This window comes from Haliotis cracherodii, unplaced genomic scaffold (genome assembly GCF_022045235.1).
Source record: "Haliotis cracherodii isolate W230 unplaced genomic scaffold, xgHalCrac1.p SCAF_9, whole genome shotgun sequence".
NCBI lineage: Eukaryota > Metazoa > Mollusca > Gastropoda > Lepetellida > Haliotidae > Haliotis > Haliotis cracherodii.
In genome coordinates, this window is record NW_027266343.1 from 32,863,067 (window position 1) to 32,935,155 (window position 72,089).

The 72,089-nt window shown below is 40.7% G+C and overlaps 1 protein-coding gene across 1 annotated transcript; it reads right to left on the minus strand.

The window, feature by feature from the left end:
• Positions 1 to 9,513: 9,513 nt before the first annotated feature.
• Positions 9,514 to 45,029, minus strand: LOC139452131 (beta-3 adrenergic receptor-like). Its single transcript, XM_071233466.1, has 3 exons — positions 44,355 to 45,029; positions 27,435 to 27,518; positions 9,514 to 10,302 (listed from the first exon to the last, which is right to left on the minus strand). The coding sequence occupies exons 1-3, from the start codon at positions 45,027 to 45,029 to the stop codon at positions 9,514 to 9,516; spliced, it is 1,548 nt and encodes a 515-aa protein (XP_071089567.1).
• Between the last annotated feature and the right edge of the window lie 27,060 nt (positions 45,030 to 72,089).

Genomic DNA, 72,089 nt, shown 5'->3' on the forward strand with positions numbered 1-72,089 from the left:
ACATCCCCCCCCCCCCCTCTCTCTCTCTCTCTCTTACACACATTCACACACACATACACACACTACCGACGACCTCGGTTTGATTACCGACGTGAGAACAATGAGAAGACAGCCTCTCTCTCTCTGTCGTCTCTCTCTCTCTCTCTCTCTCTCTCTCTCTCTCTCTCTCTCTCTCTCTCTCTCTCTTAAACGCACTCACACACCATGCGCACGCACACACACACGTACTCTCCCCGTCTCTGTCGCTCTCGCAAACACACATGACTCACACACACTAACACACATTAACACACACTCTCACACACACTCTCACACACCACGCACACACACACACACACTGCTATCTCTCTCTCTCTCTCACACACACACACACAGATACATATAGCTGATTGTCGATATAAAAACCTGGTTAATCAGCTGTTCATCTGCACAGCCAACAGCCAACAGCCAAACACTGAACATCTCTCCATCCATACAGGTACACCAACGTCCACCTCCGGACCTGTATCTCATCTAACTTCCTCAGTGCAGTAAGGTCAGCTCCACATCATTTCATCTTCACACAGGAGGAGAGCATCAGCTGTTGACGAGTACTAATCAGAGCGCGCACTGTGACATGGTCAATAATTCATTTCATATTTATAAGTAACACAAGTACTGTTAACCTATAGTTCGTGCCAAAGAAGGATTTAATAAATAACTTGACAATTTCCTAGAGCTCCGGTATTTGTCACGAACTATCACGTAACATACGACCAGTCTCAAAGGGATTAATATCGCTGTATTTCTACACTGTGAGGCTCGTTCTAAATATGCACTACACACTGCTATTGCTGATTATACGGTCATTGAATACTCACACCGAATTATTTACAGAACTGACATTGAATGGTGACAGGTGTGTTCGAAAATTCATCACCGACAACATCTGAAGCAGTTTGTGAACACCACTTGTGAACTGTTTTAAACAAGTGTTTGTTTGGTTGTTTGTTGTTTAAAGCCACACTCAGCAATATTCCAGCTATATGACAGCGGTCTGTAAATAATTGAGTCTGGACCAGACCATCCAGTGATTGATAGCGTGAGCATCGATCGACACAATTGGGAAACGATGACATGCATCAACCAAGTCAGTGAGCCTGACCACCCGATCCCGTTAGTCGCCTCATTCCAGTGATTGATATCATGAGCATCGATCTACACAATTGGGACATGATGACATGTATCAAACAAATCAGGGATCCCGTTAGTCGCCTCTTATGACAATCATAGTTGCCTTTTACGGCAAGCATGTGTTGCTGAAGACCTACATGTATTCTACTCCGGATCTTCACGGATCCAAACAGTCGTGACAAAGATAAACAATTGCATAACTCACAAGCTTACTTTATTTAAAAAAAGATCCGCATCATATTGTTTTTATTAATCTCGTAGCTGACTGACTGGTATTTCAAGCCGGAGGCTAATTCCTTTAATCGAACGCCTGTCACATTGACACTTTAACTAAATGTCGATTCCGCTTGTCAGGCAACAGTATGTGTAAATGATAACAGGTTGTTGCGATGAAATAGCATGTATAGCTTCCTTGTACAATCATTGATCACGTCAGTGTGTTTGATTTACTGCAACAATTACTACTTTCACATGTTTATTAAGCAGGAGTGGCTGTTTAGACACGCTAACTCCTAACATGCTGTGTTTGCAGGAGTGTTCTTTCTTTATACACTTTAATCAATGTCTGCCTGAGAGGACTCAATGCAACTCAGCGGTCATAAGGCAACCAACACCAGTGCACGATTTGAAATTGTTTTAACTAGTACGCCAACAATCGACCGTGAGCGACCGTGGTGCGAAATATCCCTAAGGCGTTCAAGGGACCTGTGATCTTGGGTTCGAACACCGCTTCACCCATTGCGCGCCTAAGATTGTCAGCTACATGAAAAGCGGTCTGTAAATATTGAGTCTGGGCCTGACAACATAGTGATTGATATCATGAGCATCGATCTACGAATTTGGGATGCGATGACATGCATCAACCTAGTCAGCGAGCTATTTCCCCTTTCCGCATAACGAGACTGGTGGGGAGGTGAAAAGGTTTAACGTCGCGTCCAAAATTTTTGCCCTTATAAAGCGACGTGCATGTGTCTGTTGGGGTGCTTGTACTACTCATGCCGACTAATGCCGAGTTTATAGTGCTAGCTCACTATGAGATACCAGCGCAATTTAACATAAATACCACACTCAGACACAGTATACTGACCCCGAGCCGACCAGTCCTTGTTTTAGCGCCAGGCAGGGTAACAAGAGGTACCATCTTTTGGATTGACACGGCCAGGGCTGGAACCCCTGACCTTTCGCTCTCCGGGCGGACGCTCTACCACTAGACCACGGAAGCGGTATATGAGACTGGACGGACATCATGAGGGATCTCGTTCGTTGGCAACATTAAATGGCGATTCTATTTCATAGTATAACATCAATTATCCAATAGGTAATAACTATGACTCAAGGCCTCAGTGCTTCAAGAGTGATGAAAGGACAGTGCCATTTCATCCACCCACAATGTATCAGTGAGTGTACCGTGCATGCTGTCGTAAAATGATGTCTCCTTTTGATCCAAGCCACTTCCTTTCAAAACAACTTTTGAAAAAACGAGTTAACATTTAGCCGATGTTGCAGAGTGTAGCGTTGAAAAGGTCGTGATATATATAAAAAAATCAATTAATTTTTTGAAGCAAAAATTAATATTTGGACATAAATATATGTCATCGCGTCTCATGTGTGAATAAAATGCGATTAATCCCGTTTGACATCCCTGCCAGAAGCAGAGTGGACTGTTCGATTCCGACTATATCATGAGCATGTGGGGGCGGTCGGGTAGCTTAGTGATTAAAGTGTTCGCTCGTCACGCCGAAGACCCGGGTTCGATTCCCGACATGGGTACAATGTCTGAAGCCCATTTTTGGTGTCCCCCGCCGTGATATTGCTGGAATATTGCTAAAAGCGGCGTAAAATCAAACTTACTCATGAGCATGTGTCTATGAATCACTTTCAAATAGCTGTGACACCAGGTGTTCTCGAAAAGGTGAGCGTGCCCTGTCACCCGGTGGCACCCGTCAGAGGAATGCTCAGTCAGTTTAATGTTTTAATCAATGTTGTAGATATAAATGATTTTACATGAAAAACCTAGTTATCAAGCAAATAACGCGGAAGTAAAAATGTATTGATGTGTTTCAGTATTGAATAATATCACAAAATTTACAAAATCGCTGGTCATACATCCAGTTCTCATCTTGGTATTAAACTTTCTTTTCCAGTAGCCCTTCATATTCAGAATTGACATTACAGGCATATTAGTACCCATTAGTGTTTAAAGGTCGAGCGTATAAAGTTTCCCATATTTGCACCTATCCAATGATATTATGACGTCATTCGCCCATTTCTCATGACGTCGAGAATTGATAAAGATTCGCCATCAGAGCGTAATTTAAGCTATCGATATATGGATAGATCTGAGAATTCTAACTACAAAATAATGGCGATCAACATTATTGTGATATTGTTATAAATATGTTGACATATATATTGTTTTACTATTCGGCGTGAAAAATCTTGATCCGGTCTTGTGAATGTGAGTGAGTGAGTAAGGCTGAGCATTCTTCTGGTTCAAGATGTTATATACGATACCAACAGGAAAAAATCGCACGCATTCCAATTAATCCTTGTCGTTCAGATCGGTTTATGGCTGATTCGTCTTTGTTGAAAGAGTGGTGACACTGAGCAAATGTCACTGGGTGATTGCCTCATCAACATCTGTCCCTTGTCTTGAAATCAGGAGACCCTTCTGGGAGTTGAGGCTTACTGAAGAGAAACATCGGCTGATGGATTTATTATATTCGTAAAAGAAATAAAACAGAATCTTGAACACGTCCCGTTTATTGTAGAATCATTTCAGAGGCTTGAACAATGGCATAAAATCTCCTTTCTGTAGTTGTCCTAGGTCAAACAAAACTCCACTATGATAAAGATGAGAAAATGTAGACCCCCTTCTAATTGAATATAAAGGATATAGGGAAAGAAAGAAAACATCGACAACGGTTGTTTATGAAGCCACATTGCTAAATGTCAAGGTATGTGGAATATTGACACAGACCTTAGGTTTTTTTGTGTTCAAAGCATTAATAGTAATTATTAGAATTATCTTTTTGGTGTCTGGCTAAAAACACCATTATTTATGTCTTGTTTGAGTCTTGTTCGAGTCTGGTTGTGTGATTTATCGGACATTGCTGACTAGCGGATGTATGTATATATCTATGAAACTAACAAATCTGTGACGTCGATTCCTGTTCTTGAATTGTGTTCATTATAAGACTGCTGAATTGTATTGGTGGCGTAACATTATAAAACTCTCACTATGCCATGAGGTACTGCTGTGCGGGGTCAGGCAACCAACACAATCGTTTACAAGCAAATTGTGTGCTTGGCGGGTGCTACCGGTAGAGTAGGCCATGTTTACACCCTTTTGGTGTTACGACTGATTTTGCAGTGATTCATTCATATAATTTTCACCGCTTTTTACGCCCAGTGGAATCTATCTCGTCGCAAATGGTTTATTCTCTGGCGTTGACGTGTTGTGTTAATATACCTATGTCTGTATTGTATGACAGCATAGAGGAGGGGAGGAGTTACAACCCCAGCTCAGCAATATCAGCCCGATATGTTTCTGTTTCTACTCCTCTGTCGGTCCTAAATTACCCAATAGGTCTGAACACCGATACGACAGCTGCTGTCATTGTATGTCGGGAATTACTGGGCGGCGTCAAGCAATAAATTCTTACATTTTATGCAAATTGTGTGCTACCAGTAGAACAGGACATTCTCACCCTTTTTAAGAACACTTGGTGTCATCACTCATTTTCAGAGGTCGATTCATACATTCTTACTGCTATTTTGCCCTTTACGCCAAATGGAATCTGTTTCGGTGGATAATCAAGACTGGTGATTCTCTTGCATTGACGTTTTACGTTTTCGAATATAGCCTGAATAATATCAAAAGGTGAAACCAATCTTGCACACATCTTAAATATCAGACGTCTGTTATCAATATTCCTTCAGTTTATCCGGATGCTCTAAATCAGAGCGTCGAGATGAGAAACATTCAAAGTATTGATGGACTGCTGGCGTGTTGCAAACCCAGATCAGACTGCAGGACAAATATGTGTCGCCTGGCGTGTGCATTGATTCCAACAGCCCGTCCCAGTAGTACAGTAGAGTACATCCTTTACTTCCCTGGTTTGCCTTGTGCGGTTCGTCTGTGACGGGTGCCCCCGGTGGGGCAGGATATGCGCACCTTTTCGCGAAAAACTGGTTCATGAACACAAGCTGATGATAGAATCAGAATCGTTCAATCGAATTTTTGGCAGAGATTTTTAACAAATATGGAAAGGGTTTGTCGCATCTATTTATGAAATTGCCGGTCTCTGTTTTAAGATATTTCTTAAGATAATCACAATTTTGTCGCTTTATTTAAAAAGAAACAAGGAACTGATGTATAAAGAAATGGGTGGACAAATCTTTTTCATGTATCGTCAGTATTAGTCTTATGTATCTCGTCCCTCCCCCTACCCACACGTCCACCAGCATGCGCTTACATCCGGATATTTACCCTTACACTATCTAACATTGATGGTTTTTGATGTTGTGTTTGTTTCATCATTGGAAATACCTGTTTACATGGATGTCACCCCGATGCAGTTATTATCCCTATCTTCTGGTATGTCCTATTTGCAAGAGGGACGGTCGGGCAGCCTAGTGGTTAAAGCCTTCGCTGGTCACGCCAAAGACCCGGGTTCGATTCTCGACATGGGTACAATGTGTGAAGCCCATACCTGGGGGTCTCCCGCCGTGATATTGCAGGAAAATTGCTAAAAGCGACGTAAAACCATACTCACTCACTCACTCACTATTTGCAAGAAAGATAAAGCAATTGTAGAACCTAGACCATCAAGTATAATATATATCTAGTCTATTCTGATGAATAATGAGTGAGTGAGTGAGTTGGGTTTAACGCCGCTTTTAACAGTATTCCAGTTATATCACGGCGTGTCAGCTTAATGTGGGAGGAAAGCCCGAAGTGATGCAGGTCTCAGACGTTTATCACTTCGTGAAACCCACGAGCACAGCTATGGTGCTGACAAACCTAGAAACATGGGCGAAATCGGGATTCGAACCCACAATCATAGGTTTCTGGCGTGTCTAAGGGACGCAACTCTGCACAGCGAATCGCGGCGCCTTAGTATTCTGATGAATACCCGGACCTTTTCGCTAACATAATTTAGCTTCTTCTATGAAGTCACGTCGCCATATCCATCCCGCTGATCACCAGCCTCGTAAAGGATGTCTCGCGCTCATGCCCATGGTTGTATTGGATGGTTCTTTGTAGCGTCGTGTCTGTCCATCTTCCCGAGGCAAGGGAGTTAACTGACTGTAAAAGTCCAGTTTCCACCCTTGCCGAACTAGGCTGGTATTATGGAGTTACATTTTGGCTGGACTAACGAGTCTATGCATAGTCCAATCAAAATCGCGCAACGAAATCGAAATCCGGTTCCTAAACTGTCGTGCAGATTTCTGTCGATTGCCGGATTTGCAAAGCATGTGCACCGCCAACTCGTTGTCAACAGATATTTTCCAAATGTTTTCATGTTTTTAATCAAGGTGCTCACGTGATTTGATGCATTTCGCGATGTAATACCTATTTTATCACAATATAGATCTTGATTACCGATCAGATAATCCTGTCTGGGCGCCGCCATTTTGTTTGAAGCAAATGCATGTGATACGAGAAGTGGAATCTGATTGGTCCATGGGAAAGACTTAGAAGGGACATAACTCGTAATAGCCACTGGTGGCTCTACGATCGAGTCAAGGAATTCCAGCCTAGTTCGGCAAGGTTTGAAACTGGGCTTTTAAAGTCAGTTAACTCTCTTGCCTCGGGAATATGTGTCTGTCTTATTGGACTCAAAATGAAGCTGTGATTGCGAATAAGTCCAGGACATTTACTGGAATAAAAAAGGGCTATGATACACCGACGTATCGAAGATATTACTTGAATTTTGACAGAGATAGAGGAGTACACTTGTATTATTAGCGAGGGAGGTTACTCTAAGGGATATTTCCTCACACTATAACTCGGAAGCAGTTTTTAAGAGGTAACAATGTTCGGTAGCTTGTTGCTAACATCGATGGATGTATGTTTGCACCACAACAACGCTCCTGCCAATCACTGAGCGGATAAACGGGGCCGCTTTCATTTCCAATGCCACGAACACTTTGACATTGCAATGCTTAAGTCATTAGAACTAACTGTACAGAAATAAATCACTGTCATATTACGGAATATTTTATTTATTTTGTATCACTTTTGAGATAACAAACAATCATATGGGAAACATCTCAATATATTTCACAAATACATGTACAAATATACACATTTAGATAGAAAATATGATTTTACTTCATAGCAATATACTTTATAACACGTATTTTGAATGTTTTCCGATCAATTTATTGTCCTGGATTGACAGGTCCAGTAACAGTTATAATCCTCTTGTCACGAGTTCGACTAAACAAATCTCCCAACATGATCCTTGGTTGGTCAGCACCATAATCGTACTCGCGGGTTTCACGAAACATCTACCCGTGAAGATCTGGGTTGGAATTGGTCTTCAGCAAGCCAAGAGGTGACTAACGCGATCGGGTGGTCAGACTCGCTGACTTGGTTGGTGCATGTCATCGTATGCATGTAGATTGATGCATTTGATGTCAGTCACTGGATTGTCTGGTCCAGACTCGATATATTTACAGACCACCGTCATAGAGCTGGAATATTGGTGAGTGTGGCGTTAGCAAAATACAAACATACAAACAAACACCAAACATCTCTTATTTGCGTCACGTTTCCCCCACGTGAAGCTAACATGCCGCAAAAAACCCAAATGCCTTTCAGCGCGGCTTTAAACCTTCACTCAGTCAGTGTGCGTGATGGCCCTGGTAGAATTATCATAAACTATATAGAACACAACTGTCACGTTGTTTGGTATACATGTGGAAAATAAATAAAAAGTGTAAACTGTTTTGGTATCATGGTGTTTGTCTCTGATACAACCATGTATGAATTTGCTTATTTAATCTTGATACCGCCCCCTGCTGTCATGATTATCACAGTAGGTCGATCAAGATTGTAACAAGCAGACCATTTCACAGGCCCTCGTCTCAGAATGTCTTTTATGTACAATGTCCAAAAGAGATAAAGTAAAAATTAAGATATCAAATATATTATATTGAATCACTAACAACAGCTTCAACGTATGACTTAAAACCATTAATCGATTGTCTGGAGCATTCATAATGCAAAACGGCTGTTATCTCCCCTTAAGGGTCATATTTCTCTATATACACAGGTGTATAAAATTGAGAATTGAGAAGAGTATTTGAAGAAATCTGCTGTCGGCGATTATAGATTTATACTCAATGTATGTAATGGATTGTATTAAATTGTAACCTTTACAGCTCCATAAAAAAACGAACATTACATTTATGGCAATCGTGTGCATTCTTTACCCAGGCTGAAAAGAAATACTTCACATGGACTTACGTAACATCCATTGTTCCTCTCTCAACACGGAACATGTACAGATTGACAACGTGTGGGCACGGTACAGTTGTTGCTGGCGGACAACCTAAAGGTTAAAAACGACGGTGCGTGCTGACAAACAATGATTAAATATAGGCTCTAATTTCACACACCTCCTTGTGTATCTCCGTCTGTATGCATTCAACCATAGATATGATGTCGACAGCTTAAGTACCCTCGTCAGTTAATGACATCTGAAACGACTCTTTACCCCCGCCTGTCTTCAGCAACACAGGATTTAACAGAAGGTAGCGGTTTACCTGTCCTTGCTCGAGTGATGCTATGGTCCAGCGGTTGATAGTCGATGGTGACATCTTGGTAATAAAATGATACGCTATTTTGTTAATAACAGAATATATAACTGACTGTTCACAGAAATGAATGTATTGAGCTATCGACTTGGCACCATTGTGATACATCTAATTGCGTCATTTCATCATCCTCTTTTGATCATCTATTACATTACCCTGTTTCATCCATATTTACAGAATTCCAAGTCAGACATGATTGTTCTCCAGTCTTTCATAGGCATTTAGAAGTTGAGGAAACACGAATAAATGATATATTTTTATGGATAGCAAGAAGAAGCTGAAATGTCGTACAAAGAAAAAACAATTTACTATGCACACAAAAGTGTCATGTATTCAGGTTCCTCCAGTTTATGACATCTCTCCATGCAAATTCAGGCACAGAGAAACAGTTTGATCTCACCAGTGATTGGTCATATCCTTACACAACAGTCCAAACGAAGGTGTATACCACTGTGACAGTGACACAATGTGTGGACGTTCCATATTCATTATGAAGAGTCTAGGATGGCACTAGTCGGACTGTACAATGGTGTCGGAACCGCTGCTGTCGCTGCTACACACATTGATTCCAGAGTGTCCCGTCTTGGTTATGGAGTCGAGGGGAAACACCTCGATTTCCGGAATGTTTGGCGCCGATTCAGTCCTGTTACAAAGGCAGTCTTGTAGCATTGAGGACTTCCTTCTATGTGTCCTCGACAGATGGAAACTGTCCTGTGACACAATGTCCTCCTCGAATGGAAATATCACATCATGGTCACAACCATGGCAGGAATGGTTAACACTGTGGGGGACGTCTGAGTGTAGTCTCTTACACTGATGCACAGCGGAACAGCTAGGTCTTTGAGTCCGCCGCCACGAATCTGAACCGTTGTTACAACTGTCGGGGTTGCAACGTCCGTAACCGTTCACGTGTACACCATTCTTACCCCTCCACTCCTCTTGGGTGTTTCCATTGCATGCAATATGCTCCAAAGAATCAAGCATTGTACTCCGAGTCGCCAGCAACTCCACCCTGGGCTGGTGTATGGCACAGCGCCGCGCTTCAGTCTGTTTGCGGGAAAAGAGTCTCCCAGCAGCCAGTCGGAAGGATGTACTGGTCACACAGTAGATGATGACGTTCCAGAAGCTGTTGCTTAGCGCTAACCATGTGACGGAGAAGTCCAGGAGAGGGTGGACCTTTACGTCTCCCAGCGCCATCAGTAACTGTGTCACAGTCCAGGGTGTAACAGCAACGAAGAACCCGATGGTGATGAGGCCAAGAGTCTTGGCTGCCTTCAGATTGAGAGACCGTCGGGAACCCTGAAGCAGAGAGAAATGTTAAACTCATGTCCATATATTTCGTATAACTCACAGTTCTGAGGGACATATTTAAACTTAGATATTTATATTATTTAACTTATATGGACTGCCTTGATTTATTGTATTGCTGTTGCTCATTGCTGTTCTATTGTAATACTTCTTGTGATTATTTTATTACTAAACCAGCGGGGATACAGGCCTGATACGTCATTGTGCTGACAAACCAATTACCACAATCAGACCGAATCAGGGATTGAACCTATACGTTCACCGGTTCCTGGCACGACTAGGGGATGCAACTCGAAGTGAATTGGTCATGTGTGTTCCCTGGACGAGAATTTAATTCTGATTATGTGAGACTGATTTCAGCCTTGTATCAGCCTTATTTGATTTATTGCATAGCACAACCCTTGATAAGGCGAATCCTTGAGAGGGAGAACTTAGAATTCAAAGCCAGAGAATAATGAGGCCAAAAGTATAATGACATTTTGTTGTAAAAAAATAATAAATAAAAGAATTAAAAAAATAGCCGTGCAAATGATATGAATTTATCACTGAAAAACTGATGGTGCATAAAGGGTAAGCATGTCCTGCTCTAACGGTGGCACCCACCAAGCACCCATTTTTCATTGAAAAGTGAAAAAAGTAAAAAGTAAGTACAGTATTAGTAAGATCAATTGAGGTTAACGGAGCTCACAGTCAACAAACCTTGTGAAATTATAGGTTCATTTACACAAACCGATTCAATTCCTTCCTGTCCAGAATGAGTCGCTCTGCCCCTCGGCCCTGATTACGAAGTTTGCAATCGGCCTATTTCTGTCAGCCAGTGTCAATATGAAGATGCTTCTCGATATTGACACGGTGAATCTGTCTGAAGCTTGTGACAAATACACTGGCCGTTTTCCTATGCATATTTATTTTTGTCAAGATAGATGATAAGCACAATATCTCACTTTTCAATACGTGATGTTAATTGCCTAAAGATCGGCATTACTTGACTTCTTGACAATGTTTGCAGACTGTAATACTCTAACACTTCAACTTAGATGAATTCTTCATCAATATCACCATTCTCATTTCGACTATATAACATCAGTCTGTTCTCTATGGAGGGCTGGGAAGTAAAATATCGATTTTTTCAGGCCAAACATTTGCTATTGGAGTATTCTTTTCAATAGATGAATGATGTCGATATGTGGAATGCATGGGCAACTCTCACAAAGAACTTCAAACTAAATAAACAAAGGATGCGAATTTAAAACTATAACTATCAAAGAATTTAATTATTCAATTACAATATTACAAATGAGGATTCAAAGAAAACCACTATCTGTTTGCACGACACGGAAATTGGTTTAAGGTGTATAAGCACATCGGTAAACTTGACAACGAACTCTATCATTAACATAACTGGACATAATGTCTGAAAGCAAGGACACTGGACGTCGTAATTAATTTATTAATAATTGAATCAGATTGTTTATGTGCTGCTTCCCTGTTCCATATCCCCACTACTACTGTACAATTAAGACAACTCATAGCACAGCTCGAGGCAAGGAAAGACCTTACTTATTTTGACATGCCTTTGGCTGTGAATCCAATTTGTAAGTTGTCCGTTGCAAAAGGTATGACCAAACATGTTTCCCAATTTGGAGGTGTTGACGTCCAAAGGTTCAAACTGATGATACCAAATTTCCAAAAAAAGTTCAAAAAGTACATGACCATGTGCTTATAAACTCATGGCATTGCTACATCGGTGTTGACAGCTTCAAAAATCGAAAAAGCGGAGACCTTTAAAGATGGACAGAGTATTTTGAATAAAACAGGAAATTGGTTACACAACTGTTTGACCTGGATGATGTATTTTCAAGTGGGCGAATGTATAAGATGACTTTATTTAAAACTAATTTAATTTAGGAATCGCGAAAGATGGGAAAACAAAATATATAAAATACAGAATCAGTAAAAATAGTCTGATTGTCTAACAGTGCACCCAGTACATGGCGTGTACAATTCAAGGTGAGATTCTGTGGATCAATTCTTGCTTGCTCTCTTCAGAAAAGAGAAAAAATCTAATTGTGCTCATGCTGATTGGTTGGTTGGTTTGTTAACGTCTCACTCAGCAATATTCCAGCTATATGACTATATATAGTCTGTAAATAATCGAGTCTGGACCACACAATCCAGTGATTGACAACATGAGCATCGATCCACGCAATTGGGGTCGATGACATGGATCAAACCAAGTCAGCGAGCCTGACCATCCGATCCCGTTAGCCGCCTCTTACGACAAGCATAGTCGCCTTTTACGACAAGCATGGGTTGCTGAAGACCTATTCTACCCTGGATCGTCACGGGTCTTGTGCTCATGCATCAACCTGAACTTGCTTTGATCATCCCACTGGTACATGTATATATATATCGTCTCCTACGGAAATGGGTTGAAGTACATCTAAAAAAGAATGCAATCTTACAATCTTACGTCACATGGGCAGTCTTATAATTTCAGAAAATGTTAATAATGAACAGAACTCAAGAACAAGAAACGACATAACCCTTTTTGTTAGTTTCATATACAATGCTCTGTGCAAGTTTACCATTCCATTAGGCTGTAACGTTCGGTAAATGATAAGACCAGACTTAAAGGATCATTTGCAATTATTTCATGAATTTGGAAAATACTCAATTTTGGTTGATCAATCAGAGGTTTCAAATCACAATAAACCCCCTCTAATTGAATAGTACTACTTTTACTGCCATTGTCTGTAGGCATATTCAAATAATTATAAGTACAATTATAGTGCTACACTATTCAAATGATGTATTTCAAGTTTTGATGGCGCTTTTCTATATACAAGTGTGACGTCATAACCTTGCGTCACAATGAACGATATGACGTCATAATAGTGATGCGCTGTGATGTTTGTTAATGAAACTGTTGTGCTACATGCACGTTATGGACTGCGCTTAATTTAACTTTTGAAACCTCACGCTGCGCTTTCGGTTCCAAATTCAATTTCGCGCCGATAAATCTACATGTAACCTAGTTCTGCAATGAAAACACAGTATGTTTAACTCCTATTTATACATATTCAGCTAGGACACACGGGGCAACAGATAACTAACCGGCCCACGTTGCTTTTCGATGTAGCCCATTAGTTTGTGTTTAAATTTCAGATTCACCTTTGTTTGGGTCAATGGTTTATCTGCATAACAACCGTATAAAACTACAATATAGGTCCTCCATCGCAAGGAATACGTAAAACCCGTATCACTGTCCACATCAACATAACCATCGTATTGGGGCTGAAATAGGCCTCAATGAGTGATTGAGTGAGTTTGATTTTACGCCGCTTTTAGCAATGTTCCGGCAATATCACGGCGGGGGACACCACAAATGGGCTTCACACATTGTACCCATGTCGGGAATCGAACCCGGGTCTTTGGCGTGACGAGCGAACGCTCTAACCAGTAGGCTACCCCACCGCCCTGGGCTAAATGACTAGAAAGGGTAAATCAGGATAGGTATCTCCTTCTAGTAATTCTGACTCTTACTCCAGATGTTATCCTCCACAAATAGTAATAAACTACAACAAAAAATTGACACGAACCTACCAGGATAGAAGTCGTTTCTCACTCAGAAGCTCCTCCGTAAACATGTTCTTTAACTGTCAGCATAATAACAACAAGCCGAATGTGCCCTGCACTGAAAATAACTGTCTGGACACAAATGTTGGGGATGTGTATTAACTCTTACAAAAATAATCATCTGTCTGGATCAAGTTCAAACTTGTTCAAAGTTTTAATTAGGGACTGGTAGATCTGTCTATATAGAATAATTATCAGGAAATTAGATTTCTATTTGCACTAGAAAATAATATTGGCTCAGCATAGAAACCAGCATCAGTCGTAAATACTTGTAAAACTAAGCCCAGCCATTGATACTTTTGAATTTAATGTTTGGTTCTGATGAAGTGATACCACAGTCGGCATCCGTCTTACCATTCCTCTATTATTCACTACCGCCTCCGTGGTCTAGTGGAGAGCGGAAGGTCCGGGGTTCGATCCCCGACCGCGTCATACCAAAAGACGTTAAAAGATGGTACTTGTTGTTACCCTGTCTGGCGCTCGGGATTAAGGGGCTAAAACAAGGACTGGTCGGCTCGGAGTCAGTATACTGTGTCTGAGTGGGGTATTGATGTTAAACTGCGGCATGGTATCTCAGTGAGCTAGCACTATAAATCGGCATCCGTCCGGACTAGTACAAGCAGCCACAAAAACACACACACACGTACATGCACGTCGCTATATAAGTGCAATAATCTTGGACGCGACGTTAAACCCCATTTCACCTCACCTCACCTCACCTATTATTCAGTCCGGTTCATCAATGCTCGTAAAGGAAGAGTTGGCATCATAAATGACCCTAGGTGACAGTGAGTTGAGGTCAGTATGTAGATGTTCTGAAGGCACCAGAGACTTGGACACTGCTGCTATTGATTGTAAGGCATTAACACATTAAGGAGGGGGCGTAAAGATGAACATAATCCTATCTCCTTGATGGCCGTCTGGTGCGGCTTTTACCAAACTTAGATAGTAATCGATCCATGATATTGAAGTTTCAAATTATCTCCTTTGTAGTCAGGTACAGACTAGTGAGTGTTACCATGTCACCTTGGAACAGAGAGGTACATTACCGTGTCAAACTTAGAATGTTGATCATTTTCTCGAACATGAGCTACCACTATCTGCGGTTCATTTCTGAAAGGGACGTTGGGGTAGTCAAGTGGTTTAAAGCGTTCGCTCGTCACGCCAAAAGGCACGGGTTCGTTCCCCCAAATGGGCACAATGTGTTGAGCCCATATTCCAGTAGACTGTTCTTATGGGAAGATTCAAGGCATTGTAGAAAGTTGAGGATTTCACATAAAATTTTGATAACAGCTTTGGAAATCTGGCTAAAACGTGTTATTACCATATAAGCCCTATGGTGATTCCAGTGAATAACAAGAGTCGGTTAACGCGGGCAAGGAGCTACAGTGGCCTGCCTGATTGCTGGGTCGTCGTAAACCGATGGCGTAAATCGTTGCTAGTGCTGATAACATCTGGTATGCAATGCTAACGCCGGACCATTCTCTTGTTCATAACATACTGCTTTCTAGTATCAGCCGTGGTGGGGAAAATATCTCACTAAACTGACAGCAGCAGACTACTTTCAGCTTTCATCGCAAGTCGTCCTCTGTATGCTTATCTCAGTGTTTAGGGTTGTTAATTCTATTCAGCCACAGCTAATGAAACATTTACAAAAATACAAAAAGTAAAAAACTAGACAAATCATTTTGCGTGTGTATAAAACTATACTACAATGGCACCACTGTTCAAACGAAACATATCGTTATACAAAGCAACCGTCGGGCCTACACGTTCTTCCTCAAAGATATCATTGTACTGGCTGACCCTTCAGAACAATACATTATAATTGTGCAGTCATCAGACTTTGCTTTGTATTGACCCAGCGCGCCTTGAATCACGAAGTTACAATAATGTCTACCACAACAGTTTGAATACATGTCTGTTGACCTTATCGGAAAACACTGGATTCCGAGACTGACCATCATTATGTTCCCGACACGGGATCTCTCCACTTCCTCTGCAGCAAGATCATGTCAGTAGGTACGTGGTCGTGGCATTTGCTGGAAGCACATCGTCTTGTGATGGTGTCTTCACTATGATGTGCTTTCACAATCGTATGTTATGGTGAGATAAAATATCTCCCCTTCAGCCAAAGAAGGTTGATCTATCTACTGACAGTGTATCAATAGCGTGATTATCAGTGCAATGAGTTCCAAAACACAGAGTATCGATACACCGCGTTTCAACACACAGAGTATCAATACACCGCGTTTCAAAACACAGAGTATCAATACACCGCGTTTCAACACACAGAGTATCCATACACCGCGTTTCCACACACAGAGTATCAATACACCGCGTTTCAACATACAGAGTATCCACACACGGCGTTTCAACACACAGAGTATCAATACACCGCGTTTCAACACACAGAGTATCAATACACCGCGTTTTAACATACAGAGTATCAGTACACCGCGTTTCAACATACAGAGTATCCATACACCGCGTTTCAACAGAGTATCCACACACCGCGTTTCAACACACATAATATCCATACACCGCGTTTCAACAGAGTATCAATACACAGTCTATCCTCACTCGGAGTATCAATACACTGTCTATCCCCACTCAGAGTATCAATACACAATATATCCCCACTCAGAGTATCAATGCACAGAGTATCCCCACACAGAGTATCAATACACCGCGTTTCAACACGCAGAGCATCAGTACAACGCGTTTCAACACACAGAGTATCAGTACACCGCGTTTCAACACACAGAGTATCAGTACACCGCGTTTCAACACACAGAGTATCCATACACGGCGATTCAACAGAGTATCAACACACAGTCTATCCCCACTCAGAGTATCAATACACAGTGTATCCCCACTCAGAGTATCAATACACCGCGTTTCAACACAAAGAGTATCAGTACACCGCGTTTCAACATACAGAGTATCCATACACCGCGTTTCAACAGAGTATCAGTACACCACGTTTCAACACACAGAGTATCAATACACCGCGTTTCAACAAAGTATCAATACACCGCGTTTCAACATACAGAGTATCCATACACCGCGTTTCAACATACAGAGTATCCATACACCGCGTTTCAACAGAGTATCAATACACCGCGTTTCAACACACAGAGTATCCATACACCGCGTTTCAACAGAGTATCAATACACAGTCTATCGTCACTCGGAGTATCAATACACAATATATCCCCACTCAGAGTATCAATGCACAGAGTATCCCCACTCAGAGTATCAATACACCGCGTTTCAACACGCAGAGTATCAGTACAACGCGTTTCAACACACAGAGTATCAGTACACCGCGTTTCAACACACAGAGTATCCATACACCGCGTTTCAACAGAGTATCAATACACAGTGTATCCCCACTCAGAGTATCAATACACAGTCTATCCCCACTAAGAGTATCAATGCACAGAGTATCCCCACTGAGAGTATCAATACACAGTGTGTCCCCACTCAGAGTATCAATACACAGTCTATCCTCACTCGGAGTATCAATACACTGTCTATCCCCACTCAGAGTATCAATGCACAGTCTATCCCCACTCAGAGTATCAATAAATAGTCTATCCCCACTCGGAAATACACAGTGTATCCCCACTCAGAGTATCAATACACAGTGTATCCCCACTCAGAGTATCAATACACAGTGTATCCCCACTCAGAGTATCAATACACAGTGTATCCCCACTCAGAGTATCAATACACATTGTATCCCCACTCAGAGTATCAATACACAGTGTGTCCCCACTCAGAGTACCAATACACAGTCTATCCTCACTCGGAGTATCAATACACTGTCTATCCCCACTCAGAGTATCAATACACACTATATCCCCACTCAGAGTATCAATGCACAGAGTATCCCCACTCAGAGTATCACTACACCGCGTTTCAACACGCAGAGTATCAGTACAACGCGTTTCAACACACAGAGTATCAGTACACTGCGTTTCAACACACAGAGTATCCATACACGGCGATTCAACAGAGTATCAATACACAGTGTATCCCCACTCAGAGTATCAATACACAATATATCCCCACTCAGAGTATCAACACACAGTCTATCCCAACTCAGAGTATCAATACACAGTGTATCCCCACTCAGAGTATCAATACACATTGTATCCCCACTCAGAGTATCAATACACAGTGTATCCCCACTCAGAGTATCAATACACATTGTATCCCCACTCAGAGTATCAATACACAGTGTATCCCCACTCAGAGTATCAATACACAGTGTATCCCCACTCAGAGTATCAATACACAATATATCCCCACTCAGAGTATCAACACACAGTCTATCCCAACTCAGAGTATCAATACACAGTGTATCCCCACTCAGAGTATCAATACACATTGTATCCCCACTCAGAGTATCAATACACACTATATCCCCACTCAGAGTATCAATGCACAGAGTATCCCCACTCAGAGTATCACTACACCGCGTTTCAACACGCAGAGTATCAGTACAACGCGTTTCAACACACAGAGTATCAGTACACCGCGTTTCAACACACAGAGTATCCATACACCGCGTTTCAACAGAGTATCAATACACAGTGTATCCCCACTCAGAGTATCAATACACAATATATCCCCACTCAGAGTATCAACACACAGTCTATCCCAACTCAGAGTATCAATACACAGTGTATCCCCACTCAGAGTATCAATACACATTGTATCCCCACTCAGAGTATCAATACACAGTGTATCCCCACTCAGAGTATCAATACACATTGTATCCCCACTCAGAGTATCAATACACAGTGTATCCCCACTCAGAGTATCAATACACAGTGTGTCCCCACTCAGAGTACCAATACACAGTGTATCCCCACTGAGAGTATGAATACACAGTGTATCCCCACTAGGAGTATCAATACACAGTCTATCCCCACTCAGAGTATCAATGCACAGTCTATCCCCACTCAGAGTATCAATACACAGTGTATCCCCACTCAGAGTATCAATACACAGTGTATCCCAACTCAGAGTATCAATGCACAGTCTATCCCCACTCAGAGTATCAATACACAGTGTCTCCCCACTCAGAGTATCAATACACAGTCTATCCCCACTAAGAGTATCAATGCACAGTCTATCCCCACTCAGAGTATCAATACACAGTGTCTCCCCACTCAGAGTATCAATACACAGTCTATCCCCACTCAGAGTATCAATGCACAGTCTATCCCCACTCAGAGTATCAATACACAGTGTATCCCCACTCAGAGTATCAATACACAGTGTATCCCCACTCAGAGTATCAATACACAGTGTATCCCCACTCAGAGTACCAATACACAGTGTATCCCCACTCAGAGTATCAATACACAGTGTATCCCCACTCAGAGTATCAATACACAGTGTATCCCCACTCAGAGTACCAATACACAGTGTATCCCCACTCAGAGTATCAATACACATTGTATCCCCACTCAGAGTATCAATACACAGTGTATCCCCACTCAGAGTATCAATACACAGTGTGTCCTCACTCAGAGTATCAATACACAGTCTATCCCCACTCAGAGTATCAATACACAGTGAATCCCCACTCAGAGTATCAATACACAGTCTATCCCCACTCAGAGTATCAATACACAGTGTCTCCCCACTCAGAGTATCAATACACAGTGTATCCCCACTCAGAGTATCAATACACAGTGTCTCCCCACTCAGAGTATCAATACACAGTCTATCCCCACTCAGAGTATCAATACACAGTGTGTCCTCACTCAGAGTATCAATACACAGTCTATCCCCACTCAGAGTATCAATACACAGTGTCTCCCCACTCAGAGTATCAATACACAGTCTATCCCCACTCAGAGTATCAATACACAGTGTGTCCTCACTCAGAGTATCAATACACAGTCTATCCCCACTCAGAGTATCAATACACAGTGAATCCCCACTCAGAGTATCAATACACAGTCTATCCCCACTCAGAGTATCAATACACAGTGTCTCCCCACTCAGAGTATCAATACACAGTCTATCCCCACTCAGAGTATCAATACACAGTGAATCCCCACTCAGAGTATCAATACACAGTGTCTCCCCACTCAGAGTATCAATACACAGTGTATCCCCTCTCAGATGCCTCGGAGTATAGGTTAACAAACAAGAACACAGTTCGTTATTTATATGTAATTAGAAAATTAATAATAGGGAGCCTGTTTATGTTGCAAGAAATAAATGGAGCTCCCGAAAGTTAACAGAAAATACTGATCTGAAACCAAAATACTGCAACTCGTCTCGTAAACTGAGTACGACACACACGCATGTGGCGCTATTTTAAGTACATTTCTGCCCAGCCGTTAATATAAGTTATTCTAACATTATCCGAACCCCGATCAACATATGTTTGAGCCTTACAGTGAAAGGCAGCAACACCCTTCTCCAGAAGGAGACCCATGAAGAAAAACACATCTTCCCAACACATCTGTCAGTTTGTAACAGATAGGTGTCAATTGGCTCTACTTTAATATTCGATTATTATTTCTGGCAGCTGTAAGCTCCGATATCATAGCTGTACAAGAGCTTTATCTTGCATATCACAGCCAAACATCACGTTTTGCACAAGACACACGTGCACCACACAGTCCAGTACTGTTAATGTCTGCAGTGCGTTTATCACACACGTGATACACACGTGTTGGACATGATCAAAGACGATATCCCAGCCTTTAGATAAGCTTGAAATGGATCTGTAGATCTGAGTTTCATCTTTCGGATACAGTCCTGGCGCAAAGGGATTTGTAGCAAATGTATGATTACATGTGAGGATCGTGTGTGTTTCCCCTTAGACGCATCCGCAACGTTTAAAGAGAGAATAAACATTCTCATCGAATCTCTCTTCGCTTCCTTTGGAGAAATAGCTATAGTCTGAGAAACCAAACCTAAATGAGGGACCACATTAAGATCTGCAAGCACACCTAGTTTACGCACAGAACACTGAGATAAAGGGCAGAGATGAAAGTCGTGACAGATGCTCACATCTCAAAGGATGAGTGAGTGAGATGGGTTCATGCCATTATTTCAGTTATATCACGGGTGGGTTTCAGCTCGATGTGAGTGAGTTAGTTCTACGCCGCTTTTAGCAATATTCCAGCAATATAACGGCGAGGGACACCAGAAATGGGCTTCACACATTGTACCCACGTCGGGAATCGAACCCGGGTCTTCCTCGTGACGAGCGAACGCTTTAACCACTAGGCTACCCGACCACCCCTCATCTCGATGTGAGTGAGTCGGGTTTGACGTCGCTTTGAACAGTATTCCAGTTATACCACGGCGTGTCAGCTTAATGTGGGAAGAAAGCTCGAAGTGATGCGGGTCTGGCACATTACCACTTTGGTGAACCAAACGAGTACAGGTATGGTGCTGGCAAACCCGAGAACATACTTGGATCGAACCGGAATTCGAACCCATGAATATAGGTTTCTGGCATGCCCAACGGACGCGACTTTGCACGAAACGAACATGAACACAACCTGGGTCATGATCAGGGCAACTAATGATTCAAATCCAACTCTGTGAAACAACTGGCGACCACTTCCAGACCGCCTGACCAACCGTGAGCTATTTGGAGGTCCTATAATGTGACTCAGTTTCACACAGGGCGCTGCTTAACTGTTCTCTTAGCGCTTTGACTGTCATAAATGTAAACCATCAAGGCCAGAGAATAACCAGTCTCAATTATCTGCCGGCATGGATTCCTTTGGCCGTAAAAGGTAGTGTTGAAAAATTATGAATGTATGACAGTGATGACACCAGGTGTTCGCGAAATTGGTAAGAATGTCTTGCTCTTCCGGCTCACCCACCATAATGAGAATAAAAAAGAAAGAGTGTTTGTTGCCTAACACCGTACAGCGGTACTCCATTCGTCACCACTCGCCCCTTTCCGTAACCTGCAGCTTGTCCCGGAGTAACATGAGTTGGTCACGAATGAGCAGTACTCCTGCCATATATATGATGGCGGCCTGTAAACAATCAAGTCTTGATCAGACAGTCAAGTAATGGACCAAACAATCCAGTGACGCGATATTGTGTTTGCAGTTTTTGTAAATCAGTGTAAAAGAACGGGAATTACGATCGACTTAGTGCTGAACCGGGACTGCAAATATGGCCATCGAGTATAGTTCTGTATATTTGGCCAAAACCGGGCAGGTAATAAATGGCTATACAGTATTGAACATTGTTGTGCCGAGTTGACAGACAAATCCTCTTTGACTACAATCATTATTTAATTTCAGATGTATAGTCCCTTGGAGTCACTAGATACATTCCAAATACTCTGAAAATATAATTTAGATGCGTGCAAAATCGAACGCACACGAGTGCTCGGGTCAATCGAACGCTCTATTTGAGCCAATCATAAAGCCGTTTTTCTTGTGTGACCTTGACCAACGGGAAATAAGTTACTTCCTTATTGGACATTTGGTGAAACACATGGTGGAAGAGCGATAATAGGAAAAGCTACGCCTCTGAGGATTTCAGAGACGCAGGCTGTTAAGTGTTTATTCTAATAATGCAAGCTAGACGCGTGCTGTATCGCGAACGTCTCTGTTAAATTATTACTGGATCCATGACGTCCGCCTACATTAGGTGTGTTGGATGCTCCTGTGTAAACACACGGGAAGAGATCGAGTAGTACAGCGTTTATTTCCAGGATGTTTACCGCTGCTTACTGACACTGAGTAGAAGAAATGAAAGAATTTCTCGTGATGCCCACGTGTTTAATGTCATACTATATTAAGACTGCATTATTCTTCAGTCTGTTTCCCGAGAAGCTTCATTTGAATTTTAGTACAGTAATAATATGTGCATGTTAATAATGCATCAAATATTCACCCGAAATCGTGCTCCAAGCGCTTAGCGATAGATTATTTACCCCACTCAATGCATCAGTGTGCACTCAGCTCATTCTCCGCTCCCTGGGGAGTATACTAACCCAGTTGCCTGTAAAAGGTAAACACTCACATAACCACCTCCTCCTACCGGGTACCCATTCACAGCACGGTGGACAGAGGCACACTTCGAACAATTGAATTGCCTAAGGAGTCATGTGCTTCCGTATTGGGCAGAAAACTAGAACTCTCAGTCAAGCTGTCGAGTGAGTGAGTATGGTTTTACGCCGCTTTTAGCAATTTTCAAGCAATATCACGGCGGGGGACACAAGAAATGGGCTTCACACATTGTACCCATGTCGGGAATCGAACCCGGGTCTTCGGCGTGACGAGCGAACGCTTTAACCACTAGGCTACCCGACCGCCCCAGTCAAGCTGTCGAACGCCGTCACCTAGGTCAAACCGGGCCAGGTCAGTACCCCGTCAACCAATGGTTTGTCTGGTCCAGACTCCATTATTTACAGGGGCGGTCGGGTAGCCTAGTGGTTAAAGCTTTCGCTCGTCACGAAGACCCGGGTTCGATTCCCGACATGGGTACAATGTGTGAAGCCCATTTCTGGTGTCCCCCGCCGTTATATTGCTGGAATATTGCTAAAAGCGGCGTAAAACCATACTCAGTCAGTCAGTTATTTACAGGCCGTAGTGAAGAACTATGATCTTTCCTACTAAAATAGATTTAATCAATCATTTGCGTAATGCTTTACGACATTTTAAGTGCGCTGGTATCTGTCTTCATTCTGGCAAACTCAGTATTGGCGGGTATTAGATGCTCTGAATGAGATCATACACGTTGTAGGAAATACCAAGTGAGGAAGCCTTGGGCCCATATCTCTCAACGCCAGCCGACAGGCGAGACAGCCTGGTAGGCATGTACATTGTATTTAACACTTGAAAGAGGAAGACGACCTTTGTGGAAGGATCGCTAACCATTGAGAGGTCGGCATGTTGCAAGAAGCACGCGTCTAAGCAGATCCAACCAGGTGGTTTCAGGGGTATTTCGAATGTGAACCTCAAGAAATGTCTGACTTTCGACTAAACACCGTATAGACCTTTACAACCTGTAGCCCTGGTCCCGCTTGCACAAAGCGATCTTAGCGCTAAGATGATCGTAACTACCATAGTTTAACAAGGGTAAGATAATATAAACGCTAAGATGGCTTTGTACAAGTGGGCCCTGTACTGGAAAGGAATGAGTGAGTGAATGTGGTTTTACGTCGCTTTTAGCAATAAGCCAGCATTATCACGGCGGGGACACCAGAAATGGGCTTCACACAATATAAAGAAACTGGAATTGAGTTATGATCTATGCTGAAATGAATGAGTATAGTTTTAAGCAGCTTTCAGCAATATTCCAGAAATTTCACGGGCTAAGGGGGGACACCAGAAATGGGCTTCACGCATGGTACCCATGTCGGGAATCGAACCTGTGTCTTCAGCTTGACGAGCGAACCACTAGGCTACCCGACGGCCCCGGACTGGAAGGGATCACCAGGACCATGAGGCTATTGTCCCTTGACAATAATGTCACAGACACACACGTTTCTGACAATCGTCAAACTCTCCTTGCATTTCATGCAATGAAAATGATTTGATGCAAATAGATTTGAAATATAATATAACCATTTCTTTCATGGCGGTCAAGTAGTGACCTTGACCTTCACACACGATGGCGGGTACGTTTTCAACAAATGCTTTCATGTTTCAACATTAGGCAAATATATCGATGCGACAAAATAAGGTTACATATAGGAATCTTACAAACGAATCCTTATTGATGCTTTTAGAATAGGTTCGTGACTGATGTGAATGTTGTTTAACGCCATGGCATAAAATCATCTAGCTATAACTTGGGTAAACTTTTGAGAAATTAGTACATTTTTGTACTTTGTGTGATATGTCATCGCTGCGATTCAAAGAATACACCGTTTTACTTTGGTGTATAAGATTTTCGAAACTGATTCATCATTTTATCTTCAGTTGCTTTCATCGTATTTCGATTATGTAGTGGTAAGGTTTTTTATCTCGTTTCTTTTGATGACAATTCCTTCTTGTTTGCTTGATATTAAGGTCGCCATGGCACTCTTCACCAACTTAACGTCTTATTGTCTTGTGATCTACCAACCATTTTGCCAGCAACCGCTGCCCTTCTGTGATGCTTTGTCCTTCATACAAATTGAACATCTGGTGTAGAGACGTTATAAAGAGAAGGCCGATCAAAGGGGACTTCAGAGGCGAAGGTAATACATTGCCTGAGTCTACAATAACTACATTAAATAGTCTATTACGCTGCCTGAATGTTTAATACAGGTCTCCTTTCACAGTCGTAAATGTTCTAAGCAACTACCGTAAAGGCTATAAACAACTGCCCTAAATGTTCCAAGCAAATGCCGTAAATTTTCTAAGCACCTGCCGTACATGTTCTACCGTTTCAGAATATTGTTTGGTATATGACGCCACAAGTCATGGGGGTGCTTACCTGTACACGAGGATGTGGGGCAGAATGTGGCTAAACAGGACAACATATATAGGCTATGTGAGTGAATGTGCCATTTGGCATATGGGTGAATACGGCTTAACTGGTGCCTACATAGGTCTTGTAGGTAAATATGACTTAATGGGGTGCCTACATTTGGCATATTGGTGAATACAGCTTAACTGGTGCATTCATTTGCCCTGTAGGTAAATACGGCTTAAAAGGTCCCTATGTTGGCCCCTGAAGGTAAATATGGCTTAACGGGTGCCTATATTGGTCTTGTAGGTAAATACGGCTTAAGGGGTGCCTATATAGGTCTTGTAGGTAAATACGGCTTAAGGGGTGCCTATATTGGTCTTGTAGGTAAATACGGCTTAAGGGGTGCCTATATTGGTCTTGTAGGTAAATACGGCTTATGAGGTCCCTATGTTGGCCCTGTAGGTAAATACGGCTTAACGGGTGCCTATATTGGTCTTGTAGGTAAATACGGCTTAACGAGTGCCTAGATTGGTCTTGTAGGTAAATACGGCTTAACGGGTGCCTATATTGGTCTTGTAGGTAAATACGGCTTAACGAGTGTCTAGATTGGTATTGTAGGTAAATACGGCTTAACGAGTGCCTAGATTGGTCTTGTAGGTAAATATGCCTTAATGGAGTGCTTATTATTGGCATGTGAGTGCTTAGACCTTAACGGTACCTATTCCCATCATGCCTGTGAATCAATGTGGTGCCAGGCAGAGGTACAATACTTTCAAACGTCATTGACGTCATGAAGTGTTTATCACTGTCGATACATAGTTTCCAATAAATATATGTGGTAATAGATTGTGACAAGGAAACATATTTGGTTTGCAAAGTGTTGATATACGATTGATACAAACCACTTTACTTCAGATTAGACCAGAACCCATTAGGAGAGATAGGAAGATTGAATGGGGTCTTTCACACATGACCTTACTTGTCTGCTAAATCACATTACTGTTAATGATCGGAGCCATCATGGCAGGGCAAGATTACCCTAATTACATTGAGTCAATGTCTCAGTTTCACACAAGGCACACATTATAGTGTCTGGCTCTGAAGATGAACAGCAGGACAGAAAAGGCTTTCCCCCTTGGCATTACTGTCTGTGACACCCCATAGTCTGACAATTGCCAAGAATTGAAAATGCCGTGGTATGCTATGTATTTGAAATATGATATAAGCATTGAACGAAATGTCTTGGTCAGTTTGGGGCGGTCGGGTAGCCTACTGGTTAAAGCGTTCGCTCGTCACGCCGAAGACCCGGGTTCGATTCCCGACATGGGTACAATGTGTGAAGCCCATTTCTGGTGTCCCCCGCCGTGATATTGCTGGAATATTGCTAAAAGCGGCGTTAAACCAAACTCACTCACTCACTCACTCTTGGTCAGTTTAATAGTGACCTTGACCTTCACACAGGACGGGTTGAATAGTGACCTTAACCTTCACACATGATGGGTTGAATTGTGACCTTAACCTTCACACATGATGGGTTGAATTGTGACCTTATCCTTCCCACATGATTGGTTGAATAGTGGCGTTAACCTTCACATATGATTGGTTGAATAATGACCTTAACCTTCACACACGATGGTTTAAATAGTGACCTTAACCTTCATAGGTTAAACCTTGACAACAAACAAATTAATGCTTTCATTTTGCCATCTTAGGCAACCATTTTGATGAGGAAAACTAAAGAAACATGTTGGGTTATTACCGACGAACGTGTATCGCCGGTTCAAGAATAAATATGTAAGTGGAGTGATTGTTGTTTAACACCGTAGCTCGAACTCTCCCAGCTGTAACTTTAGTTGACTCAATCAAAGGCTACTGGTAACATATTCTACACCCCACCCGCTTCAGAATCCGATCGATGTCAGCGCCTGTCGCGTCACCGATGTGGTAAACAATCTCATGTGATCTTCAGGATCTATGTTCGATGTGATTTCACACAAATGCTTCCCATTGTATTCCGTTCCCTAATACATTTCCATCGGTATATTTACGAATCGCGTATCCAACCTTACCATTGAAGCAGCATGGATGCTTGTCTTCAACGATTCCTGGGAACAGCGGCCATAATGTTTCCTCATCTCAAGAGCAGGACGAGACTGAAACAAAACAAACAGCAATATTAACTCAATGATGAAAATAGAGCGGTGGGATAGCCTAGTGGTTAAAGCGTTCGCTCGTCACGCTAAAGGCCCGGGTTCGATTCCCGACATGGGCACAATGTGTGACGCCAATTTCTGGTGTCCCCCGCCGTGGTATTGCTGGAATATTGCTAAAAGTTCAATGATGAACTTCACTTATGTTTAAACGTCGTCTGAAATTTACTCAGTAAACAATATGTGAAAGTGTAATGCTGGAAAGTTTAATGCTCAGATAAGTCTACATGTAAGTGCTAAAAGAATTGATGTTCAGATAAGTCTGAAGTGCTTAAGAAAATCATGCTTAGATAAGTCTAAGTGAGCCTTGAAGATAGGACATATGTGAAGGAGGCATCCCCTTGGGCACCAAGTGTGCTCCTCTCCTTTCTGATTTGTTTCCTATACAGGAATTTCTACTAAGAATGGCCCCACCAGGACGGGAATTTGGCCAAGAAGTTTAATTTAAGCATCGGGTACATCGATAATCTGATATCTGATATAGAAAATAAATGAGACCAGTCAACCGTCTCATCTTTTTCATGCTCAGACGGACAAAAACCATCCACAAATCTGTATGGCAAGAGTTATGACTTCGACTTTCAAATAGTCCTTTCTTCCTCTATGTCGAACAGTTTCAAGCTGCTGAGGTCCTTGGTGAGTACATTTCACAACTTTTGAGGTACAATCGAGCAAAGATTTCAAAGGAATCATACGACTATTAATGCAAATGGGTCTTTTATCAGCGTTACAACTTTGAAGGCCTCACCAAAGCTTTCAAACAGATTCATGGTAGACATGTTGGACGCGAAGTTAAACCCCATTTCACTTCACCTCATAAACACTATTGATATAGTCTGAATCGAACAACGGATTCTTCTTTAACCTGAGATGTTTTATGATTATTGAGAGGGTCATCGTAGCTTACTTTGATGCCTGTTTTCAATCACAACCGTTGACCTGGTGATGGATCACTTCATTCTGAACGCTCTGACAAAGCTGACAATGAGGTAGTGAATATGATTCAACGTCAAGCTCAGCAGTGTTCCAGCTTGTGATTGCTGACCTCACCAGTGTCTATGTGTATTTGACCCTTGATCATATATGTGCAGCTTTAACGCCGTACAAATGTAAAAGAGAAATTTCCCTGCATCTGGTTACATTTTTTCAAACGTCATAAGCACTTCCGTTTTAATTACATCATTTCCGGTTTGGGAAAAGACGTGTCAGCAAGGCTTTCAATGTATGAAAGTCCTTACTGTTTAACATGGCCTTTATACACATCATGTATAAAAGGCATTTCTGAAGCATCAGTTATCATCGAAAAGGTTTTGTATGATGAGGAATTATAATCCATATTTTGACAATCTTCTGCATCATCATCAATTATGATTCATGTTTTGACAACGTGGTTTCTTGTCCAATTTCATGTTTCCAATTCCAATCATAAATACTACATTATAGAGTACACGCGCATTTTAAAACGTCTACTTTACGAGCACATTCAAAATGTCACTTCTGTTTGAAGTGGTATGTGGTGTTACAAGTATGAAGCTTCCACTTAGACATTAATTTCTGAATAAACTATTTAGATGTCATATCATCAGAGAGTGACCTTCAAAAAGACCTTGACATATGACAAAACTACACATATTGCATATGATAGATGTTGAATGAACTATTTTAACTGATGGCAGAATGCTTTGACTTTTCATGTATTTCGCCAAATTTCCTGATGTTTGAACCATATTTCATAGTGTGACCTTGAGTGACCATGACCTCATACATGATGCGATCGTCTCCCCAATCATAAATGGTTACGTTATCGTGTACATAGGCTTTGTTGAAGCATTGTCTCTACTTCAAGATCCTCTAGTCGTGAAAGACTCCAAACAACAACAGGTGTAAAATGACGGAAATTTTCACTTAAGCAATTTACAAAATATTTTGGTAATATTTCAATTATTCCAAACATGTTTACATTCCATTTCATCACTAAGTGATTGAGAAAGATGGATTAAAAGAATTCGAAAGTCTAAAAATGATTTAGCTTCTAATCCATGCATAATTAAACGACTGAAATATTTTGGTGTTTTGTATATTGCCTAAGTGAAAATTTCAGTCATTTTACAAGTTGATTGTAACATATACAAACATGAGGTTTGGAGTCTGGTTCAAATCCGTTAAACAACAAACAAACATTGTATCGTTGATGAGATCAACTGGGGCTGCTAAATGACTGTAAGAAATTCAGGCAGGCTGAAAGAAAGGGAATTACATTTTGCCTTTGATTCTATTTAGACTATTTAGCGAACTTTTAAACGATGAAACCGTGTAAAACAATTATTACAAATAACCAGACAAACTTAACGCTATTATTAGAACAAAGAAATAATTTATATTGCAAGGAAGTTGTACAGTGTCACGTTACACAGCCCGTCTTGAGCGAATATCCGGATTGAAGCATTGAAGTGAGTATTTATATAAACAGTCTGGCACAATGACTCAAACACATTCCTGTTCGTCTGTTTATACTGTATGTCAAGCATGCTTACATTAATTTCTTTTTATAGACATCTTCTGAGCAGAGACAATATGGTGTTGGTGCCAGATACTAAGCAACAACGCTGTACAAGGATCGATGAAGAATGGCTGAAGATTATGTGATTGTTAAGTTCCTTTATTTCTCCTAAGAGACGCCGATGTATTATTGCCTATAAGCCTCTGTAAGGTGACTGTTATTATCACACTGTAATGGGACCATCAGCCAATTTCCAGTCACTCGCTACAGTCAATATCATGCGCCGTTTCAGTATGGATTTTGAGAGGTTTAATGCAGTAATCCAGAGAGAGTAAAGTCCATTTTGTGTCCTTTGCAACTACAGTACGTTTATAACGAACACACTTATAACGAACTGACGGATATAACGAACTGATTTTTTTCCCCACTTTTTGCTATAGTTATGCTGTATATATGCTTATAACGAACTACGGTTATAACAAACTAAAGTTAGTGGTCCCTTCGAGTTTGTTATAACCGTAGTTTACTGTAGTTACTCATTCACGCATTCGTTATAACCGTGTTCGTTATAAGCGTACTTTACTGTACCAAATCTTTCATGATGTTGATATAGGTTGTCAAGGACAACAATACGTAAGGTATTTACAGGAGTTCAATATTTAAGTTAAACGCCAAAAGTTTCAAACATCACATTCATGATAGTAACTATGACTGTCTGATAGTTAAGTTAACCCAATGCCATGGACAAGTGAGCGTTCTATCTTTTTCATCTGGAGCCATTTCAGGTAGATATCGATACGCAACATATTGGGTTATCAGTATTGATCTGATTGTTATCAATACATAACGTCCCAGCGGTGTCATCTTAGGGTAGCCTTGTGGTTAAAGTGTACGCTCGTCAAGCCGAAGCATGAGCATGAGTGAAGCCCATGGTGTCTCCCCTTAACCCGTGATACATCTGGAATATTGCTAAAAGCGGCTTAAAACTACATTCATTCATTTAAGCATAGATAATAACTCAATTCCAGTTTCTTTATATCTGATTAAATACAAAACGAAATGCGAATCACTTAAATCATTGCTACAGTTTGATCGAACGAGTCGCACTCCACTTAGGAACAATTACTACTAATTAACTCGGGTATTCTTAATGTACAAGTCGTGGGCGCAATACAATCCTATTAAGCAGAACCTCGTTTGTCCCGCCTTCCGGGATATAGTTTTCAAAACTTCTGTGTATTTTTTTATATCCTTTTTATCCTTTTTATCATTTTATCAAGACACATTTCACGTACGAAGGATTCGTTATTCCTGAGATTTGTGTTAATCGATTAACGGATGAGCCAGTTTTTTCCATACCTGTCACTTTCCAAAGTGTTTTTTTTTTGCATATACGTGCATATAATGTTTATGGAATATTAAACATCTCATCTCATAAACCAGATAAAACAACTGGTCACATGTGAGTTATCGCGTACGGTTGCAAGATACGTCTCTGTGTTCTACACACATTGTGGCTAAGTCAGTAGCGTCTATATCAATATTTACTCAACAACGTCTACATCAAATATGGTATGGTAAAATGGGTTATTGACACATACAGGATGTGTACAACATTTTGAGCCCAACCGTTGATTTCATAAATATAGAGCCATATCGTTTTTTCGACTTACATGTATCTGCGTGACTGTAGATATAATCATGAAAACAGTCGATATCATTCAGCGTTAAGTTAAGTACAAATTGACGTTGTTCCGAACTGCTTTCGATAACCGTCATCTGCAGTGCTTTATAACAATGTGATAATGTTTTAATAATATATCTATATTTTTATAAATAATTTTCTTTTCTGGGCAATGGTGTTTCTAAACAAAAGAGACAATATCGAATTCAGATACTGGTATTGAAGTAACATAGTTTTGTTTAACGCCGCAGTCAGGAACATCCCAACTTTATCTCGACGGCCTGTACATAATCACGCCTTGGCCAGGCAAACCAATGGTTGATAGCACGACCATATGACACACACAGACATACGCATGTATACTCTTTTAAAACGTGATTGTCATGAGAGCGTCTTGGCCAAAATATGTAAACCTTTATATCTCGAAAATCTCGAAAATCTATCGTGATATCCGTTATTCGAACATGTAGAGTGCAGAGGTGTTAGAACTTAGTGAAGGGACTTGCTTGGTGGTCTAAATATAGACATAGCTATGGTGCTACCACTAGGGCAGGACATGCTTACCATTTTCGCGAACACCTGGTACCATCACTGATTGACAGGGATCCATTCAAAGAATTTTCACCACTATTTTGCCTTTTACGCCCAATGGAATCTGCTTCGGCAGATAATCGAGACTGATTATTCGCGTTAGTGTTTTATGTTAAACTGTCGAACAATGGCAAGAACTAACCATAAAATTGTACTTAACGAAAGTGTTGTTTGTTTGTTGTTTAACACAGCACTCAAAATTCCAGCTATATGACGGCGGTCTGTAAATAATCGAGTCTGGACCAGAAAAGCGGGGTTGATGACATGCATCAACCAAGTCAGCGAGCCCGATCCTCGATCCCGTTAGTTGCCTCTTACGACAAGCATAGTCACCTTTCATGGCAAGCATGGGCCCCTGAAGACCTATTCCAACCCGGATCTTCACGGGTCACTTAATGAATCTAGCTTTTTGAGAAGTGTTATATATTTTTGACTGGAAACAAATCCTCGAAATATCAAACCATAAACTAAACTTCAGGAAACTATGAATGAAATGTAAAAAAAGAAGAAAAATGTTCATAATAAACACCTGTAACGTACAGCATGCACACTGAGAAAACAAGAGACCACTGTAAAAGAGAAATTTCCCTGCATCTGGCTACATTTTTTCAAACGTCATAAGCATTTCCGTTTTAATTACATCATTTCCGGTTTTTGAAAAGACGTGTCAGCAAGGCTTTCAATGTATGAAAGTCCTTGCTGTTTAACATGGCCTTTATACACATCATGTATAAAAGGCATTTCTGAAGCATCTGTTATAATCGAAAAGGTTTTGTATGATGAGAAATTATAATCCATATTTTGACAATCTTTTGCATCATCATCAATTATGATTCATGTTTTGACAACGTGGTTTCTTGTCCAATTTCATGTTTTCGATTCCAATCATAAATACTACATTATAGAGTACACGCGCATTTTAAAACGTCTACTTTACGAGCACATTCAAAATGTCACTTCTGTTTGAAGCGGTATGTGGTGTTACAAGTATGAAGCTTCCACTTAGACATTAATTTCTGAATAAACTATTTAGATGTCATATCATCAGAGAGTGACCTTCAAAAAGACCTTGACATATGACACAACTACACATATTGCATATGATAGATGTTGAATGAACTATTTTAACTGATGGCAGAATGCTTTGACTTTTCATGTATTGAGCCGAATTTCCTGATATTTGAACCAGATTTCATAGTGTGACCTTGAGTGACCATGACCTCATACAGAGGTTGATGCGATCGTCTCCCCAATCATAAATGGTTACGTTATCGTGTACATAAGCTTTGTTGAAGCATTGTCTCTACTTCAAGATCCTCTAGTCATGAAAGACTCCAAACAACAACAGGTGTAAAATGACGGAAATTTTCACTTAAGCAATTTACAAAATATTTTGGTAACATTTCAATATATTTTGGTAATATTTCAATTATTCCAAACATGTTTATATTCCATTTCATCACTAAGTGATTGAAAAAGCTGGATTAAAAGAATTCGAAAGTCAATGTATATATTTAAAAAAAATAATGTAGCTTCTAATCCATGCATAATTAAACGACTAAATTGCCTAAGTGAAAATTATAGTCATTTTACAAATTGATTGTAACATATACAAACATGAGGTTTGGAGTCTGTCGTAATCACTTGATTGTCTGGTTCAAATTCGTTAAACAACAAACAAACATTGTATGGTTGATGAGATCAACTGGGGCTGCTAAATGACTGTAAGAAATTCAGGCAGGCGGAAAGAAAGGGAATTACATTTTGACTTTGATTCTATTTAGACTATCTAGAGAACATTTAAACGATGAAACCGTGTAAAACAATTATTACAAATAACCAGACAAACTTAACGCTATTATTAGAACAAAGAAATAATTTATATTGCAAGGAAGTTGTACAGTGTCACGTTACACAGCCCGTCTTGAGCGAATATCCGGATTGAAGCATTGAAGTAAGTATTTATATAAACAGTCTGGCACAATGACTCAAACACATAACACATTCCTGTTCGTCTGTTTATACTGTATGTCAAGCATGCTTACATTAATTTCTTTTTATAGACAGCTTCTGAACAGAGACAATAGGGTGTTGGTGCCAGATACTAAGCAACAACGCTGTACAAAGATCGATGAAGAATGGCTGAAGATTATGTGATTGTTAAGTTCCTTTATTTCTCTGAAGTGCCAACTTTGAATGACGAAACCATCTGACATCCTTCCTCAAGTACACACACTTGTTGTCCTGGTTTATCGTCCTCCTTATAAACTGTGACGTAACCTAGACTTGATCAGACAATTGCTGCTTTCTCAGGTTTCTTGAAGGCAGGATGAACTCCAATCGAATGGTTTTATCCAACAGATCAATGTTTTTAGAGATGAAATGATGGAGCATGACTTGAATTCCCGACGCGAACTGATCTGTGTTGGACCCGGCTCGAGAAATGGTTGTGTTAGAGTATCTTACTGTACAGGTTGTCCTTAAGACAGAAACTATGCGCCATGGACTCAAGTTCCTTTACAGATTCAAAATAATATACTTTCACAAATGCCTCATGGTTTCATTTTTACCTCAATTGTGAATGACACGTTGACGTTGTATTGCCTAAAATTGTGGATGACATGTTGACGTTGTATTGCCTAAAAATGTGGATGACACGTTGACGTGTTACTGCACCAAATCGTGTATGAGACGCCGATGTATTATTGCCTATAAGCCTCTGTAAGGTGACTGTTATTATCACACTGTAATGGGACCATCAGCCAATTTCCAGTCACTCGCTACAGTCAATATCATGCGCCGTTTCAGTATGGATTTTGAGAGGTTTAATGCAGTAATTCAGAGAGAGTAAAGTCCATTTCGTGTCCTTTGCAACAACAGTACGTTTATAACGAACACACTTATAACGAACTGACGGATATAACGAACTGATTTTTGTCCCGACTTTTTGCTATAGTTATGATGTATATATGCTTATAACGAACTACGGTTATAACAAACTAAAGTTAGTGGTCCCTTCGAGTTCGTTATAACTGTAGTTTACTGTATTATGAAACTAAAATTGTGCGTACATGCTTACATGACATCTCATATTAAGTACAATGAACAGGAGGGATGGTCAGAGAGAGGTCACGGGTGGCCCAGGGGTTTGGTGCATTACAAAGTTTTGTATACAGAACAATTTGTGAGTCTGGATCCAGCGGACAGGGGATTGAATTCATGATTCCTCTGATTATGATTATGACTCAGGTCTGTCAGCAGCACACAAATGCGGGAGGATTTCACCAAAGCGGTAAACATCTGGGTAATGAATCCGTTTGGGGATACGTCCAAAATGATTCAGCCTACACAGCGTCAACTCACACCCAGGACCAAGATTTGTCATGCATCTACATCAACAGGACATCGTTCATCTCTGAACCCTGTTGCATACCCAGATATTGTATGTAAACTTATTCCCAGTATTACAGATGGTGGATTGCACTAGCACTGTATTATAACTAATGAAAAGCAATACATAAAGTCTAAAAATCAGTCACGATTTTCCATTATCAATGACTTTCATTACGTGATGTTGAGCGTTCTGCGTGAATGAGTAACTACAGTAAACTACGGTTATAACGAACTCGAAGGGACCACTAACTTTAGTTTGTTATAACCATAGTTCGTTATAAGCATATATACAGCATAACTATAGCAAACAGTCGGGACAAAAAAATCAGTTCGTTTTATCCGTCAGTTCGTTATAACCGTGTTCGTTATAAACGTACTTTACTGTACCAAATCTTACATGATGTTGATATTGGTTGTCAAGGACAACAATACGTAAGGTATTTACAGGAGTTCAATATTTAAGTTAAACGCCAAAAGTTTCAAACATCACATTCATGATAGTAACTATGACTGTCTGATAGTTAAGTTAACCCAATGCCATGGACAAGTGAGCGTTCGATCTTTTTTATCTGGAGCCATTTCAGGTAGATATCGATACGCAACATATTGGGTTATCAGTATTGATCTGATTGTTATCAATACATAACGTCCCAGCGGTGTCATCTTAGGGTAGCCTTGTGGTTGAAGTGTACGCTCGTCAAGCCGAAGACCCGGGTTAGATTCCCTTCATGGGTAGCATGAGTGAAGCCCATGGTGTCCCCCCTTAACCCGTGATACATCTGGAATATTGCTAAAAGCGGCTTAAAACTACATTCATTCATTTCAGCATACATAATAACTCAATTCCATTTTCTTTATATCTGATTAAATACAAAACTAAATGCGAATCACTTAAATCATTTACACTTCTGTGTATTTTTTATCCTTTTTATCCTTTTTATCATTTTATCAAGACACATTTCACGTACGAAGGATTCGTTATTCCTGAGATTTGTGTTAATCGATTAACGGATGAGACAGTTTTTTCCATACCTGTCACTTTCCAAAGTGTTTTTTTTGCATATACGTGCATATAATGTTTATGGAATATTAAACATCTCATCTCACATAAACCAGATAAAACAACTGGTCACATGTGAGTTACCGCGTACGGTTGCAAGATACGTCTCTGTGTTCTACACACAATGTGGCTAAGTCAGTAGCGGCTATATCAATATTTACTCAACAACGTCTACATCAAATATGCATATGGTAAAATGGGTTATTGACACATACAGGATGTGTACAACATTTCTAGCGCAACCGTTGATTTCATAAATATACAGCAATATCGTTTTTTCGACTTACATGTATCTGCGTGGCTGTAGATATAATCATGAAAACAGTCGATATCATTCAGCGTTAAGTTAAGTACAAATTGACGTTGTTCCGAACTGCTTTCGATTACCGTCATCTGCAGTGCTTTATAACAGTGTGATAATGTTTTAATAATATATCTATATTTTTATAAATAATTTTCTTTTCTGGGCAATGGTGTTTCTAAACAAAAGAGACAATATCGAATTCAGATACTGGTATTGAAGTAACATAGTTTTGTTTAACGCCGCAGTCAGGAACATCCCAACTTTATCTCGACGGCCTGTACATAATCACGCCTTGGCCAGGCAAACCAATGGTTGATAGCACGACCATATGACACACACAGACATACGCATGTATACTCTTTTAAAACGTGCTTGTCATGAGAGCTTCTTGACCAAAATATGTAAACCTTTATATCTCGAAAATCTCGAAAATATATCGTGATATCCGTTATTCGAACATGTAGAGTGCAGAGGTGTTAGAACTTAGTGAAGGGACTTGCTTGGAGGTCTAAATATAGACATAGCTGTGCTGCTACCACTAGGGCAGGACATGCTTACCATTTTCGCGAACACCTGGTACCATCACTGATTGACAGGGATCCATTCAAAGAATTTTCACCACTATTTTGCCTTTTACGCCCAATGGAATCTGCTTCGGCAGATAATCGAGACTGATTATTCGCGTTAGTGTTTTATGTTAAACTGTCGAACAATGGCAAGAACTAACCATAAAATTGTACTTAACGAAAGTGTTGTTTGTTTGTTGTTTAACACAGCACTCAATATTCCAGCTATATGACGGCGGTCTGTAAATAATCGAGTCTGGACCAGAAAAGCGGGGTTGATGACATGCATCAACCAAGTCAGCGAGCCTGATCCCCGATCCCGTTAGTTGCCTCTTACGACAAGCATAGTCACCTTTTACGGCAAGCATGGGTTCCTGAAGACCTATTCCACCCCGGATCTTCACGGGTCACGGGAATCTAGCTTTTTGAGAAGTATTATATATTTTAGACTGGAAACAAAACCTCGAAATATCAAACCATGAACTATACTTCAGGAAACTATGAATGATATGTACAAAAAGGAGAGAAATGTTCATAATAAACACCCGTAACGTACAGCATGCACACTGAGGAAACAAGAGTCCTTGGAGAACATAGTGTAACACCATGGAACTAGTCTGGGAACATCCCCGAAGGCTTTCTGTAACCGTCAAGGACCACCTCCTGGTTTGGTCTGTACCTTCAAGGTACCATGCTTGGAGCTAAGGGTATTCATGAAAACTCTACCACACTCAATTAAAAGAACGGAGTATGAGCCAACCCAAGTGACACATTCAAGAAGCTTCTCAAATGGATCGCTGTAAACGCGAAACGTGTCAGCGTGTCTTGCCTTACATGCAACATCCTTTGAAAAGAAGGTCAAGGAGACCTCGTACGTCTAGGACATAAGTCAGTAGAGTATTGCACCGCCTTTGGCACATTTTGCAGCCACATTACAACGCGGGACACCGTGAAAAGGATTCACACATTATATCCGTGGGTTTGGACGTGTATGGTGCTGACAAACCTAGAAAAATAATCTGGACGAATGGGGATTCGAAGCCCCTATCATCGGTTTCTTGCATGTCCAAAGGATGCGCACATCGAGTTGCGACGCCTTAGACGACTGGACCACCGATGCCGAGGTACCTCATGGACCAGGGCACTGTTCCACAAAGTGATCTTAGCTACGACTATCGTAAGACAGTGTTAAAGTATGGGACTTACGATCACCTTAGCGCTAAGATGGCTTTGTGGAACGGGGCCCAGGGTTTTAGTGGAGATATAGTCAGGAAGAAAGACTGGTTATCCCTTAAAACTCGTATTGGGATTATTACGGACACGATACAGTGATACAATGAATAGAGTAGATGACATAATGACATTATGACTGCATAGTCAAGTCCAGTGCACGCCCTGGATCTGTAACAGACTCCCAAGTTTGTATTTCTATCAGTGAGACATTTGCTGTTTGCAACATAAATGCTGCAATATATGTTTTCTTACACACCTGTGAGTGAGAAACCCATTTGAGATATCTAGTATCAAACGTGTTTGTGAGATCGAATTCCAGACCCGTTACTGGCTACTCCATGGTGATGACCTGAGGTCAGATTATGAAGGACTACTTTCCTGATCGAAAGTTATTGATAAGTTACTCATGCTTCAGTCGAAAGTTCACCTAAGTCTGTGTTAAACGTTATGGTTTTAGGGTGTTACCCCCTGGATTCCACAGCGACATATATGTCCCGACTCATCAACCCTCACTTCGAAGTCGAATGAAATTCAACAGACACCATGCATACTAATACACTTCACAGTTTTGAATTCTGTGGGAATGTCCCTTTCTCTTTACATCATGCACTGCCATTTTAGGCAAAGAAAAACTACTGAACGTGGCCTCTGACAGTTAGGTACATCGTAATTCTCGCCATTTTTGATACATTACTATATCATCCACGGCGTTAATTATTTACCGTGTGTTTAGAAATCTAAATATCGGATATTTACTGGAAGAACTGAATTTCAAAAATAGCATATTAGTGATTACATGTACATTTCTATCTATTTTTCATCAAACCACGCCACGAATGGTAATTATGAAACATCGCGGATAAGCCTAGAATAATTTAGAATGTTATGGAAAATACGCACAAACGCCGAAGTGAACATTGCGCCATATTGGATACAGTCTTTACGTATACAAAATCACATTTCACGTATGCAGGTTATAAGACACGTATTATGCGTATACTTCAAACATATTGTTACATTGAAAACATAAAAACAAATAACAGTATGCAGATTGTCTGATTGTTGATTACTTACATGACACATTTGTGTATATATGATCCCTCGATCAACGAAAATCCTCCTGTTTAAATCCCGCGTTGCCTACACGCCATTTTGTCAAGGTCGGTGGTCACCGGTACTGATGTCATACGGAAGAAAACAATGATGTACATATTTGTAATTTCTTGGAGGTGAAAATTATTAACTCTGCATCCAGCGTGTTCCTTGGTCTTATCTCGTTTGCATTATCATCAGCGCCTTGATAATCCACGGATATGACGGTTGGTTGGTTGTTTAACGCCGCACTCAGCAATATTCCAGCTATATGACGGCGGTCTGTAAAAAATCGAGTCTGGAGCAGTCAATCCAGTGATTAACACGAAATCTGTTTGTGTAGGGTCAAATTATTTTAAGTAGTAAGCAGTGACGAATGACGTCACTCATGACTCATGACACACACATACACTCATGACGTCACTTGTGTTATGTATAAATGCGCCACTACGATCATGAAAGTAGACAAAATGAATCGATTCGATGCTAAAAGATGCGATTGTAGTGCGTGTAGGAAACAGATTACTGCACTCGTGCGTGTCAGAAACCATTTATCTTACAACTAGTTGCTTCAAAGCGAATCTAACTCGCTTTCTCTCGTTAGATACTTTTTGAAACAACTCGTAAAATTGTGTCACGCGCTGTATGAAAGCTTTAGCAATGCATATGTAGCCACCACAAACACTACCACCCACCCCACGCACCCAGCCCACCCCAGTCCACCCCGACCCCTTACACGCTCAATGTCGCCACACACCCACAGGCACGCACGAACACACACAGGCAAAAAAAAGTTAACCACTGTCCAAAATAAGCACATCCAAATACCATTCAGTACGCATGTATTGATCCCCAAACCTCTCACCTTCCTTATTTGCCGTCTTCGCTGTGCAAAATTATATATATTGTACGACTGATTGCCTTCTTCCATGAAAAGTGTAACTTAAAAAAAACTTACAGTTCTCTTTTCCCCAGATTTCAAACTGCGGAATTTGATCAATAACTCTTTTTTTCACCGAAATAACCTTCGTCTTTAATATATCTGATTACATGCGCGTTAAGCGCGAAAATAGAAATCACTCGCAATTCTTTATATCTAGTGAACTACCATGTTCTTTTACAGATATAGCAACTCTGAAAGACTCCGGTCCATTATAACTGAGCGAATGACAAACAGCGAATCTCGACGGATTTTCGTGGATTTTCTAAGTGAGAGCTGTACAAGAGGCCATTTGATATTTGGAATAACTGTCTGGACCAGACAATCCAGTGATTAATATCATGAGCATCGATCCACGCAATTGGGATCGATGATATGCATCAACCAAGTCAGCGAGCCTGACCACCCGATCCCGTTAGTCGCCTTTTACGACAAGCATAGTCGCCTTTTAGGGCAAGCATGGGTTGCTGAAAACCTATTCTACCCCGGATCTTCACGGGTCACATAGGCTTGATCATGAGACGTCACTTAGAATGTGCTGGTTTCATAGCCCCTATAGCCTTAAGCCTCTAGTCTATGTTACATCGATATGCATGCAATCCACAGCGTCTGTCAATGTGCCACGTCGATGAAGATGTATGTTAGGCTGAGTGGAGAAGATGACGGACGAGATGTAATGAGGTCCTTTTAGTGCACTGCATCTTTATAATGTATTTAATGAGGCAAACTTGAAGAAGCCGTTGTTAAATAAATCACACTTGTTCATATGAATGTTGTCAACAGATTTAGAGGCACATTTGTAATTGCTGAAACGTGTCCACGAAAACATAATGAGTTTTTTCATGTGAAAATTTTTCGAACACCTAGTATCATTAATATTTGATGGCAAATCGTATCATATTCATTATTATTAGAAAACGGTCTTTATCGCTTTCATTTGCAAACATAGAGGCAGCATCCATGTTACAGCTGGATAGAGCAGTATCTATGTAGTAGCTATGTTAGTGTTATGAAAAAGACACCAAGGTGTTGCATAGCGTCCTGCTATAGTTGATAAGGTCAGCATTAAAGTGAAAATACATGTATGTAGATAGCATCCAGCCTCAGAAACAACAATTATGTTCATTCCCAACCAATGACCTCCGCACGCCTTGAAACATTTGCAAGCACCGATTCCCTACAGACTAATTTGACCTAGTTAAGTCAGTTTCCCTCCCACGTCCCTCTGTCCTCCTGTCAACAATTATAGATCTTTACACAACACATTTTACGGTTGTATGCCCTTGGGAAATATAAATTTCATATGAGTACAACTTTATTTTAAAAGCGTGAGGAGGCCATCGGCCCATGACACATAATGGTTGAAAACATGTCATGCTGGCGAGAGAGTAATACTTGTACATGACATGTTAATTCAATTTCGTTCATGTTGTGTTTTTCTGTCTGAAGCTGCAATTGCTTCCATGCTGCCAGAAATTCTTCAAGACGAATATATCGTTTCTGTGTATCTAAGTAGGTATTACCATACATTGCCTTAAGCTTCGAGCCACAAACAAAGCAAAGCTGAAATATAAGGAATGTACAATACCAAATACAGATACGTGGGTGGATATGTAGAAACCTTGACTCGATGTATTTCCACCTTAAGCTATTTCAATGGATATAATTTCATTGACCATGTTCTTATATTCATTTATTATTTTATTTGTTATTTATTATTTATATTTATTTATTGACAGAAGAGCGGAAGAAAGAAAAATGGCTATTAAGGTTTGTAAAGAAAAACAGAGTTTTCGATTACTGATGATGCTCCATTAGGGTAAAGGGACATGTCCTTGCTCTAGATCGAACTTGAATATCGGCACGGAAAGACCCACGCCAAGTCAAACCACGCCTTGTCGTCGTTACATTTTCTCCTTCTATGGTTGTGTCTCACGTGCTCCAGAGAAACTGTCACAACACCAACGTTTGGTAGTTTTGTCGCTAAATTCCAAACGGCTTCAGTACTACAATGAGTAACGACTATTGTTTTTTTACGCTAGTGTAACATTGATCGATTGTCTTATGACGCATCCATTGTCTAGTTAATTGGAATTCAAGACCTTGCAGTGTTAAGAAGGCTTTCCATCACCTTGTCACATATATTTCACGATCATTATTGCTACAGTAAAGAAACCTGTGACAAGGTATGTTTTCAAAGACCAATTCTATGTTGTTCAGATGAAAGATATGGTATGTAGTATTTGTTCATAAATATTCACAACTTGTTCCTGGGGGCGTATCCTGCGTGTTTCTGGAGCAAACAAGTACTGATTCGAAGCACATACACAACAAATGTTTGAGTGCAAGCTTACTCATTCGCGAACACCTGACCTGAGCATTGTTATTTGACAATCGCGTTTTTATATAGATTTTGTTGTTTTTTTAGTTGGGTACAATTACCGCTAAGGTATTTATGCTTTGAACTTTAACCCTAATGACATATATCCTATATCATTATATCGAAATACTAATCATGAGGATATTTCCCATCTGATATACCTGTTCTCGAAACAGGCTCATCAGAAAAGGAGGGTGCTAGGGTAGCCTATTGGTTGAAGCCATTGCTCGACCCGCTGAAGTCCCGGGTTCGATCCCCCACATGAGTACAGTGTGTGAAAAACCGATTTCTGGTGTGCCACGCCTTGGTATGCCTAGAATATTGCTAAAGAATATTCAAGAAAAGTGACAGCATTATATATGTAAATAATCGTGTCTGGACCAGACAATTCAGTGATCGATATCATGAGCATCGATCCACGCTAATGGGAATTGATTACACGTAGTCAATCACGTCACCGATCCTGACCACCCGATCCACTGAGTCGTGTTTTACAACCAAGTTGATAGGGACCTATATTCGTGCCCAGCAGTAACTGGCATTACTTTGATGAACTTTATAGGTTTCAGCTGCAAATGGAGAACTTTTCATTTTTGTTTTGAATTTGAATTTAATGGTATTTCGATTAAATAATTCTTCCAACTTGTGTATTAGGTATTCTGTCCATTCATTTAAATGTTTAGAAAATATTCTTCATACCTTACGAAAAAACTTCATGGCTTCGAGTGAGTGAGTTGATTTTACTGTTGTTTTATCAATATAATAGAAATACCACAGATATAATGGCTTCATTGTTTATAACCACTTGGGGGTTTGAACTCGTGCTATCGGCGTGACAAGCAAACGCTCTAACCACTGGGCTCAATAAAGCAAAATATTGGATAATGGTTATCAACATAAGAAATCGAAGTCGTTGACGTTAACAACGTAAAAGCGTTATATAACTGCACGAATCCGATGATATTGAATGAATTTAAAGTCGGTTATAAACAGTATTATAAGCTTCTTAGTGAATTATCTTTTGTGACTGACTGACCTGTTTCCCAGCCTGGGTTGCGCCCCCTGGCTTCTGTTGCGTAGCAACTGTCAATATCCGGAGATAGCACACCAGCATGATGACGGCGGGGATGAAGTAGAATAACGACATAACGGATGCCGTGATGGACGGGTTTTGATAAAATGGTTCACAGTTGATTCCGATGTCGTCGTAATAAAACTGATCAAAACCAAACACAGTCGTTCCATAGACAGTAAAACAGATCATCCAGCTGACAACGATGGCGGCGATGACCTTGTGACGCGTCACCAGCAAGCGATAACGCAAGGGGTGAAATATTGATATATATCGGTCAACAGCAACCAAGGTCAAGGACAACGTGGACTCATGGAATAGACTAGAAATAAACAACGCTTGCAGCTTGCACACCGTTTTGCCGTACGGCCAGCAATTGTACAAAGCGGGGTAGATGCATAACGCCGTCACCGTCAACCCCATCGTGCAGTCGGTGCACGCCAACGATGTCATCAACATACGGGCCGACTCCATGAAGTACCCTCGCGTGCAACGTGAATTCAGTACAATAAGACATATGACGTTACCGCCTATGATGGCCGCGGATATCAACGTTACGACGATGGACTTGCTAACAGAATCGGTTGTCGTCGTCGTGCTGTTTTTGTCGTCACAGAACAGGCGTTCATCGAGGCTCATTGTAGAGTCGGAAGCTAGTGTCAGCACGCACAATCTGAATACAGATCACTAGTATCTACGGTGAATCTCATGTTCAGAACGCCACTGAAAGGTGAATTAAACCATCTGTCAGTACATCCAGTGATACCTCTGCTGTGTCGTATTTTCACAGTACATCCAAAGATTATTTTCTGTTATAGCCTACCTTCACAGTACATCCAAAGATTCTTTTCTGTTATGGCCTACCTTCACGGTACACCCAAAGATTGTTTTCTGTTATGGCCTACCTTCACAGAATATCCAAAGATTCTTTTCTGTTATGGTCTATCTTCACGGTACGCCCAAAGATTCTTTTCTGTTATGGCCTACCTTCACAGTACATCCAAAGATTCTTTTCTATTATAGTTTATCTTCACAGTATATCCAAATATTCTTTTCTGTTATGGTCTATCTTCACAGTATATCCAAATATTCTTTTCTGTTGTGGTCTACCTACACAGTATATCCAAACTTTCTTGTCTGTTATGGTCTAACTTCACAGTATATCCAAACGTTCTTTTCTGTTATGGTCTATCTTCACAGTTCATCCAAAGATTATTTTCTGTTATGGTCTATCGTCACAGTTTATCCAAACTTTCTTGTCTGTTATGGTCTATCTTCACAGTTCATCCAAAGATTATTTTCTGTTATGGTCTATCGTCACAGTTTATCCAAACGTTCTTTTCTGTTATGGTCTATCTTCACAGTTCATCCAAAGATTATTTTCTGTTATGGTCTATCGTCACAGTTTATCCAAACTTTCTTGTCTGTTATGGTCTATCTTCACAGTTCATCCAAAAATTATTTTCTGTTATGGTCTATCGTCACAGTTTATCCAAACTTTCTTGTCTGTTATGGTCTATCGTCACAGTTTATCCAAACTTTCTTGTCTGTTATGGTCTATCGTCACAGTATATCCAGTGATTCGTTTCTGTTTTGTCGTATCTTCACATTACATCTAGCGATGATACTCTCTTAATGGTATCCTCGCCGTACACCCGGAGTTAGTTCTCTATTATAGCGTATCTCCAGAGCACTTCCAACGACAGTTCTCTGTTACCGCTGCAGTCCATTCATGTTTTCCATAATGCAAGTCAAGCTTTATAGAGACATCTTGTAGTAAATAAGGATCCGGAATAACAAAACAAAGCATAACCATTCATCTCTGATGGCATTTTCGTCGAAATGCTCACGGATGTGGACTTATACCTCCGCGTGTGATGCAATCCCCCTGTGTACCATTCACACGCCTCACTCCACTCCCACTACTGATAAAGAGGTATCACAGACATAATCGATGATGATAGTGTTTGCTATTGGACGCCGATGAAGTAGCAGTTATCACCACACGCTACACAGGTGATGCTCCCGATCACATGGACCACGTGTGTTTATACTGCATGTTAAAGAGTTGGCGATACCTGCCCGCATCTCCGCCAGGTGTGCATCGCTACATTCCCTCTCACGGGAGATCTAAATAACACCCAGTGGCCTTCTCAGCTGCTGGTTGATTTACACTAGTACCGCCTCTGCTTAACGTGGATTCTCCCTCGTTGGACCCATAAATGGACCCGTTGTTAATGACTTTCGAAGGCTGTGTTAGACTTTTGTATAAGGCGGAAGTCGAAGCTGGCTCCAGATGTATCCTACACCGGGACTTAAGCTGCTATCACCGCATTAAAGTTTTCCGATATTCTATCACCAAACTCATTTACACACAATCCGACACTGGTATTGGCAATCCCAGGGAAAATATAATCTGCAACGTGTTGCAAATCGGTCAATAGTCTGCAAAGTAAATGGGTCCGTGTTATGAAGAGGCCAATTATAGTCCGATGCCGGGTCAACACGTGGTATTGACCATAGTTATTGGACAAGTAGCAAGGCAGGCGTATCTGACTGGTGCCATGCGACTACGGCATCACTACAGACGCTGTTAAGAGAATGCATCTGTCTATGTTCAACCCGAGACTGACACAGCTTGTTTCTTCCTGTATTGATAATATGGATGGTGTCCGAGATATCAGCGCTGTGTGGAGCTGTGGCTAGCAAGGATGCGGACACCTGTCTTCGGTGAAGAACAGACAGGCAATGTTATAACAGTTTAAGAAGGGTGACTGAGCTCCTGGCAGTGCATTGAAGCAGCGGTAACAAATGAATTTGCTTACAGTGGTCAGTGTGGCAGACAGGTGGCTGGTATAAAAACAGTAAATTGATACATGGAACATTTTGCTAAATGAGTCATGTCTTTGTTTGTTGTTTAACGCCGCACATAAAAAATATTAGATTATATGACGGTGGACTACACAAACCAATGGTTGACATCATGAGCATAGATCTACGCATTTGGGATACCAAGTCACCGAGCCTGATCATCCGATCCATCTGGTCGCTTCTTACAATACGTTGATGGGGACTACATTCTTCCCACGTGGTGTTACTTTGATGAACTTACCTTTCAACTACAAGTGTTGAATTTGAATGTATTGGTGGAAGGATACAACAGTGAGTGAGTGAGTTGGGTTTTACGCCGCTTTTAACAGTATTCCAGTTATATCACGGCGTGTCAGCTTAATGTGGGAGGAAAGCCCAAAGTGATGCACGTCTCAGACGTTTACCACATCGGTGAAACCCACGAGCACTGGTATGGTGCTGACAAACCTAGAAACATAATCGGGGCGAACCGGGATTCGAACCCACAATCATAGGTTTCTGGCGGCGTGCCCAAGGGACGCAACGCTGCACAGGGAAGGATGCAGCAAGTGATAATGGCTACATTCAAGTCATATCACGACGGGTGGGCTCCTGACATTAGCTGTGTGGAATCGAACCCGGTCATAGTCGTCACGTGAAAACGCTTGACCCAATAGACTACCCCACCACTCAATTGCTGATAGATATTCAAAAGAACAGTCGTCTAAGGCGCCACAATTCGCTGTGCAGAGTTCCATCCCTTGTGCATACCAGAAGCCTATGATGGTGCGTTCGAATCCCGGTTCGCCCAGATAACGTTTCTAGGTTTGTCAGTACCATACCCATGCAAGGTGGTAAGACATGCATCACGTCGGGTTTTCCTCCCACATTTAGTTGGCACGCCTTGATATAACTGGTTTACTGTTCAAACGGCGTTAAACCCAACTCACTACTCACCCTGCTGTCTTTCTTTTAAAAGGCATAAATCCTGTATATAATCCTGTAAGTGTACACGTAGACACGTGTCTGTAACGACAGATGTGATCTTGAATTGGGAAACAAAACGTCTCCGCTCAAACCATTGAAGGTAAAATGCTCTATCCAATGTACGTCAGAAAGTAACAAACAGCAATGTGGCGTACCTCACATGTAAGGTGTTCAAGGAATTCCGCGTCAATGATATCAACATCTTTTCCCTGCATGTATGAGCCACGTTTGTATGCCATGTAACTGTAATTGCACGCTGTGATAAAACAAATACTCGTCGGGCGTCGGGCGTCGGGCGTCGGGCGTACATGAAGACTAGACATTGGCATCGTCAGCATGGTGCTTGACTTAACCAGCTTGCATGTTGTGCTTGTAAACTTTTCGATTTCAAGTGATAAAATAATGGAGGTGTACGCAGCTCTGACTGTTGAAAGTATTATTACTTCGGGAAAATATTACACATTTTGCAATTCAAATACGTGTTCGTTCCACGAAAACACACCTACCATTATGATACAAAACACCCACCCTCACCACCCTCATCCTCATCCACACCTTTACCCTCACCTTCACCCTCAACCACACCCTCACCCTCACCTTAACCCTAACCCACACCCTCACCTTCACCCTCACCCTCAACCACACCCTCACCCTCACCCTCACCTTCACCCGCACCCTCAACCACACCCTCACCCTCACCTTAACCCTAACCCACACCCTCACCTTCACCCTCACCCTCAACCACACCCTCACCCTCACCCTCACCTTCACCCGCACCCTCAACCACACCCTCACCCTCACCTTCACCCTCAACCACACCCTCACCCTCACCCTCACCTTCACCCTCACCTCACCAACAACCACACCCACACCCTCACCCTTATCCTCAACCACACCCTCACTCTCACCCTCACCCTCACCCACTCCCATTCCCACACCCTCACCCTCACCTTTACCCTCACCCTCACCCTCACCCTCACCCACACCCACACCCACACCTTAACCCTAACCCACACCCTCACCTTCACCCTCACCCTCATTCCCCTCACCTCACCAACAACCACATCCTCAACCTCACCCTCACCCTCACACACTCCCATTCCCACACCCACACCCACACCCTTATCCTCAACCACACCCTCACCCTCACCCTCACCCACTCCCATTCCCACACCCACACCCTCACCCCTATCCTCAACCACACCTCACCCTCACCCCTATCCTCAACCACACCCTCACCCTCACCCCTATCCTAAACCACACCCTCACCCTCACCCATTCCAATTCCCACACCCACACCCATACCCACACGCTCGACCACACCCTCACCCTCACCCTCTTCCTCACCCACTCCCATTCCCACACCCACACACTCATATATAATTCGCAATTTCAAGGAAGGATTTAACTGTGAATGTTTACTAGCTCTATTATGGTAGCAATTCCAAGTGTACACGTACAAGAAATAGCTTTAGGTAATATTCCCGAACAAGATATTTTACCAGGATTACAAGATCATTTCATTTGCCTTGCACATTTATTACAAACTGCGTGGGCCTGATAAAAGTATTATCTGTGTGGGTTCTATACAGTGCAATGAACAAAATACTTTTCGTTGCCTCTCAGTTTAATTAGATTCTTTCTGTTGTTGAAAAACAAATTACGAGTTAACGACAAGAGTGATTTAATGGCGACTGTATGTTCAACACTTATTTGACTTGCCAAATATGACCTAACGGTAACGTCAGCATAACAAAGGACTCAGATACAATAACACACATGAACCATAGAAAACGTTCAAACAAACATGTTGTTTAGGCATTGCTGCACGCAACAGTTGAGGGACACATGATTGTGTCATATTACTATAGTTGATCTGTGCCATGATCTGTATTCGACATATACACAACATTGCTTTTGTTGTGGCTTCTTAATAAGTTTTATGATAATTTCTGCTTTTTTGTGAGAGTTGTGTTTTACGCAATATTATTATTTCAGTGTTATCAAGCCGCGTCATGATCAGCCGGATGTGTGGGGAAGCCAGAAGTGATGCTGATTCGTTTACCGTTCTGGAGAAACCCATGGGAACTGGGAGACCAGCCATCATAAACGGATCCTTGTACGACCGAGAGACGAAATTCTGCAAGATGTCAAAGATACGAATTAAGTTTGAACCCAGTGAATGAATATGGTTTTACGCCGCTTTTAGCAATATTCCAGTAATATCACGGCGGTGAACACCAAAAAGGGGCTTCACACATTGTACCCATGTCGGGAATCGAACCGGGTCTTCGGCGTGACGAGCGAACGCTTTAACGACTTGGCTACCCGGCCGCCCCGCGGATCCTAAGACTGGGAGATGTAACGATGCAACTCGTGCCCCCGCTTCGATATAGTTGTGTTTGTTTGTCAGCTGTTTAACTGACTCAAGACTATTCAAGCCACTTGATTGTAGGGGGCACGGGTGGCCCAGTCGTCTAAGGCGCCGCGATTCGCTGTGCAGAGTTGCGTCCATTGGACACGCCCGAAATCTATGGCCCAGATTATGTTTCTAGGTTTGTCAGCACCATACCCCTGCTCATGGGTTTGGCCGATGTGGTAAACGTCTGAGACCTGCATCGCTTCGGGCTTTCCATCCACATTAAGCTGATACGAGGCGATATAACTGGAATACTGCTAAAAGCAGCGTTAAACCCAACTCACTCACTCACGTGACTGTAAACAATCAAATCAAGATTTTTTTATATATTATGAGCAACGATCCACGTCGTCGGGGTACGATAGCACGATAATCAACCAGTCACTGTATCAAGTCACAATCTACTACCAGCAGGGCGCTTTAATATATATTCTTTAACCCTGTGTGTATCTATACGTCCAGCATAAATAAAGTACTCATGTTTTTTAACACTTCATTTCACTTTCTCATTTCATATAAAAACGAATGTATGTTTTACCACTCCGAGATTCACTGGAGGAAATGAGCGAAATCGATTGCTATTGATGGACTTGGTGTTCATGTATTCCTAAAACTCATGAAAACACTCATGTCAGAAACCAGCATCAGGCAGGGAGGCTCAACGTGGCTTGTTGGAGCAGTCAATACCCACATATACTTTGGTGCTATTTCTGTCGGAAGGTTTCGACCCAGGTTAAGCCGATGTTATTTATACCGACACCAGGAGGGAGCCCGAGCGGATGCATGGAAAGTAAACGTTACAAACTCGAGCTCACTCCCTCAACAGAAACGAAAAAAAAATATTAAGCTGGACACAGAAAGAGTAATCTGGAAAACAGCGAAGGCAAGCAAAACATACTTGAAATAATCGGCCTAGATTCGACAGGCTGCATGGCCAATGCCTTGGGCGTGCAACACTCAGATCTTCCCTATTGCAATGCTCTGTTTTGAGTTGTACCATAATTATGTTCCTGAAATTTTAGGTGAACAATTGACTTGCATCTGCATGTGTTTGTGACGGCCGCCACAGGTGGTTCATGAAACGCTTACCTTTTCGCGAACACCTGGTGTCATCACTATTTGATAGTGATTTATGAACACATGCTCATAACACGTGTGTTTAGTCAGAATCCTACAATCGACGGCTTTTGAATATGGAAAGGGCTTTGTCGCTTCTATTTACCTTCTCAGTGTTCATTTGTCAACAAAACATTTAAAACATGGTAACCAATTATAAACTGCATTCATCAATATTATTTATTGAATGTAAGTTGCTTTCGCGAACACCTGGTGTCATCGCTGATTTTAAGTGGTCATTTCATATAATTGTCACCGCTATTTGGCCTATTTAACCAAATAGAATTTGTTTCGGCGGATAATCGAGATATCTAGTGTTGACGTTTTATATTTAAGCTGCAATCAGCAATATTACACATATTTTGTGGTTATCTGTATTGATTGATTGAGTATGGTTTTACGCCGCTTTTAGCAATATTCCAGTAATATCTCGGGCTGGGACACCAGAAATGGGCTATGAACCCATCTGGGGATCGAACCCGGGCCTTTGGCGTGACGATCGAACGCTTATACCACTAGACTACCACACCGCCCCTGGAGAACTGTAACAAATAGAGACCAGTTACGGTAAACTTGTGATTATTATTGTTTGGTCCTCGGAATCAGACTCCATTAATTTACATGGTGTCAATCACTGGATTGTCTGGTCCAGGCTCGATTATTTACAATTTGCTCATCACTGGATTGTCAGGTCAACACTCGATTTTATACTTTGTGTCAATCACTGGATTGTCTGGTCCAGGCTTGACTATTTACAGACAGCCGTCCTATAGCTGGAATATTGCTGATAACAGCGATCTACGCAAATTGGATACGATGACAGGCATGAACCAAGTCAGCGAGCCAGACTACCCGGTTCTGTTAGCTGCCTCTCACTATAAGTATTGGTTGCTGGAAAATTCTCACCCGGATCGTCACGGCATAACGTTCCGGCATGGTTCTCCCCATTTTCCTTTTTTTTTTTTGGTGAATCACATCATTCGTTTACCATTTCATTATAATGGATTTCCATTTGAAACTAAATTTACATTATGCTCTCCCCTACATGTTGCAGAGCAAGGTGTGGGTAGAGACTAATTGTTTATTGTTAGGCGATACCTACTTTCTATTCCTCAGTTGTTGACAAGCACAACTGCACAACTGCAACTGCCGATAAAAGCATGCATGAGCTAAATATTCAGATGCTGACAGGACTCCGAGTAGATTGGTGTAAATACAATACACATACACACACTGGCGAAAATTAAGTTTTAATAAGTGTTGTCAATCAAGGGAGACGTCATTCGTGTCACTTTATGTCCTGTTTACGTGAGGAAGGGGGGTGAGTGGTATTGGGAGGGGGCATGTCAGTGAGGCAGGGATGAATGGTATTGTCATGGAAATAAATGAGAAAAGAACGATGGATGGTATTATCCTGTGATTTCAATGACGGAGAGATGTGTGGTATTGTCAAAAGGATATACGAGAAAAGAAGTACGAATGGGATTGTCACGAGATGTCAATGAGGAAGGGGCGTATGCTATTGCCACGAGATGTTAATGAGGAAGGGGCGAGTGGTATTATCATGAGATGTTAATGAGGAAGGGGCGAGTGGTATTGACATGAGATGTTAATGAGGAAGGGGCGAGTGGTACTGTCATAGGGATATATGAGAAAAAGAAGGACGAATGGTATTGTCATGAGATGTCAATGAGGAAGGTGCATGTGGTATTATCATGAGATGTTAATGAGGAAGGGGCGAGTGGTATTGTCATGAGATGTTAATGAAGAAGGGACGAGTGGTATTGTCATGAGATGTTAATGAGGAAGGGGCGAGTGGTATTGTCATGAGATGTTAATGAGGAAGGGACGAATGGTATTGTCATGAGATGTTAACGAGGAAGGGGCGAGTGGTATTATCATGAGATGTTAATGAGGAAGGGACGAGTGGTATTGTCATGAGATGTTAATGAGGAAGGGGCGAGTGGTATTGTCATGAGATGTTAACGAGGAAGGGGCGAGTGGTATTGTCACGAGATGTCAATGAGGAAGGGGCGAGTGGTATTGTCAAGAGATGTTAATGAGGAAGGGGCGAGTGGTGTTGTCATAAGGATATATGAGAAAAGAAAGACGAATGGTATTGTCACGAGATGTCAATGAGGAAGGGGCGAGTGGTATTGTCACGAGATAATAATGAGGAAGGGGCGAGTGGTATTGTCATGAGATGTTAATGAGGAAGGGGCGAGTGGTATTGTCATAAGGATATTTGAGAAAAGAAATACGAATGGTATTGTCATGAGATGTCAGTGAGGAAGGGACGAGTGGTATTGTCATGAGATATTAATGAGGAAGGGGCGAGTGGTATTGTCATGATATACAAAGTTCAGATTCACCTTATCAGCTTTGAAAAGCATTTCGGCAAGAAACCGTACGATGTGTAAATACCAACAGATGCTTGTTATAAATGATGTTATAAAGCTGGAGGGTTTTTTAGATAAGAGGACATCTTTCATTTAGACTTCCTGGCATTTATTTGTCCAATCCTTCATTGGTACGTGGACTTCCGGTGGCATTTACGACATCATGCTGGTCTTAAGAGAATTATAAATATTACTTGCTCGATGCCAAAGTATACACCTGTCAAAATATATTTGGAAATATAGTCCTCAAATTACTTAAGAGACACAGTTACTGATTTTCATGGGGAGGATTGTAGTTTTGTTAGTTGGGTAAAGGTAGAATATGGGCCCTATTGGGGCCACTCTTAGAATTTGTTAAAACTGCAGTATTTGTATGATATGTGATAGCTTTTGACCACAAAGTCATTACCCAGACCTTGCAACGTTTATGCAGTCTAAGGGACCCCGAAGTGAATATAATGATAATATTAAAATTCAATCATACACATGAAGACCATATGGGAAAAACAGTAATAATAATATTATATAGAGAAATTACGTTAAATTCACTTAGTCATGTTAAATGAGTTATTGTTAGTTTCCCTTCATTTGGTCAAGGGGTCCTTTCAGAGTATTCTTATTTAACGATAACCAATTTTCTTTTAATGAGATGGGAATCCGATGAAGTCTAAACCTATCATCCATATCGACATAGTTAAACTTCTGGCATGAAAAAAAGACATATAACGTCATAAACGTGATGAATGCTAGGTACTCTTTTCCATGCCTGTGTCCACTTGGACCCCTATCACGTTCAACTGGCTGTCACTAACATACAAACAGTCTCAACAGATCAAATAAATTGGCAATGAACTACTCAAACATTGACAAGTTCACTTTGTTGTTGCCCATAGTTTAAAAGGAAGTCGGGCTTAGAACGTTTTTACCAGCTCTCCTACTACAACCAGAAAGAAAATGAATTCTGGATTATAAGTTACCTCTCTGTTATGTGCATGTGGAGCGCTCGTCAACTCTTCTAGACCTGGACTCATTTATACTTCCTGGCATTTATTTGTCCAATCCTTCATTGGTACGTGGACTTCCGGTGGCATTTACGACATCATGCTGGTCTTAAGAGAATTATAAATATTACTTGCTCGATGCCAAAGTATACACCTGTCAAAATATATTTGGAAATATAGTCCTCAAATTACTTAAGAGACACAGTTACTGATTTTCATGGGGAGGATTGTAGTTTTGTTAGTTGGGTAAAGGTAGGACATGGACCCTATCGTGGCCACTCTTAGAATTTGTTAAAACTGCAGTATTTGTATGATATGTGATAGCTTTTGACCACAAAGTCATTACTCAGACCTTGCAACGTGTATGCAGTCTAAGGGACCCCGAAGTGAATATAATGATAATATTAAAATTCAATCATACACATGAAGACCATATGGGAAAAACAGTAATAATAATATTATATAGAGAAATTACGTTAAATTCACTTAGTCATGTTAAATGAGTTATTGTTGGTTTCCCTTCATTTGGGCAAGGGGCCCTTTCAGAGTATTCTTATTTAATGATGACCAATTTTCTTTTAATGAGATGGGAATCCGATGAAGTCTAAACCTATCATCCATATCGACATAGTTAAACTTCTGGAATGGAAAAAGACATAGTCAATGCAACGAGTGTGTTGAAAAAACAAATTAATCACATACAAATTTATGTGCATTATTGATAAATGAGAATAAATTATTGCCCCACTTTCTAACGTTGTTGACAGTTGAATATCTCACGACTTACATCATGATGCTTTTTCCGGTGCAGAATCCTCAGAATCTTAGACATAGGAAAGGGTTCTGAAGTGAAATATCTTAAAGTTGTGAAATATTAATGAAATACTTTGACAAAAGAAAATCATCAGATAATGTGATTTAAGAGGTAATGTTTGTACATAATAATTGTCTTTTCTGAAGCTAAAGTAGTAACATGTCGTTTTTATGCTGTCACAAGTCAACGGCTTGGGCCAATATAGAATATAAATCTGTTTAATGTCTCTTAGTGTGGGCTAGGTCAGTGATTGATGTTGCACACACTAAAATGAGGAAACAGAATTGGAATAAACCCATTTTGTCCAAGCCAACTGTCATACACAGTCTTGCTGTCCTACATGAAAGGTTTCTAGTTGTTCCAATTGGCAAGGCCTCAAATACCTTAACCATACCATGTAAGCATCTCTACAATAATTGTTTGATCAAAGATATTGGTATGAGTGACACATCAAATAAAGTGTGTATAAAGTGTTTATATATTTATAGATTTGTCCTTCGTCAGACAAGATTCTCACATTAAATCACGTTTCCTTCAGACGTGGGCGCTTGAAGCTGAGATGCTGCTGTGAAATGACACACATGACTAATTATATTCCTCGATGTCCATGGTTCTGAGACAAAATGAATAATGTCCAACTTGTTATACAGACACATGAAAGAACTTCGAATAAGTGACATATGAAATAATACCACATACTAGAATATGGCCAGCATGATAATTGGGGATAAAATCTGTCAAAAACACGCATGAGTACTGTCAACTTAAGGCGGGACTCTGACGCCTAAAGACATGCCCATTCCTCTCTTGTACTGGATTCTGAATGTCTGCTCGGATTGGCAAAATCAAAAAGGGGAATTCGCCAAGATGTTTAAGTTAAGTTTCGGGTATATCAATGATCTGATATTGTTAAATAAGGGTCACATAGCCTATGTCTCTCCTCCAATTAACCCACCTGAACTAAAAATATAGGAGATCAGTGAGAACACCTCACCTGTTTCATAATTAGATTTGGGACGACCCTAACTTTCGAATAGTCATCTTCCTCTTTGTTCGAGCAATATTCCAGCAGCTCCATCATTTGGTGTCTACATTTAACAACTTTTGAGGTACAATCAAGCATGCGCTTTCTCCGAAGATTTCAAAGAGCGTCACACTTATGCTCAAAATGCATTTGATCAAATTACAACATTGAAGGCCTCAGTCAAACGTTTAAACTTGTTTATGGTAGACGTATGGAGGTCATTTCCAAATGGACTCGTCAGTGACCTAAATTGTGCCTGATGCAATTCTATATTTTGACTTGTACCTTATCACCCCATGTTTGTTTCAGGTGAACAGTTGACTTAGCTTTGCATGTGTTGTGATATTTAACAATTCCACACCAATTCCACACGGATCAATGCGTCCACTTTTTTCAAACACCGTACCATTTGGATCTATTATATGTTGTTTATATTTGGCATCACGGTCTTTAGTTCCATTCTAGTTTCGCCATTGTAAGTGGCACCACAACCGGCACATTCTTTGGTATAAATCATATATATGCTGCGGCATGTCATAATAATTTCAACCAAAATATATTTAAACAATTCCATTTTGAATTATTACTGGACGTGTTCCCCAGGGCGGTATACCACACTTGTTGACAGTCTTTTTTCAAACTGAGACCGCCTCCGTGGTCTAGTGATAGAGCGTCCGCCCGGATAGCGGAAAGTCCGGGGTCCGCGTCATACCAAAAGACGTAAAAAATAGTACTTGTTCTTACCCTGTCTGGCGCTCGGCATTAAGGACTGGTCGGCTCGGAGTCAGTATACTGTGTCTGAGTGGGGTATTCATGTTAAACTGCGGCATGGTATCTCAGTGTGCTAGCACTTTAAATCGGCATCAGTCCGGACCAGTACAAACAGCCACACACACATGCACGTCGCTATGTAAGTGCAATAATCTTGGACGCGACGTTAAACCCCATTTCACCTCACCTCACCTTTTTGTAATTGAACAAAATTATAATGTGATGAACACAACAATTCATTGGCTGTCATGTGCGGCGGATAAATGTACACTTCTTTAAACAACCTTCAATCGTTTAGGTTTGCCATTGTATTAGAATTTTCGAGGGATACAAAACGATCCGTACCCACGAGAAATTGTGGCTAACCCGCACCTAAACTTCTCGTCAGATTCGGACAACACATGTGTCGTTATATGAAACACAAAACAAACAAAGTCTTAGTTGAAAACATGTTTTATCCGATCAATGTTTAATGTTTCAAATCAGAAATATAATTTATTTATTGGGTACGGCTTCGCTTTTTTTCATATGCGTCTTCCAATTGATTAGGTACGAGTGGGTACGGATATATTTGAGAACGAGTCCGCGCAAACTGTTTGGGTACGAACCTCCGAGGGTTCGGATTGTCCAGTACCTTTTAGAGCGTACTTAACTTTTTCTCATCGATAGAGCTTCAATATGCAAAATGTAAAAATTTAACTCACTCTCTCACTTTAGAGCGCTCTATGGGCATAAGATTGCAAGTTCTGATGTTATAGGTTGGCTGATGATCACCATGAAGGAGCAGAAGTACTTCGCATATAATGAAGATTGTTTTGGACATCTTTATAGCAGCAACATTTGAAAATACATATTTGCGAAACGTAAATGCTATTGTTAATTATAAAATGAGGAAGTGATTTTAGGGGATTATTTACGGAGGTTTTTTTAAATTAAGACATTAATTCGTAGACTTGGACTACGTCATAGTTGGCTGACAGTTCTGAAAATTAGCCTTTTTCGTGCGGTGTTGGTGTACACCTGTATGTAGTTACAACTCAAAACCATCAGGTTTTCCAAGAATGGGTGATGAGTATGTCAGTGGTTATTAAGGCCCATTAATGTTCTCAGGTCCATATAAACTGATATTGAGCGAATTGTTTATATTATATTCTAAACAAAAACGAAAGACGCACAGCAACGTTCACCCTTTTAATGACCAAACACCATTTGCAATTGTATAGCACTGTGTACATGAAACGAGCGATGATGATTTTTTTTTGCGATGGTCCTATTGGAATTAAAACGCAAAATAACGGTAAAAATTATATGATAGGACCAATGAATTCAATAATGATACCAACTGTTCGCGATTCAACTGAGATTCACAATTGCCAGATAACACCCCCACACCCTCCCCCTACCCCCACACCCTACCCCTACCCCCACCCCCTCCACCCCCGCCTACAAATAGCATAGATGATGACATCTGACGGAATCATTACTGTTGTACTACTCGGAGCCATGGCATGAAATATTATGTCTTTACTCGCAATGCCAAGAATAATTTCTGCCTAGTAATAACAGTAACTCTGTCATGGATAATCGAGGGATAACCAATTAGTATCATACAGTTAAACCTTGATAAGATGGACTCAGTGAACCGTTATGATTGATTTTCTGGATGAACTATATATAACCGCTAATTAGTAATGTCTCTGTCTTATACACGATATAAAAAAGTAGTCTCAAGGTGGGGTTTCGGGTGGCCCAGTCGTCTAAGGCACCGCGATTCGCTGTACAGAGTTGTGTCCCTATGACTGTCGGTTCGAAACCCGGTTCGCCCCGATTATGTTTCTAGGTTTGTCAGCACCATACCCGTGCTCGTGGGTTTCACCGAAGTGGTAAACGTCTGAGACCTGCATCACTTCGGCCTTCCTCCCATATTAAGCTGACAAGCCGTGATATAACTGGAATACTGTTAAAAGCGGCGTTAAACCCAACTCAACGGTTTCGTTCCAACAATAGACTGACTGACGTCTTTACTTGGAATCGTTTAAAAAGTAAATTCACACGGGACAGACAACCCATTGTTCGTCGAAGCTTGTCGATTATTCTCTATTGATACTATATATATTTTTTTTAGTTAATAAGTACATTGTCTCAGTCCTGTTAATCAGCTGCATCTACCGTGAAATAAACATATGTATATTGACGTATATGACACACTATTATTTAAACATGAAGATAAAAGATAAAAGGCGTTGTACATTATTCATTTGTAGCTTCAGGTGGGGAAGATCCTCCAAAAGGCGCACATATAGGAAGACGATACTTCACCGCCAGTGTCAACTATATTTGTCTACGTTGCGACAGGTGCAAGAGGAACAACGGAAGCAATAGAAAATGTTGCATGTATATTCAATGTGCTTTTTACCAACCTTTTGAATTCATAGCCAGCGATCAATGTAAAATATTGAAACAAACTGGGACTTGTATGAATGTCAGTCATTTCATCAAACTTTTGTTCGCGTGTATTCTAAATGAGAGAAAGCGAACACTGGCGAACATTTGTCAAATGATGGTAAAAGGATAAAACGTTACGTCAACAACCCCAGTGGTATGTGCATTCCAATAAAACAACATTAGCCATTTCAAGATCCAAGATGGCTACAGAAATAAAAGATGGCCGACAATTGTCACCGTAGTTGACGTAGAAATACATATAATTGTCCTATTGTGGTAATGTTAGTATTGTTTTCAATGTTCCTCACCAAGCTGATACACATTTTACTGATTAAAACATCTCAAATAATATTTTTCATCAATATAAGAGTCGTTGATTGAAACACAGACTGTCAATGCCTTGCATCCGTAATGACTGAATGTTCCTTGGCTACCTTGTTAGTTCCCTGATATCAGAAGTCATATCTCCTTTACTGCTGGGGTGATTGTTACATCCTCGCGTCAGAATTCATTGTCTCGAAATGCAAGTATTCTGTCACTCGTACCATGAGTAAGTGAGTATGGTTTTACGCAGCTTTTAGCAATATTCCAGCAATATCACGGCGGGGGACACCAGAAATGGGTTTCACACATTTGTACCCATGTTGGGAATTGAACCCGGGTCTTCGGCGTGACGAGCGAACGCTTTAGCCACGAGGCTACCCGACCGCCCAACTCGTACCATGAAATAGTATACAAATATAGACCTTTTATAACCTGATACCTGTTTTTATGGGCACGAGAGAAAAATCTTGACGGAGGACGAGGTTTTGAGTGTTTTTCTCGGGCATTAGATAGGTAGGCCGATGAACTCCGTGAAGGATCAAGAGTACATCGCATATAAAGAAGATTATTTTGGACAAAATACATATTGCGAAACGTAAATGCTATTGTTAATTATACAAGGGACTCAATGCGGAAGTGGTTTTAGGGGATAATTTGCGAAGGTTTTTTTTAATTTAGACATTATCAATTCTTGGACTTGGACTTGGTCATATTTGGCTGAAAGTTCTGACAATTAGCCTTTTTCGTGCGGTGTTGGCATACACCTGTATGTTGTTACAACTCAAAACCATCAGGTTTTTCAAGAATGGGTAATAAGTATGTCAGTGGTTATAAAGGCCCATTAATGTTCTCAGGTCGAAATAAACAGGTATTGACCGAATTGTTATAATAATATCTTATGCAAACCCAAAAGACATATAATTACGATTAATGTTTTTAATAACCAAACATTGTCAATCAGCCAGTGACCAAACATCATTTGTCATAGCATGTAATTACATACATGTAACATTTCATTGCTGCTTTTCGACCGCATTTGTTGACTGATCACTACTATGCATAGACGTTGAAGTCGATACTCTGTAACCTGACAGTTGGTTGTCAAGGGACTTGGTATATGGAACTTGACACTGTTTTCGTGCATTCATAATTTACTGAGGCAGGGGTTCCTGGGACTGGTGTTGACTGAATAATTTGATCAAAATCACAATCTCTCAAAAGCCGATTAATGCCATCATCACATACAGTATACAATATACGTAGAAGGCCCAATTTTCGCGGTGTGGTCAGTTTGGCAAGTCGGACTTTGCCTTTGTCAGTAAAACCAGTGTGTGTTTTCCGGCTGTATTACGATTTGTAGTCATAAAGACTGATTTGTTTTTTTTGTCGAGAGGCTCCCTTTTGTACTGAGGGTTGCCATCTTGGACCAACGCCTATTGGGTCCGAGAGCAGCAGCGCTGTAGAATGCCCCGCTATCGGCCTTGGCATTTGGCTGCTGAAACAGCTAGACGGAGTCCTTGTTGAGGTGATGGATGTATTTCACTGGGCACCTACTGCATCAATTATGACCTATAATGAAATCACAACAACAATCGAAGATTCAAACTGTGAACAATACGATAAACACATTTTTGTAGCAAAATCTTTGTAACAAAGCAAGTTGGGTGTAATTTCCTTTAACTTAAAATAATGTCAGTGTAATATACAGGGTAGCGGTAATTGCATTGCATACTTTTAAATTTTTTCACAGTTCTGAATATATACTGCTGAGTTCGAAATAGTATCAAGTTGAATATTGGTTAATATATTGTTTCTATATATTTACTTTAAAAGTGTTTCATGGCTAATACGTTTTTCGGAATACATTATTCGGAACAGATAAGCATACTTGCCACTCTCGGCATCAGTTGTCAAAGATAGATCGGTCACCTTCAGACCTACCATATTTTCTTTCTGTCGAAATGTAACACGATGTAGATATATAGTCAAGTCAAAAAGTAAAGTATCCTACCTTAGTTTGAGTCACTGTTTATCGACTGACAAGTGACCGCTTCTTAACCAATAGAAATTGCTGAAAATTTACATCACATAATATCAGATATCTATGAATGTCCATTGACTATTGCAATTCTATTGTTACAAATACAGCTTCAATGTAGTAAGTAACTTCTCTTCACTGTAATAAAGAAGTTGTATATCCATAGAACTATCTCCCTTGATCAATCTTGTTCGATCAAGTGAAGCTGAACATGTCACTGTATCTTCCTCCCATATCAGTGGGCCTTTTATTTCTTCTCATCCAGAGCAGATAATAGTTTGCTGAGATCTTTATTTCTCAGTTATATACCATTGTTGCAAACCCATCATTGTTTGATATAACCATATGGATACCGCTATTATTCTCGTAATCCCAGATTCGTGCTAATCATAATCCATTCTCGTAGTTTTCACCAAAGTGACAGACGCCTACGGCCTGCACCACTTTGGGCTTTTCTCCGATATTAAACTGATGGTAATACCGCCGTTCACTCTTCAAGGAGGTGTTAAGTGCAACTCACCCACTCATTCTCCCACTTTCTATCTTTTTCCAGGATGATCAGCTGTTAGGCTTTATGTGATTCTAAATATACACGACAAACACTTTCCGAAATCATAAGAAATCTCTGCTGAAACCAGCGTCCATTGTACGATACCGACTATGTCATAAGCACATGTTGATGAATCACTATCAAATATCTAGTCTCCATACAACATGCCCGCTGATGGGTCAAACTTGGAAAGGTCTTCCACGTGGCTGACATAAAAATAATTGAATACTAAGGCCTTGACTAACGTCATCATTTAAAAAAATATATGTTTTTTTCTGATACATAAGTGAATACTTGTACATTCCATGTCTACCAATTCAGTACTCGTCTTCATCACGCGAACAAATATATAGAGAATCTCACCCGAGTGTCTTTTGATATCAAATATATCAACACAGGTTGATAAAAGTGGAAAAACTCCAAGGCTTGCCGGGGAGTTTTTCCACTTTTATCAACGAGTGATATCAAAAGACACGAGGGTGAGATTATATTTATCATCAAACATCATTCTTCCAACTTTTTCAGTTTGTAGACTGTAATAAGTAGTGTAGGGCCATTAGTGATGTCATTTGATTGTGACGTCATATAACCAATGACGTCACAATTGTCTGCAAAGCATTGTGATACAATGTAGATATCGCTTGATCTCACCCAAGCGAAATATCCTATAGGAGCCAGTTGTGGATGATAAAGCAATAATGCAAACATTATAAACGAAATGGTACTTCTGTGTAGGCAAAACATGTTCTAGTGGAGAGTAATGTGGACCTCAGGTTTAAATAGCTGCCTCAGTTGTTTAGATTTCGAGAACAATAGTAAAGTGTTTGGTCCATATTGATATATGTGTAGAGATTTCATTAAATAATGACTACTTTCCGTTAGGGAATGGAAAGACAATAGACATTGCTACCTAGGGTTAACTGTTGTGATGTATATAAATTCCACAGTCAAAGAAAATACATCACATGACAAACATGGAATATTGTTTAGTTATCTCTTGGAAACGGTTATCTCAAGGTTGAAAATGTTTCTAATTTGAATGACAGATACCATGCTCGTAGCGTCAGGACTTGTCTTCTTTCAACCTTTAACATCATTCAAGGTTGAACAAAATTTTAAAAAATCAGTTTTGTTTGGAATTGTAACACAGCAGGTGGATGGTTGTGCAAAACATTAAGGCGAGCATGGTACCCCTTTAATGTTAGTTGCAGGTTCGCAGGCGTATTTATCATGACTATATGAATATATTAAATAGTGAGTGAGTGAGTGAGTGAGTGAGTGAGTGAGTTGGGTTTGACGCCGCCTTCAACAGTATTCCAGCTATATCACGGCATGTCAGCTTAATGTGTGAGGAAAGCCGAAGTGATGTAGGGCTCAGACGTTTACCACTTTGGTGAAACCCGCGAACACGGGTATGGTGCTGAAAAACCTTAAAAAATTATTTTCAACATATTAAGTTTTTGAATGCATTTTTGACCCCGGTATCCCCACAAACCTGTTCTGATACATTTGAGATAATCTGCAAAATTTAAATGTCTGTTGAACTCTATTGAATATTTCTATGTGTCAATATCAATGTTCAGACAAAAATGACTTCATGTTTGGAGCGACTTTATTTATCACCGACGATCTAAGGAACTGTAAACATTAGCGTAATTTCACTTTAACAAAGTCTTAATTGACAAATCAGATAATAATAACCACAACTCTATAGGGCTACGAATTAACTGAGTTCTGTCTTAACGCACGAGGGCTGCTACCGTTAGAGTGGATCATTGTCACTCAATTCAGTAACAAATGGCCTCGTATAGCATTGATAGCGTTATGACAATCTAGATCTGAAGTTCAAATTAGAGATAAGCTTTATGAAACGGTTCGAAGTAATCACTGGAAATCGTTTTGTTTCATTCGTTTATTTGTTTGTTTGTTGTTTAATGTCGCACTCATCAATATTTCAGCCATATTATGGCAGTCTTTAAATAATTGTTGGGATCGTTCGCAAAACAGTCGACCAAGTCAGCGGGCCTGACCACCTATCTACTGAGTCGCTAGAATTTAGTCAATCCTGGAATCTCAACGGGGTCATTTGTTTTGACTATGCCAGATACGAATACATATATGGAGAACCCAAGGGGAAACGTTTTTATTACAATATTATCCAAGACTAGTATAATGATGAGTGTAAAGTGACTAAATGATTGAGGATGGATGATAACGTTAACCAACGTTGAATAAGTGAATATAGAGAACGCTACGCGGGCGCAACACCCCGTATATTTCGACCGCCTTTCGCTGCAGCAATCAATTCACAGGCAATAATTTTGTTTTTCGTCCACAGCACCAAAACACACAATTTTGTTCTGAGAAGGGAGGAGAAAAACATTTAATTATTTTAGGCCAAACGTGTGCTTGCTGCTAATGGTGAACATTATCTATATGCTTACATCAATGTAAAAATTTTTTTAAATGTTTGCAGGTTTTCATGGAACAAGAACGTTATTTAAGCACATTTCATTCAGGAAACATATTGACATTTGATCAAAAGACGTATTTTGTAATATTGTGTTTTTTCTCCTTGAGGCATCCACAAAAACATGATGTTTTTGGTGTTTACGGATAATCGATAGCTGGATATCGCTTACGTGTGTCACGAGTGTACGTCTAGGCTCTCTTGTGCATATAGGAGATGATCTTCAGCATACGTTCAGAGTACTGTTTACAGATACATGTTTAACATAATCCCTCCTCGAGATTCTAAGCTGCGCCTAAGAGAAATAAACAAATGTTGACATTCTAACGAACTTATCCTGATGGACGACACCTCAAAGTATAAGACGCGCTGAGCTCGCTTTTCCCTGTAATCCTCTTTATCTACTTCAAAGAATATGTGTACTGTTGTAAAACTTTAAACTTTAAGTAACCAACGTGTCGGATCTAGGAGTATGAAAAAGAGGAGGGTGGATAATGCTACGAAGTCTGATCTTCAGTATGAATGAGTGAGTGAGTTTTTGTTTCGATTTCAGTGTACGTGTACGAATGTGTTTGGCGGGGAGGGGTAAATAGACAGTTTTTACACATTTAATATTTGAGCATTTTTGTTAAATTTCTTTGGCATTCAAAAGTTGGTAGAACATGAATACATGACACTTTTATGGATATAACGTCTTCTTTTATTATTGGTCAGACCGCCTAGTGGTCTAGTGGTCTAGTGGTAGAGGGTCCACCCAGGGAGCAGCAGGTACGAGGTTCGATCCCCGGCCGCGTCATACCAAAAGACGTTAAAAGATGGTACTTGTTGTTACTTGTCTGACGCTCGGCATAAAGGGGCTAAAACGAGGACTGGTCGGCTCGGAATCAGTATACTGTATCTGAATGTGGTATTCATGTTAACCTGCGGCATGGTATCTCAGTGGGCTAGCACTATACATCGGCATAAATCCGGACTAGTACAAGCAGAGTCACACACATGTACATGCACGTCGCAATAATCTTGGACGCAACGTTAACCCTATTTCACCGAAACTCACCTTTTATTCTTTGTCCCGACATTTCAGAGCTTCTTGCTCCTTCTTCAGGTGAGTGCTGAGTAGGTGCATAGAGTTAAGACATATATCATAATATGTTAAACTCCAGTCTACCCAAAACCCCAGGGGCCCGTGAAGATCCGGGGTAGAATAGATCTTGTTGTAAAAGGCGACTATGCCTGTCGTAAGAGGCCGGCCACTAACGGGATCGGGTGGCCAGGCACGCTGACTTGGTTGAAGCATGTCATCGTATCCCAATTGCGTGGATCGATGCTCATGTTGTCAATCAGTGGATTGTCTGATCCAGACTCAATTACTTACAGACCACCGTCATATAGCTGGAATATTGCTGAGTGCGGTGTTAAACAACAAACAAACAAACAAAACCCCAGGGGATGTGTGCCACAGATATCATGCAACTGGGAACACAAATACATTCGAGAAACTTCATGTTCAATAGCCAGCAGAATAACAGAACACAAACTCTCAGTTGCAAAATCTGTCATGAAATCTGCCCTTTCGGAATATATCATCAAAAATCCTCACCACTATATTTCCTGGCTACAAACCAAGATTCTCCATACTAACATCAGTCATTGGAAAATGAGGAAACTTCAAGAAAGCATCGAAATCCAAAGAAAGAAGTCAACCATAAACAGAGACCAAGGTATTTACCTACCCAGTGTCTACAGCACTGTGCTATTATCACATCATCAACCGCAATGGACATCGTGATTGCCTTGTTTGCTTGTCAAAAAAAGCCAGATCCTTGTCACCACTACACATTCAGTGTACACCATTATTCCTCTTCTGTTAGTCTCACTAATATTGTTATCTTTGTATAGTATCCTATCTCATTGACTTTGTCATTATATTGTTATCTTTGTATATTATCCTATCTCATTGACTTTGTCATTATATTGTTAACTTTGTTTATTATCCAATCTCATTGGCTTTGTCATTATATTGTTACCTTGTATATTATCCTATCTCATTTGCTTTGTCATTATATTGTTATCTTTGTATATTATCCTATCTCATTGGCTTTGTCATTATATTGTTATCTTTGTATGTTATCCTATCTCATTGGCTTTGTCATTATATTGTAATCTTTGTATGTTATCCAATCTCATTGACTTTGTCATTATATTGTTATATTTGTATATTATCCTATCTCATTGGCTTTGTCATTATAGGGTTTTCTTGGTATATTATCCTACCTCAACGACTTTGTCATTATATTTTCATCTTTGTATTTTATCCTATCTCATTTGCTTTGTCATTATATTGTTAACTTTGTATATTATCCAATCTCATTGGCTTTGTCATTATAATTTCATCTTTGAACATTCATCCTATCTTGTGTAGTGTAAACATATAATGAACCAAGGCAATCAGTAGTGGGGACGGTATCAGTTGTGAAGGCGCACCAGCGACTATGCAGGAAGGCGTCACTTAGCTGCAAGATCCGCTGAATGTCGGTTCGATTCCTACATTTGGTCCTGTAAGCCTATCTGATGAATGAAGATGACACAGAATGACATAACTGTAATAATGTGAAGTTAAAAGTCAGTCACTCGGTTACGAGGCTTTGACCAACGGACAACTTAGTCGATAGCCAATTGTTAATCTGGTGATCGTTTTTCCGTTCCTGCTACGCAGATCACAGAAACTATTTACTGTCACTTCAAGGGACATGAACTTCTTTAAGAATGTCAGCTTTATTCTATAAAAAAGACACTTATGTCAGATTAAAGGTATTCTCAACCTGTGACCTGTGAAGGCTGACTCTGCATCAACCAGTCCTTGTTCAATTCCCTTGATGCCAATCGACAGGTAGGGTAACAAAAAGTACCATCTTTTAACGTCTTTTGGTATTACGCGGCCGGGGAATGAATCACCGACCTTCCACTCTCCTGGAAATCGTTCCACAAGACCACATTGGTGGTCTACTTGACGGACATTGGTGCATTTATGTGTATCGTAGAATCTATTATGTTATAAGGGAAGGGAAGGTCTCAGAAGGATCTATAAGAAGAAGGAATAACCTAAAGTGATATTTCATATTTCAGCTCGTACCCCCATCATCTTCATTACTGGTGACGGCAGTGTAAGGTGATACGAATCCTTTTCCTGCACCTCCAGTACGGAGCAGCCATTGTTGAATTGAATATATTTTTCCAGTTTTCCATAGGTTCTGCTTTCATGCCATAAAATATTATTTTTTTTATATTTTTTTTTATAGCTAAATCAGAAATAGCTGAAAGAGATTTGCCCTCGACTAATTATGAATGTTATTAGAATAACCATGTTGAAGACTTGTCACGAAAAAGGTCCAGACAATTTAAATATGTTAACCAAACATCCTGCATAATTCCATGTAGAAGCCTGGAATCCGAGATCTCAGTGTCTGAACAGAAGCCGCTTGATATCACCAAACAATAACAGCTGGATTCATCAATGAGAAAAAGTGTTGGTTTTTTGGGGAGATTGATAAATGTCAGGTCGGAAATCAGTTAGCATTACAAAGTGTTTTGCTGTGTCGGCAGATTGCTCATAGATAAGCCCGGCAAAATCGTATAGATTATGTGACATTAATACATTTATATATGATCTGGAGATATTGAGCTGGAGCAGGAAATAAACATGTATTGAACTATGTTTATGGGCTGGGGTGGATTTACCGTGTCTGCTTGGCAAACAGTGCCTGTGGTCGGAAATGTCCATACAAACGCCATCTTGTAGACACACTATAGAAACCTTACACAATGCATTTCTGTGGCCAACACCACAAGGCTGCATAAAACATTTCAGAAACAATCTTTCGTTAAACGTACATACGTTTTAGAAACATGCAGAGAGAAAAACAAAAAAACTAACCCAGTCATAGAGTTTATTCCTGGTTGCAGGTTTTGATGTATGGCAGACACGTCCTGTTGAAAGCTCTTCGAAGTCGATGGAATCTCTTGGCGTGAAATATAGCTGCGTCTGAAGATTCTGGAGTTCACTCAAGTAGGTGCGGACAGATAGGGACAACAAGGTTCTTCCTGACCAGGAGATGCACAGGAACACCAGGATGAGTCTTGTTAGCGATTGGCTGTACACATATACATTTATTGATAACTGAATACCGGGTTGTAATTGGTCTTCGGCAACCCATGCTTGTGGGTGGCGACTATGCTTGTCGTAAGAGGCGACTAAGGGTATTAGGTATCCAGGCTCGCTGACCTTGTTGATGCATGACATCGTATCCTAATTACGTAGATCGATGCTCATGATGTCAATCAATGGATTGTCTGATCCAGACTCGATTATTTATAGACCACCGCGATATAGCTGGTATATATACTGAATAAACAACAAAGAAACAAACAAAACTTAAAATAAGGAACGCACTGTGACTATATGGTGTTTCACATTAATTTAAATGAGTACATAACAAACCACTTGTCAACACAAACCAATTAGGAGAAACATAATAAAACAATAAAGAAGAACGCGATCAAAGTAACTTTCGTCTCTGAGTATATCCCTATATATTCAGTTGTGGAAGGAAGAACACCTGTTTAAGTGATCCCATTACAAGATAAACAAAATGTCAAAACTCTCTGTTTCGCTGATTACATCCGAGACCTCAAGGAGGTCGACGACTGGATAGAAGACGGGTAATGTTCAAGAAGTGTATGTACAGAACATTAACAATATATTGGAACTCTGTGATTCCTTGTAACTTCTAAATTTGGTAATCGCATGAATATAGGAGAAAGGTAGAAAGGTTTATTAATTAATTATTTTAATTATTATCTCCCCCATATTGTGTTACTTTTACACCGTGTATACTATACTTCTACCACGGAGGCGGTGCGTTTACTATTACTGCTAGTAGTAGTAGTAGTAGTAGTAGTAGTAGTAGTAGTAGAAGTAGTAGTAGTAGTAGTAGTAGTAGTAGAAGTAATAGTAGTAGTAGTAGTAGAAGTAGTAGTAGTAGTAGTAGTAGTAGTAGTAGTAGTAGAAGTAGTAGTAGTAGTAGTAGTAGTAGAAGTAGTAGTAGTAGTAGTAGTAGTAAATGCATCGCCTCAATGACCATGAGGGTGATTAATAGAGTGTCTGTCTGGGGAGCGAAAGGCCGGTAGCTCGATCGGCTGGCCGAATGATGCAAAAAGACGTCAAAAGATAATAATCAGCCTGGCCTTTGGCATCAAGGGGTAAAACAAGAGCTGGTCTGTATCAATATCAGTATACTGTGTCTGAGTGGGGTATCTATGTTAAACTGTGGCATTGTATCTTAGTGTGCTAGTACAATAAAACATGCATTAGTCAGGACGACTTCATGCAGCCACACACGTCATGGCTGGAACAAGTTGGACAGTTTATGTTAAGGATAGGTGGAACCAGTTGGACAGTTTATGTTAAGATAGGTGGAACCAGTTGGACCGTTTATGTTAAGGATAGGTGGAACCAGTTGGACAGGTTATGTTAAGATGGGTGGAACCAGTTGGACAGGTTATGTTAAGATGGGTGGAACCAGTTGGACAGGGTATGTTAAGGATGTGTGGAACCAGTTGGACAGGGTATGTTAAGGATGGGTGGAACCAGTTGGACAGGGTATGTTAAGATGGGTGGAACCAGTTGGACAGGTTATGTTAAGATGGGTGGAACCAGTTGGACAGGTTATGTTAAGATGGGTGGAACCAGTTGGACAGGTTATGTTAAGATGGGTGGAACCAGTTGGACAGGTTATGTTAAGATGGGTGGAACCAGTTGGATAAGGTATGTTAAGTTGGCTGGAACCAGTTGGATAGGGTATGTAAAGGATGGGTGGAACCAGTTGGATCGGGTATGTTAAGATGGGTGGAACCAGTTGGACAGGTTATGTTAAGATGGGTGGAACCAGTTGGACAGGTTATGTTAAGATGGGTGGACGAGTTGGACAGAGTATGTTAAGATGGGTGGAACCAGTTGGATAGGGTATGTTAAGATGGGTGGAACCAATTGGATAGGGTATGTTAAGATGGGTGGAATCAGTTGGATAGGGTATGTTAAGGATGGGTGAACGAGTTTGACAGGGTATGTTAAGATGGGTGGAACCAGTTGGATAGGGTATGTTAAGATGGGTGGAACAAGTTGGATAGGGTATGTTAAGGATGTGTGAACCAGTTGGACAGGGTATTTTAAGATGGATGGAACCAGCTGGATAGGGTATGTTAAGATGACAGGAAACAGTTGGACAGGGTATGTTAAGACGGGTGGAACCAGGTGGACAGGGTATGTTAAGATGGATGGAACCAGCTGGATAGGGTATGTTAAGATGACAGGAAACAGTTGGACAGGTTATGTTAAGACGGGTGGAACCAGTTGGACAGGGTGTGTTAAGACGGGTGGAACCAGCTGGAATTGGGTATGTTAAGATGACAGGACACAGTTGGACAAGGTATGT

Bases quoted from the DNA above. Each gene is read 5' to 3' on its own strand.
- LOC139452131 (XM_071233466.1), bottom strand. From the start codon at position 45,029: ATGAGCCTCGATGAACGCCTGTTCTGTGACGACAAAAACAGCACGACG. The intron at 27,519-44,354 runs GTCAGTCAGTCA...GTTTTGTTTCAG, and splicing joins CAACCCAGGCTGGGAAACAG to TCTCGTCCTGCTCTTGAGAT. The intron at 10,303-27,434 runs GTAAGGTTGGAT...TCTCTGCTTCAG, and splicing joins GCATCCATGCTGCTTCAATG to GGTTCCCGACGGTCTCTCAA.